Source organism: Equus caballus, chromosome 7 (assembly GCF_041296265.1).
Source record: "Equus caballus isolate H_3958 breed thoroughbred chromosome 7, TB-T2T, whole genome shotgun sequence".
Classification (NCBI taxonomy): Eukaryota; Metazoa; Chordata; class Mammalia; order Perissodactyla; family Equidae; genus Equus; species Equus caballus.
This window is the reverse complement of record NC_091690.1, coordinates 87,530,037-87,602,125: the sequence shown is the minus strand read 5'-3', so window position 1 is coordinate 87,602,125 and position 72,089 is coordinate 87,530,037. Positions and strand designations below refer to the sequence as shown.

At 36.8% G+C, this 72,089-nt stretch overlaps 1 long non-coding RNA gene across 1 annotated transcript; it reads right to left on the bottom strand.

Moving 5' to 3' along the window:
* Window positions 1–30,576: 30,576 nt before the first annotated feature.
* Window positions 30,577–68,653, bottom strand: LOC138925222 (uncharacterized). Its single transcript, XR_011441144.1, has 3 exons — window positions 68,526–68,653; window positions 32,614–32,645; window positions 30,577–31,353 (listed from the first exon to the last, which is right to left on the bottom strand). It is a non-coding gene; the product is annotated as an uncharacterized lncRNA (long non-coding RNA).
* Between the last annotated feature and the right edge of the window lie 3,436 nt (window positions 68,654–72,089).

Genomic DNA, 72,089 nt, shown 5'->3' with positions numbered 1-72,089 from the left:
CATCATTTAAACTAGTCTGAAGTTTCTAAAGTTTGTACTACCTCACATATCTTGTGATATACCTTGATTACGTACATAGTAAGTTCAGAACACTTTACTAAACATTTCTAGGGGATACATAGAAAGGGACACTATGTTTTCCATCTTCAAGGAATTTATGTTTTAATTGTAATAGTTTTAATTCAGTTTACTAGTTAGTAAAATACATCAGGAAAATTTGTCAAAGACTTGGAAATGGACGAAAGTGATTACTGGGTTTCCTTTCAAGGGAATGCTGAATGTCTAGGGACCCTCCAGTGTTCATCTGATTCTAAATGAGTGTGCACTTTTGATCATCTTTGATTGACTAGGCTATTTGACAACTCTATAGGGATAAAAGCTAAATTGTAGAAAACTGAAAACAATGCAAATGTTTTCTGCCCATAACAGTGCGAATGTTTCCTATTCTTGGCAATGCAAATAGATTTTGTCCAGTAGAGAATATAAATCTCTGTAAGTCAAATTCTATTATAAATTGTTTTTCACTTCTTACTGATTTCCTTATTAATTAATCAGTTAAATAAAATCTCTGGCACAACATTTTGACTCTCTTTTGGTTTTAGTGAGTGCTAACGGTATTCCTAGTGCTCCAGGCACCTTTTTTTCCCTTTTTTTTTGAAGATTGGCGCTTGAGCTAACATCTGTTGCCAATCTTTTTTTTCTTCTTCTTCTCCCCAAAGTCCCCAAGTACATAATTGTATATTCTAGTTGTAGGTCCTTCTAGTTGTGGCATGTGGGATACCACCTCAGCATGGCTTGATGAGCTGTGCCATGTCCACCCCCAGGATTTGAACTGGCAAAACCCTGGGCTGCCAAAGCCGAGCACTCGAACTTAACCACTCAGCCACGGGGCCAACCCCTTATGTTTTTATATTTATATGAGAGTTATGATTTTACCATTTTGCAAATTATACTTTAGAATTTTTATCTACTTATATAATACACATATAGTTAAATGTAAGTATATATATGAATTTTTAAGAAGTGCCTATAAGATGTGCTGAAAAGTACTATACAGCACTTATTTTTCAAACTAAGAGTAATATTTTCCTTTGTCATAAACAACGCATGTACACTTAAGATGAATTAAAATACGTTCATAAGCAAGAAGAAAATTAGAAAATAAAAACATTTGCGAATTCACCACCCAGAAATAATAATTCCTGTTAAGGCCTTGGAATACAGTGTATCAGACTTATTTTTTGTATTTATGTAACTTTTCTCTAAAATAGATACAATAGGATGAAATACTGTATCCTATATTGATTTAAGCCTTCTTTCTTTTTTGAGTATATAAATGAGCACCTTTTTGACATTTAGTTTTTAAAGATTGTGTTCAGCATTTCTAAGGAAAGGGGTCTAACAAAGCTTCTTAGCTATTTTAGCTCTAATAACTTTGCAGGTGATGTCATCATTTTAAAAATGAAAGTGTATTAAATAGGTACATGGAATCATCAAATATGGAAGAAATTAAAGGAAAAACGTTTTAATACTCTAAATTACAAGGGTTATGGGATCTTAGAAGTCTGCCTGTACATACATCATAATGAATGAAATCTTTCTCTCGCGCTCTTGTTTTTTTAATTGTTTTTGTTTGTTTTGTTTTGAAAAAGAAGCTGGCATGGAGGTTGTTGGGGGATTGAGGGTGGGGAAGAACCCAAGACTACAAAGGAAATGAAGCCTGGAATACCAGTATAGGAAAGCAGTGCTGTCCTAGCTGTTAACATTTAAAAAGCCCTTTCAAGGACTAAAGAAATAAAGGCTACAAATGTCTGGAACTTGAAATGGCTTTTATACTTTTGAACCTGTTATGAAAGCTTTTCTTAGAACCCTGCTTCCTCCTCCTCCCCCCAAACAAAATAATTATATTAAAAAAAAAGTTAAACAGGAAAAGACCAGACCTAAAGGATGCTGCCATAGCTTATTTCAAATTTCTGGGCCAGAAGAACAGCTTCATCTTAAAAAAAAAAAAAAAAAAAAAAAGCAAGGAGGAAGAATTGCCACATTTGAAAGTCTGAAGGAAACAAGGAGAATGAATGGTTACATCCTTGGATCTTGTGAATTGCCCGTAGCTCAAATGTAGGTACATTTCTAGCAGGAATCAGCAGCTCTTGATTTGTTGCTCCTAAACTTGTCTATAAACAAGTTGCAAAAATAAAAGAGAAAGAGGTGATAGGTATTGAGACTATCCTGTTTTTAATACAGTATTTGGTTGAACACAAAAATTCTATAACTGTCTTCATAAAGAGTAAGTTTTGAAAAAATATTTGAAGTACATGGGTTACCAGTTTAAAGTTCCCCACCAAAAGGCCAAGTATGACTTTCCTCCCTTATTTTATGATTTATTCATTATTTTATTGTAACTGAGATGGAAGAATGAATGACTGACATTCAGTGACTTGTAATTTTTGTCCTTTTAGTGTTGTAAATCATCAAGATTGTAGAGGGAATCCAAGTCTCTCTAATGGACTTTAACTCCACTTAAATTAAAAACTTTAAAAGTCCTGCAATGTAATATGGAAGTTCTGAATTTTATTCCCATCACTGCTATTAATTTAGTCACAGCCAAGTCACCTAACCTCTCTCAGAGCCAAACTAGTTTATTGTGTTTCTTCTATCTTTAAAGCTCTGTAATTCTGTGAATGTAAAAAATGTGAAGGTAATGTTAAGGATAAAATCCTCTTTAAAAAACAAATCTCAATTTAACAAAAATATTCCTAAGTTTCAAATGGTCTTAATTAGTAATATAAAACAAAATTTTAATATGACCACAGAAATTTATTTTTTTAATAAATATTTTTTGTGGAAATACGATAGATATACAGAAAAGTACACAAGTCGTAAGTGTGTAGTTCAGTTGTCACAAGATGAGCATATCTATGACACCCTGCCCAGGTCAAGAAATAAAATATTTTCAGTGTCCCTTAATTCCTCCTTCCCTCCTAGTTACTACCTTCTCTTCCTCGCCAAATATAGGTATCTTGACTTCTAAGAACATAAATTAATTTTCCCTCTTTTTGAGCTTCATTTAAATAGAACCATACCGTATATATTCTTTCATATCTAGCTTCTTTCACACAATGTTATATTTGTGAGAATCATCACTGTTATTATGTAGTCATCGTTGGTTCATTTTATTTCTGTATAGTATTTCATTGTATGAATTTACCTATTGACAGGTGTATGGGTTGTTTCCAGTTCTTGGCTATTATGAATAATGCATTTTTGTATATGTTTTTGATATAAATGTGCATGCATTACTGTTGGATATGTTCTTAGGAGCAGAAAATAATGCCGAAAGGTTTTCCAAAGTCCGTGTGCCAGTTTATACTCCCACTTGCTCAGACCACAGAATTTTAACAGTTCCTTTATGATTGTTGGAATAAACGATCTCTAATATGAAGCATTTGAACGTTCCCAGGAGAAAAGTGGTATATTGATACGGATTAAGCTTACTAATGCCTATTTTTGAAAATATTGTAACACTGCTCTTTGGTGTTGGGACTCTGGGATTTTTCACTGCCTATCATTTGATACAGGGAAAAGCAATGGATTTTTTGCTAATTTTTGTTCTCTCAGAGAACTTAGAGTGGTTGGGAAAAAGTAAAACTTCAAAATCATTGAACTGTTGTTTTCATTTTCTTTTTTACTCCCTTGGCTAAGCAGTGTTCTAATAATAAACTCCTTTAGCTGTTATAATGTTCTTGAATACATAGTACTTGTGCTTTGTGCAGAGAGGAGATTAGTATTATTATTACTATGATGTTTCTGTCCCTCCTTCTCTCTCTCTCTTTTTTTTTTTTTTTTTTTTTGCTAATCTTATTTAAAGTATACATTTTCATTTAAGGACCTTGCTTCTGTTGGCTGTCTACCACAACACATTAATCAAAAGCTCTTTCTTTGGGGGAAAACAAATGCCAAAAACTAACTTACCTATAGAAATCTGATTGTCCTCAAAGGCTATATCTACTAGTGCCCTGATATTTTTGTTCTGTTTTTAATTCAGTTCTGGAAAATAGATTTTTCCCAACCAAAGCATTACAAAAATGCAGGGATCCTAGATGGTGATGATTTGAGTTGATGTGGAGAGAGGTACTAAATCGAAGGAAAAGATCAAGAGAATCAAATGAGGACGTATATTTGAAAGTACTTGGTAAAATTTAAGGTGTTATCATCATTATTATTATCACCATCTTTCTTATCATCATGAGGAGGATTTCATTTGTTGTCAGAGGACGAATAAACAGTTTAGGTACAGGAGAACTCTATTATAGTGGGAACAGTGCTGTCCTGTAGAAATATAATGTGAGTCACAAATGTGAGTCATGTATGTAATTTAAAGTTTTCTGGTAGTCACACTAAAAAAAGTAAAAAGAAACAGATGAAATTAATGTTAATATATTTTGTGTAACCCATTATATCCAAAATAGTATCATTTCTACATATAATCAATATAAAAATTATTGAGATATTTAACATTACTTATTTATGCTAAGTCTTCAAAAATTCAGTGTGTATTTTATACTGCAGCTCGTCTCAATTAAGGCTAGTCACATTTCCAGTGCACAATAAACCACAGGTTGCTATTGGATACCACAGTGTTGGGGCTTTGCATGATAGAATGGGAGAGTGCTCCATGCTGTACATAGTGGACATGATTTACTCATGCTTCTAGCAGTATTCCACTCTAATGCATGCTAATAGTGTGTTGTTAGTATGTTTGAGATGTAGGATTTTGAGTTTCTGAAGTGGATAAGACCTCCAAGTTCTACTATTGAAATTCATTTTTTTTGTATTGATTATGAATATCTGAACATTTAAAAAATTTTATTGAAGTCATAATAGTTTATAATATTGTTAAATTTCAGTTGTACATTATTATTTGTCAGTCACCATATATATGTGCCCCTTTACCCCTTAGGCCCCCCTACAACCCCCTTCCCTTCTGGTAACCACTAATCTGTTCTCTTTGTCCATGTGTTTATCTTCCACATGCGAGTGAAATCATGTAGTGTTTGTCCTTCTTTGTCTGGCTTATTTCATTTAACATGATACCCTCAAGGTCCATCTATGTTGTTGCTAATGGGACAATTTTTTCTTTTTTATGGCTGAGTAGTATTCCATTGTATATATTTATCACAAGTTCTTTATCCATTCATCAGTCAGTTGGCACTTGCATTGCTTCCCCCTCTTGCCTATTATGAATAATGCTGCAATGATCATAGGGGTGCATAAGTCTCTTTGAATTGTTGATTTCAAGTTCTTTGGATAAATCCCCAGTAGTGAGATAGCTGAGTGGGATGGTGTTTACATTTTTAATTTTTTGAGAAATCTCTGTACTGTTTTCTGTAGTGGCTGCATCACTTTGCATTCTCACCAGCAGTGTATGAGGGTTCCCCTTTTTCCACATGGTCTCCAACGTTTGTTATTTTTTGTCTTGGTGATTACAGCCATTCTAATGGGTCTAAGGTGATTTCTCAGTGTAGTTTTGATTGCATTTCCCTGATGATTAGTGACATTGAACATCTTTCCATGTGCCTATTGGGCATCTGTATATCGTCTTTGGAAAAATGTCTGTTCATATCCTGTGCCCATTTTTTGATTGGGTTGTTTGTTTTTCTGTTGTTGAGTTGTGTGAGTTCTTTGTATATTTGGAGATTAACCCCTTGTCAGATATATGATTTGCAAATATTTTCTCCCAGTTGGTAGGTTGTCTTTTCATTTTGTTCCTGGTTTCCTTTGCCTTGTGGAAGCTCTTTGGTCTGATGAAGTCCCATTTGTTTATTTTTTCTTTTGTTTCCCTTTGCCCAACTAGACATGGTATTCGAAAAGATCCTTCTAAGACTGATGTCAAAGAGTGTACTGCCTATATTTTCTTCTAGGAGTTTTATGGTTTCAGGTCTTACCTTCAAGTCTTTGGTCCACTTTTAGTTAATGTTTGTATATGGTGAAAGATAATGGTCTACTTTCTTTCTTTTGCATGTGGCTGTCCAGTTTTCTCAACACTATTTATTGAAGAGACTTTCCTTTCTCCATTGTATGTTTTTGGCTCCTTTGTCGAATATTAGCTGTGCATAGATGTGTGGTTTTGTTTCTGGACTTTCAATTCTGTTCCATTGATCTGTGTCTGTTTTTGTACTAGTACCATGCTGGTTTGATTACTATAGCTTTGTGGTATATTTTGAAGACAAAGATTGTAATGCCTCCAGCCTTGTTCTTTTTGTCTTAGGATTGCTTTAGCTATTTGGGGTCTTTTGTTCCCCCATATGAGTTTGAGGATTCTTTGTTCTATTTCTGTGAAGAATGTCATTGGGATTCTGATTGGGATTGCCTTGAATCTGTAGATTGCTTTAGGTAGTATGGACTTTTTAACTCTATTTATTCTTTCAATCTGTGTGCGTGGAATATCATTCCATTTATGTCATCACTGATTTCTTTCAATAATGTCTTATAGTTTTCATTGTATAGGTCTTTCACCTCCTTGGTTAAATTTATTCCTAGGTATTTTATTTTTTCCATGGGATTGTATTCTTGATTTCTCTTTCCATTAGTTTGTTATTAAAGCATAGAATGCAACTGATTTTTCTAGGTTGATTTTGTACTCTGCAACTTTGCTGTAGTTGTTGATTATTTCTATTAGTTTTCCAATGAATTCTTTAGGGTTTTCTGTATATAGAGTCATGTCATTTGCAAGCAGTGAGAGTTTTGCTTGTTCCTCACCAATTTGGATACCTTTTATTTCGTTTTCTTGCCTAATTGCTCTGGCCAAAACCTCTAGTACTTTGTTGAATAGGAGTGGCAAGAGTGGGCACCCTTGTCTTCTTCCTGTTCTCAGAGGGATTGCTTTGAACAACTTTTTTTTTTTTTTTTTTTTTAAGATTTTATTTTTTTCCTTTTTCTCCCCAAAGTCCCCCGGTACATAGTTGTATATTCTTCGTTGTGGGTCCTTCTAGTTGTGGCATGTGGGACGCTGCCTCAGCGTGGTCTGATGAGCAGTGCCATGTCCGCACCCAGGATTCGAACCAACGAAACACTGGGCCGCCTGCAGCGGAGCGCGTGAACTTAACCACTCGGCCACGGGGCCAGCCCCTCAGAGGGATTGCTTTGAGTTTTTCACCATTGAGTATGATGTTGGCTGTGGGTTTGTCATATATGGGCTGTATTATGTTGAAGTACCTTTGTTCTGTACCCATTTTATTGAGAGTTTTTATCATAAATGGATGTTGGATCTTGTCAGATGCTGTCTCTGTGTCTATTGAGATGATCATGTGGTTTTTATTCCTCATTTTGTTAATGTGGTGTATCACATTGACTCATTTGTGGCTGTTGAACCATCCCTGTGTTCCTGGTATGAATCCCACTTGATCCTGGTGTATGATCCTTTTAATGTATTGCTGTATTCGATTTGCCAATATTTTGTTGAGGATTTTTGCATCTATATTCATCAGTGACATTGGCCTGTAATTTTCCTTCTTTTTTGTTGTCCTTGTCTGGCTTTGGGATCAGGGTGATGTTGGCCTTGTAGAATGAGTTAGGAAGTGTTCCATCTTCCTCAATTGTTTGGAATAGTTTGAGAAGGGTAGGTATTAAATCTTCTTTGAATGCTTGGTAGAATTCCCCAGAGAAGCCATGTGGTCCTGGACTTTTATTTTTGGGAGGTTTTTGATTGTTGTTTCAATCTCTTTCCTTGTGATTGGTCTATTCAGATTCTCTATTTCTTCTTGATTCAGTTTTGGGAGGTTGTATGAGTGTAAGAATTTATCCATTTCTTCTAGATTGTCCAGTTTGTTGGCATGTAGTTTTTTATAGTATTCTCTTATAATCCTTTGTTATTCTGTGATATTGGTTGTAATTTCTCCCCTTTCATTTCTAATTTTATTTATTTTAGCCTTCTCTCTTTTTTTCTTATTGAGTCTGGCTAAGGTTTTGTCAATTTTGTTTATCTTCTCAAAGAACCAGCTCTTGGTTTTGTTGATCCTTTCTACTGTTTTTTTCATTTCTGTTTCATTTATTTCTGCTCTAATTTTTCTTATTTCCCTCCTTCTGCTGACTTTGGGCTTTGTTCTTTTTTTTTCTAGTTCTGTTAGTTGTAGTTTAAGATGACTTATTTGAGATTTTTCTTGTTGTTGTTTTCTTGTTGTTTAAGGTGGGCCTTTATTGCTATGAATTTCCCTCTTAGGACTGCTTTTACTGCATCCCATATGAGTTGCTATGGTGTATTTTCATTTTCATTTGTCTCCAGATATTTTTTGAATTCTCCTTCAATTTTTTCAATCATCCTTGTTGTTCTAGTCTCCACATATTGGTCACTTTCTCAGCTTTTTTCATGTAGTTTATTTCTATTTTTATAGTATTATGATCAGAAAAGATGCTTGACATGATTTCAATCTTAAATTTATTGAGGCTTGCCTTGTTTCGCAACATATGGTCTATCTTTGAGAATGTTCCATTTGCATTTGATAAGAATGTGTATTCTGCTGTTTTTGAATGAAGTGTTCTCTCTCTGTGTATCTATTAAGTCCATCTGGTCTAGTTTTTCATTTAATTCCACTATTTCCTTATTGACTTTCTGTCTGGATGATCTATCCATTGATGTGAGTGGGGTGTTGAGGTCCCCTACTATTATTGTGTTGTCATTGATATCTCCTTTTAGGTCTGTTAATAGTTGCTTTATGTACTTTGGTGCTCCTGTGTTAGGTGCATGTATATTTATAAGTGTTATGTCCTCCTGGTGGAGTGTCCCTTTTTTCATTATATATTGCCCCTCTGTGTCTCTCATTGCCTTTTTTATCTTCAAGTCTACTTTGTCTGATATAAGTATGGCAACACCTGCTTTCTTTTGTTTGCTGTTAGCTTGTAGTATCATCTTCCATCCCTTCACTCTGAGCCTCCATTGGTCTTTAGAGCTGCAATGTGTTTCCTGGAGGCCACACATTGTTGGGTCTTGTTTTTTAATCCATCCAGCCACTGTGTGTCTTTTGATTGTAGAGTTCAATCCATTTACAGTTAGGGTGATTATTGATATATGAGGGCTTAATACTTCCAGTTTATCACTTGTTTTCCAATTGTACAGTATTTCCCTTGTTTCTTTCCCATGTGTTTCTGACTGCCAATTAAGTTTGGTCGTTCTCTATGATGGTTTTCACTTTATTTATCATTTGTGTCTCTGTTCTGATTTCTTGTTTAGTAGTAACCATGATGTTTATGTAAAATATCTTGTAGATGAGATAGTCCATTTTCTGATAGCCTCTTATTTCCTTAGTCTAAGCAGGTTTCATCCCTTTCCTCTTCCCCTTCTAAGTTATTTTTGTCACAACTTATTCAGTTTTGTGTTGTGAATTTGTGATTAAAATGAAGTCATTATAGTTATTTTTAATGCTTTCCTTCCTTTTATCTTTAATGTTATAATTAAGTGTTTGCTAACCTTTTGTGATAGAGAGCTGAAATTTTCTGATTTTGTCTGTCTATTTATCTCCTTGCACAAGGCTTTGTAAACCCCTTCTTTTTTTTCAGGTATGAGGCCTTCTTGATCATTTCTTCCTGGAGGGGGATATCTTGTGGCAATGAACTCCGTCAGCTTTTGTTTATCTGGGAAAGTTTTTATTTCTCCATTGTATCTGAAGGATATTTTCACTGGATAGAGTATTCTTGGCTGAAAGTTTTTGTCTTTATATCATTCCATTCTCTCCTAGCCTGTAAGGTTTCTGCTAAAAAATTCCACTGAAAGCCTGACAGAGGTTCCTTTGTAGGTTATTTTCTTCTGCCTTGCTGCCCTTAATAGTTTTTCTTTATCATTAACTTTTGCCACTTTTACTAAAATATGCCTTGGAGAAGGTCTTTTTCATTGATGTAGTTAGGAGTTCTATGAGCTTCATTTACATGTAATTCCAGCTCCTTTCCAGGTTTGGGAAGTTCTCAGCTATTATATTTTTGAACAAGCTCTCTGCTCCTTTTTCCCACTCTTCTCCCTCTGCAATACCTATAATCCTTATGGTGCATTTCCTAATTGAGTCGGATATTTCTTGGAGAATTTCTTCATTTCCCTTTAGTCTTGGTTCTCTCTCCTCCTCGATCTGCAGCATTTCTATATTTCTGTCTTTTAATTTATTAATTCTGTCCTCTATAATATCAGCTCTGTTTTTTTAATGATTTCAGATTTTTCTTTATCTCCTTCACTGTGTTTTTCATCTCCAACACTAGTGATTGCTTTTTTTTCATAGTTTCAATCTCTTTTGTGAAGTATTCACTCTATTGGTTAATTTTATTCCTAAGACCTTTGAACTATCTTTCTGAATTTTCTTGTAATTCATTGAATTTCTTTATGATACCTGTTTTTAATTCTCTGTCATTTAGACTGTAAATTTCTGTGACTTCAGGATTGATTTCTGAGTACTTGTAATTTTCCTTCTGATCTGGAGTGTTAATATACTTCTTTGTACTATTTGATGGGGTGGACATTTGCCATTGCATACTCGTAGTATCTGGTTCCAGATTCCACCTGCCACCACTTGGGGGAGCAAGAGCTATGTTTTCTGAGCCTGCTGCAACCTCTGGCAGATGTTCCTGTCCGTTGGAAGCTATGTTGACAGGGCCCATCTCTGTTTGCCCTCTGGCTGCTGCTGCTTTACATACGTATGCACATGTGCTTTGGTGGGGATATCCTGCTCTGGCCAACTGGCCTAGCTGGTGCGTGGGGGTAGCGGGTGGTAGGGTAGAGGTACTGTCTTTTGCATGTGCGATCCCCCATGCTCCCACTCTACACTCACTGTCTGCCTGCCCTGGCTGCTCAGTTTTGTGTGGACGCCCCCATGATTGCTTAGCCTCCTTGGTGTAGAGGCTCCCGACAGGCTGGGAGGCAATTCTGAGACTGCAGGCATTCCCATGGGGGGCTGCCTTTTTCCCCTTCTCCTCTCGGAGTCCCACACTGGCTGCCATGTGAGGTCCAGCACCCTAGATCACTGCCGCTTGGGAGGGAGAGGAGATCCACTTAGCTCCTTCCACTGCCTCCTGGGGGCATCTGGCAGACCCACCTTCAGATGTATGGCTGTGTGGATCTCTCAAATGGCTGTTGTGTCATGTGAATGTCCTCTGTTGGTTTATAAATGTCCTTTTTGTTGTATCTTAGGAGGGAGAGAATAAGAGATGAGCTCACTCTGCCATGATGCTGATGTCACTCCTCTGAAATTCTTTCTTTGAAATTTTTTCAACAGGACTGTTTTGCCAGATTCTAAATGACAACTTTTAAGTCAGAGCCTTGAAATCTATAGAAGTCCAGTATATTCTGAGGTATATTGCATACTAATGGACAGCAGCAAGAGATACATCTGGTGGACTAAAAAGATCCAGTGAAAATTAAAAGACACAACACTCAGAACAACTGATAGGTAAATAACTTATATATAATAATTGTAAAATTTTTATGAGAGAAAAACAATGAACATGACTGATTATATGAAAAGAACTTTGCCATAGACTGAATATTTATGTCCCCTGAAATTTATTTATTTATTTTAAGATGTTTTTATTTTTCCCTTTTTCTCCCAAAGCCCCCCAGTACATAGTTGTGTATTTTTAGTTGTGGGTCCTTCTAGTTGTGGCATGTGGGATGCTGCCTCAGCATGGCTTGATGAGCAGTGCCATGTCTGTGCTGAGGATTCAAACTGCTGAAACCCTGGGCCGCTGAAAAAGATCACACGAACTTAAACACTGGCCACAGGGCCAGCCCCTGTCCTCCTAAATTTGTATGTTAAAACCTAATTCCTAGTGTGATGGTATTTGGAGGTGTGGCCTTTGGGAGATGATTAGATCATGAGGGCAGAGTCCTCATGGATGGGATTAGTTCCCTTTTGAAGGAGTCCATAAGACCTCCCTTACCCCTTCCACCATGTGAGGACACAGTGAAAAGACAGCTGTCTATGAACTAGGAAGTAGATTCTTGCCAGACACTGAATCTGCCAGTGGCTTGATCTTGGACTTCCCAGGCTTCAGAACTGTGAGAAATAAATATTTGTTGTTTAAGCCACCAAGACTATGGTGTTTTAGTTATAGCAGTCCGTATGGACTAAGACAGACTTTGAAAGTTTAGCATAGTAACTTTAGGGAAATTGGAAAACAAACAAAATTCCATAGAAGCAGACTTTTTTTTCATAGAACAATGCTGTAAATAATGTCTTGTTCACTAGGATAGGCTACATAAACCTATTTGAACTATAATATAGCTGAAATATTTATCATTTGCAGTAAGACTGTTGTGGTACTAAAAGTAAAAGAAAAAAATTTATGTTTTATTATTTTTAATATTTTTGAAAAATTATGTAGAGTTCTTTAGAAGATGAAGAAGGAGGTAGATGGAGACATAGCTGTTTTTAAGGAGTAAATGGTTAATGACAGAGGTTAATTTTTCTAACTTTTTACCATGGAAGCTTGAATATATATACACAAATAGACAGAATAGTGAATGTGGATACCATGTGCTTAATAGGGAAGTAATAATTTGTTGGCAAGAAAAAGTTGGATCAAAGGTTCCTCCATTAGTCACCAGGTGACAGTAGTGGCTTGAGATAGCATAGTAGCTATTAGATTTGAGTTCTGGAGGAGTGGAAGGAGCTGGAGTTGTGACCATGTAGACTGCATTGATCCATGGACTGAGTAAATAGACACGAACTAAAACGTTGCAGACCAGTGATTGATTCTGGAAGTAGGTAGCATAGGATTCCTGTGTTTGCTTGTTTCTTCTTTTACCTGTGGTTATTATTAACTGTAGATATTTTGCTTGGTTTCTTGTTTAGTGTAAAAATTACATGAATTTTATATTTTGTATGACTTTTAGAGAGTTACTGGTACTGGGAAAACTTAGTGTAATTTTTTAGGAATAAAGTATGATTTCCCTAAGTAAGTTTATTCTAAATGTATTATCTATATGAAATAAATTTTTTTGTTTATATTGTGAGGTGGGGCTATCAGCATAAGGCAATGTGGTGTGTAAGAAAAATCCTGAATCAAAAGTCAGAAAGCCTAGGGTCATTATTACTTATTACTTATCACTTATTACTGTGTATCCTTGAGCAAATCACTTGTCTTTCTGGATCTCAGTTTTTACATTTGTAAAATGAGAAGTTTGAACTAAATGATTTCTAAGGTCCTTGAAAGTGGCAGCATGATACAGTGGAAAGAACATTGCTTTTAAAATCAGACTCATCTGGTTTTCATTCATTCAGCAAGTGTTTATCGAGAGCTATATTGTGCCAGCCACTGGAAATACTAATTAACAATGTAAATAAGTTAACTAATTGTCTCTACATTTATGGAGCTTATATTCTATTTTGGTAGACAACAGCAAAAGACAAATACATAAAACAACTACAAAACCTAATAAGTGCCAGAAGGAAACAAACAAGGGACTCTTGATAGAGTGGCTTGGGACTGCCTCTTTGAGGTAGTGACTCAGGATGAAAAGGAGCTAGTTAAGTAATTAATGGGGGAGTGTTTTAGCTAGAGGGGACAGCATCTTAAAAAGCCTTGAAGCTGAAAAGAGCTTAGTGTGTCCTGGCTGCTAAAAGACCAGTGTGAATTAGAGTGTAGTGAAAAGAGGGGAGAGTGGCATAAGATGAGATTGGAAAGATAAGTAGAGTTTTGTAAATCAGGATATGGAGTTTGGATTTATCCTATGTGCAATAGTAAGCCATTGTGGGGTTTTTAGCAGAAGAGTGATTGATTTGATGTTTTAAGAAGCTCACTCTTGTTACAGTATAGAGAATGGATTAGAGGAGGTTCAAAAGTAGATGTGAAGCTATTGCATAGTACAGGTGAGAAATAGTGAGGACCTGAGTTAATGTGGTAGTGGTGGAGATGAAGAGATGTGGAACAATTTAAGATATATTTTAGAGGTAGAAACAGCGAGACTTGCTGATGGATTGGATATTGGGGATGATGGGAAGGAAGGAATAAAAAATGGTTCTTAAGTTTCTGGCTTGAACAAGCAATGGACAGAATTTCTGTTTTCTCAAACGGGAGCAGATGGACAGATTTGGGTGGGTAGATATAATGATTTATTTTTGATTTCTTCTTTGGACACATAAAGTTTACAGTGTCTTTGAGATGTTTAGGTGGCGGTGTCAAGAAGCAGAGTAGACAATGAGATCTTCAAACTTGAAATTCATATAAGTCAGGGCCAGAGATACATATCTAGGAGTCATCTGCATAAGGATAGTATTTAAATCCATGGGGATGGATGAAATAATCCAGGAAAAGAGACAAGTCTCAGAGGGCTTTGGCCTGAGTCTGAGGAATCCTAGAACTTATAGGTCGGGTACAAGAGGTAGATTCAAGAGTGGAGGCTAAGAGGTAGTGGCTAGTGAGGATGGAATAAAACAGGAGAGTATGGTATTTGGAGGCCTAGAAATCAGTGTTTCAAGAAGGAGGGAATTGTTGATCGTGTTGAATGCTGATGAGAAATGAAGTTAAGGCGGGCACAGAGAAATGACCACTAGAGTTGGCAACATTTGATTTGAATTCTGGCTCTGCTCCTTAATGCAATGGGACTTTGAACACTTCATTTCACATCATTGAGTCTCAGTTTTCTCATATTCAGAAAAGGGAATAGCAGTACTTCTCTCACTTGGTTATTGTGAACTAGGTGATGAACTAACATGCGTTTCCCTGGAACAGAGCCTGACAAACTTAGGATGCTCAGTTGATATTGATTCCTTTCTTTTCTGGGTCTGTGATGCCTTTTGAAACTTTAAATAGAGTATACCTATCCTTTGCTTAAAGATGTTAATTTGTTTTTGAAAATTCTGCTGTTTAGTGAAAAGCTATAACATAAAAAATATTTCCATTAATTTTAATGGTAAAAATTAAGATATATTTCATCCCAACCCAAGATACCCAAACTCTTTTCACAGAGAGAAAAATATGTCACTTGAGGAATAATGAAAACAAGTTTTTATAAATAATAGATAACATTTGAAAGTAAGCAAATGTAGATTATACATAAACCGTAACATAATAAAAGTTTATTGTACTTGTGGAAGGAGGAAAAGAAGAATTGATAATGGATGGTGGCGTGTGGAGGAGGAGTATGAGGTATTTATTCTTTGGAAGGTATGTTCTTCTTTCTGCACCATTTTCCTCATCAGTTTTTCAGCCTTTTAGGGGCTCATGATTATCCTGCTTTCATGTGAACTTGATATAAGATGATAGCACACTTATAGAATTGTACAAGATACTATCCCTTCATTCATTTTCTTTTTTCTTTTTCTCCCAAAAGCCCTCTGTTACATAGTTATATATTTTTTGTTGGGGGTCCTTCTTATCTCTTCATTCTTTATTGGCAAGGAAGAACATTTTGGCTCATCTAAACATGGTACACATGTAAATTTTTCCAAATGATATTCTCTGACTAGAAATTGTTATATTGACTAAATTAGTGAGTGTTTTTGCCTGAAAGTATGATATCAAAATATCACATTTTTTAGTGTATCTATTTAGTGTGTTTTTGGGTGAAAAAGTTATTCTGGAAAAAAAATATTGTCTGAAAAGTGATAAAACTTTTTCAGAGCCATTTTAAACTAGTAAGTTGCTATCTGATGTAAGTCCTTATTTACTGATCATCTTCCCCCTGCATGGCTATGTTAGTCTCTGTGAGGATAATTAAAAAGTTTATAATTTAATGAGTATCTTTCAGCAGGCAGAATTTTTAGGTAATTCTTAATTTTAAAGGAAAAATAGTGAAAAGGCAAAAGCTATTTATTAGTAGCATCTCTCTCTAATAATGTGAAATACTCTCTCAATTGAACAAAATTTGAAAGCCTAATTTGCGTTAACTGGAAATGAGAGAATCCCATTACAAAAAAATGTCGATACTTTTTTTTTTTTTTTTTTGGTGAGGAAGATTGGCCCCAAGGTGACATCTGTGCCAGTCTTCATCTAGTTTTTTTGTATGTGGGATGCTGCCACAGCATGGCTTGATGAGTGGTGTGTAGTTCTGTGCTCGGGATCCAAGCCTGCAAACCCTGGGCGACCAAAGCTGAGTGCACCAACTTAACCACTGTGCCACTGGGCAGGACCCAAAGGTACATTTTCAAACTATATTTTTTTTAAAAAATTTACTTTTAGTTGGCATCTGTACCCCCAAACTGGCAAACTATCCTGCAGGAAATCATAAATCCACTCTGGCAGATGGGTAGGAGTATGGATGTACCAGAGAACCACTGCCCAGACAGGTTGAATTTCCATTTCATGCCAAGCTTATCCATCTAAGGCACATGTATTTCTTAGCAAAAGTCTGAATTTCCTGCTGAAAGTCTTGGCGTAGACAAGCATAAGATCAATGAGTTCCAAGATAGGACTCTGTGTCTTGTGTATCTGTATGTAACTTCTATTGGTGTGATGTTTTCAAAGGAAATATACATAGTAAATTACTCATTTTCCCCCTCCAAACTATAAAGTTGGTGTATAGTATAATCTACTGTGCAGCAGTATTATTCCTGGTTGCTGTTGTATGTGGTCTCAGAGCAAGAGCATGTGCAAATTGAAAATCAACCCAAAAGACTTCCTTATGTGAATATTACAAACCGAGACTTAATTCTATTTCTCTCTGATCATTTTCTTTTTGTATTGATATTAGATTCAGTATCCAGTTTAGTAGCCCATCCAGTGTTGGGGTTTGTAGGTATCGCTGTACCTGAAAAAATGGTTGAGATTAACTCAGGGGCATCCTTTACTTTGCTGAAAGTAATTCTGTGTGGCTTATTTCAATTTATTTACTTTTTTCTCCAGAATTACTGTAAAGATTTTCTATTTCACTCATTACAGCACAGTGTTTTTCACATTTGAATAGACTGCATCAACATGAATTCTTTATAAGGACCTTAAAAACAAACTTTGCCAAGTCCCAGAATACAGAAGTGAATTCACATCCCAATACTCAGCTGCCTCATGAATAAAGGAGAGCCTGTGCCTGACACTTTGAAGCTGTAGCTGTTAAACCATACAGAATATTTACCTCAATAAATCATTATAAGGAACTAAGGTACAATTATACCCACAGAGAAAAAGAATTCAAAACACTGATTTATGTGTTTCAGTGCCTATTCCCTTTCCCACTATGTTTTGAATTTTATGTGTGTTTGTCATCTTTGGCTGCTCCCATGTATCTTTAAACTAATGGGTTCTGATTTTTTTTAACTTTCCTCATTAAGTTTGTTATTTTTCTTAGACGCACAGACATGATTTGCATAGCATACAAGGTTTTACATTTAAAATTAACTATATTTCATTTCTTAGGACTGAAACAAAAAATGGAAAAAGTGACTTATTTTAAATAAAACACTGACTTTGCTTAATTTGTGAGCATTTAAGCTGAAATTCCATGTTAGAGATTTCATTTGGTATTTATTTTGGAGTACCAGGAAAGAGTAAAGAACTAGGATATAAACAGGAAGTAGGCCATTGCCTTTAAGGCCCACCTTTTATTGAACTATTTTGCTTATTTGAAGTGATAATAGTATTATAGAAAGATACATTTGTTCACCAATATGTATTTTGTCTTTCTGAAAGTAAAAAAATTCTAAAGCAAAAATAAACCAGTAACATGGAGAAAGGAATGACAGTGAACTTGGCAAAGAGTCAATGTACAGATAGGAGAATTTTTGCCTAGAATAATTTATTATGGTCATCCAAGTGTAGTAGAAAAAGATAGTTTTCTAATGGCATGCTATAAATTGAAAGAATATAAAAAATATTTTGAAACAGCTAAATAATTTATTGACAAGGATAAAAAAGTTTTACTTCGCTGGTATAATTTAAAACAATTTAATTTTTATAATTTTAGAAAAATCAAAGTATACACTATTACTGAGCCTTATCTATGGAAATCAGGGCTGGATTTAAGTTGATTGAAGTTATGTGATCAGTTTGGATGACAGACTTGTGCTTTTAAACCATGTAATCTTCCCTAAATGTTACCCTTATGTGAAACTGTGGATATTAGTTGGATTAGAGTCAGACTTTTAATGATTTCTTTATTACCCAAGCATTGGTGCTCATAAGATTTCTCTTGTGTTACCTTTTCTAATGGGAGAATACGAGGATACATACGGATTGTGGGTTATCTGGGATTCTGGGATCTTCCCTTCCCCTAATTGTCTAATATTATAACCTGTTTATTTCCTTCCAATCACTAATCACCATCTATAACTATTTTATTTATTGTGTACTTTGTTTATTGTATGTCTTCCCAACAAGAGCTCCACGCAGCAAGAACCTTGTTTATTGTATTTAACATTATATTCCCACTGCCCACATAGATATTCCTGGTGCACAGAATGTGCCTAATAAATATTTATAGAATGAAGGAATGAAGAGAGCCAGTGTAGTGGGCTCCCTTGTTTTATTTTAACATTTATTCACTTTGAGTACAGGGTGGTTAAGGTAAGTGGAATTAGATCTTAGGAGAAATGAAGAAGCAAAAGAAAGAAGTGACATAAGACAAGAGAGAATCCAAATGGAGAAAAGAAAAGAAAACCTAGTTATTGAAGAGCAGAAGAAATATTCAAAATTTGTTGACTTTTCATGTAGAAAAAAGTGATTCACAATAAAAAGTCATATAGGAAGAATAAGAGAAACAAGTTAAAATGGAAAAAGATAGAATAAAAAAGAAGAAATTACAGTGGAAAAAAACCCATCCATTCATTCTTTTTCAATACATTTTTATCAGGCATCTGTTGTATATAATAGACTATGCTAGGCATTGAGGGTGTTCACAACAGCCTTTTGCCTTCAAGGAGCTTGAGTCTAGCAGAAAAATAAACTGTGTACAGTAGTAACAAGGAAGAAAAAATGAGAAGCATAAGAAAGGTACAAGCAAAATTCTATGAATTTAAGCTAGTCACAAAAGACTATATATTGTATGATTCCATTTTATGAAATGTCCAGAATAGGCAAATTTATAGAGACAGAAAGTAGATCAGTGGTTTCCTAGGGTATGGGGTGGAGTAAAGGAAAATGGGGAGAGATAGCTAATGGGAATGGGGTTTATTTTTGGGGGTGATAAAGCTTTCTAAAACTGATTGTGGTGAGGGCTGCACAACTCTGCTAATATGTTAAACTTCATTGAATTTAACACTCTAAATGAGTGAATTGTATGATATACTAATTATGTCTCAATAAAGCTTACATAAATGCTTTCAAAGCATTCTGTGAGAGTACTGGAAAGATGTGGGTAAGAGTGAGGAATTAGAGGAGAATTGGAGGATAGGGAAGATGTAATGAAGAAACTATAGGTAGTCAAGTGGCAGGTAAATGGGACAATTTAGGGGTGTTTAAGCAGCGTTTTCCTTTCTTACTTTTGGATAGGAAATTTCTGGGAGTGAGGGAGAGAAGTTGTTAGGACTGGCAATAAGAGGGCACTCTTCCTTTCCTGTTAAAGGAAGAGTGAAAAATCTATAGATAAATTTCACTTTAGAGACAGTCCTCTCTGTGGGTGAAGAAAGTGGGAGTGAGCATTAAAAACTAAGAATAAATAGAAGAAAAACGAATGTCTCAGAGTACAGGTGGTTGAGAGGAAAAGAAGTGTAAGAGAGTTAACTAGACGAGAAGGATTGAAGGGGAAGGTGAGGACGTAAGAGAAGGCGATAGTAATGACTATTCCGCTGTTTTGAGTTGTTCAGGCACTCATGGTTCCTTTTCTGTTTGTTTTTTTTCTTCAGCAAACCCATCCCGTCAGATACCTAGTCCTTTCCTATTGTTACTCTGAAATCTGATCAGTTCATTTACTCTAAGAAGAGATATCAGGTTATTCCTCCTTTCAAGATCTTTTATTCTTAAAGAGTACTATAAGGAGAAGGCAGTGTTTAACACAAAGATATTAATGATGGAATTTAGACACCTGAATAGAGAGTTCAATTTTTTTCTTTAAGAAGTAGAAGGGAATGTTTTTACCGTACTGTATAGGCAACTGCGTATTTCTTTACGAATATGAGTAGGAGGGTTGGAAGACTAGGTGAGCTATAGTTTTTTTTCAGTTTGCTTCATGTCAAATAGATTTTTTGTTATTAAATAATGTTTTAAAAGTTGCCAAGAGAGTATTTGAATATTCTTGCTGGAAAATTCTTTAAAGTCTCTTTATTTTCCCCCAAATTCCCTATAATATTACACCTTAGAAGAGTTGAGTCCTGAACTATGTTTCATAAAGTTCACCTTTAAATTTGGGAGAATGCAGTCTAGATTTATTAACCTATGAACTGTGGCTTTAGGTATTTTATAGGAAACTCAAGGGAAATATAATGTTCTACTCCTTAACTTTTTGCCTGTGTAGTTAGGGTACTTCACTAGGCTTTATTTATTCAACAAGTTATTTATTGAATACCTACTGTGTGCCAAGTTCTGTGCTAAGAGTCTTAATTTCCTCACAGTGATATGAGCATAATAATACCTACTTTGCAGGGTTGTGGTGTATGTAAAATGTTTACCAAAGTGCCTGATACAAAGATGTTTAATAAACAGTTACTTATCTAAAAAAAAAAAATGTTTTGCTTAACTTGTCATTCTACTACTCATTTGGCCTTTTGCACTTTTTGCCTTCTAATTAACAAGAGACATGATAAGTGGGAGAGTAGGGACCATATCTTATTTATTACAGTACTTTGCAAATAGTAGGTTCCCGTGTACTTCCAGCAAGGAAACTCCTTGTAATTCTTGAAACAGAGTAAATTATTTTCAAGTAATGAATTGGAGGAGATCATTTTAGCTGGATTGAGTACAACATTTGGTTTTCAGCTTCCAGGCAATCCAGAATAAATGAAAATCATAGTATTGTTATCCAATAAAAAGGAAATATGCCTGTTTATCAAATGATACAAAATTTTCTCTAGCATTCAATTCTAAGAGAAATTTATTGCATTGATCTTTATGTAACTGATTCTGATTATAGTTGACAGTGCCTTCAATAGATTAGATTTGTTGGTTTGACATAGGAACTGTTCTAAGATGGAAGTTGTATAATTGATAAGAGAAGGTAGAGCACTTCACTGAGCTTTATCAATTCATTCAACAAGTGTTTATTAAGTACCTGCTGGTGAGAGAAAAATAGAAAAATTATAGGTGTATGGAAGCTATTTGCAAGGTTTATTACAGAGTGACACTGTTGAGAAAAATTCAAAGTCCTCTGTTTTGTAACTCACAAGTGATGCTCCATGGGTAAAATTTTAAAATATGAGCTATCAGGCTTGCACACATTGTAAAAATGATGAAATAAACAAGTCAGCACGAATAAATTTTTTAAAGTAAGTTTTTTTTTTGATGGGGAGAGACGTAAAAGCCAAAGATATATCGAATTTGTTTTATAGCACTCAAACTTTCCATTAGCATTCCCCTCTACTTTCCAGCTTATATTTCTAGTTTATATTATTATGAAACACTTTGAGAAACTCAAAAATGAAAAAGGTTTTTGTAATTTAAATAAGTCTTTGTAATTAAAAATTCCTCTGGGCTGGAACTTGGCACAGAGGTCTCTTTCTATCTTGAATAGTCTTTTTCATAAAAAATACTCACCAGCCATTTTTTAATCAAACAAAAATTTAAAAGACTGTTTCTGGCAGTCATGAGACATTATACATTCATAAAAATAATAAAATGTTTTCATTACCAGGTGTTCTGAGAATCTTACATTAGCCAGTTTATAAGTGTAATTTGATCATTTAGTATTAGCATATGAAATATTTTTTGATACCCTCATGGTCATTAATCCACATTTGTGAACAATGTATTTTCCATGTATTGATTCACATTAATCAGTGTGATTTGATCATGTAGTAAAACATATTCTGTGCACACACTATGTAACTTATTAAAGTACAAACATATAAGGTACATTTTCAATGCTGCTGGAAAGTAAATTCAAATTTCATGCTATTTGTGACCTGATAATAATTGTTTTATTTATTATTTATTTATTTGCTAACTGTTCAAGGGAAACCTATTCCTTGAAGAGATGTGTGGGAAAGAATTTTATATATATGTTTATTGCATAGGTGGTTTCTTTGACATGGACTATTTCAGTTGAGATGTAAAATACAATATTCAGGATTTTTCTTTCCTTGTTCATAAAATATTACAGTACAACACAGGCTTTCTGAAGGTGTCTGGGACATCAAACACCTTCAGAAAATTGGGGACTCAGGAAAACAAGAAGGCTAGCCAGTGGGCTTGGAATGGGGAATCTTCCAAATTCTCCGTGCTCAGAGGGAATGAAGGATACTAATGGAAAAAAGTGACTAAACTTCTGAGCTAGCCAGTGTCCTTGGACTGGAAAAAGGTCTGTAAGAGGAGAGTTCTGATATTTGTAGAAGTGCCTTCCAATGGTCTGACTCAGGAAATCATATAGAGTAAATTTTTCTTCTCTTTTTTTTCAAAGATTGGCACCTGAGCTAACATCTGTTGCCGATCTTTTTCTTTTTCTCTTCTTCTCCCCAAAGCCCCCCAGTATATAGTTGTATATTCTAGTTGTATGTCTCTCTGGTTGTGCTATGTGGGATGCTGCCTCAGCGTGGCCTGATGACTGGTGCCATGTCTGTGCCCAGGATCCAAACCAGCGAAACTCATGGCCGCCAAGGTGGAGTGCACGAACTTAACCACTTTCATGGAGCCAGCCCCTCATATAAAATAAATTTAACAATTTACATAGTCACTGTGTTTTCCCCAAATGGCATACTCATTATTTGCTGCTACACAGACACATGCTTTATTTCATAGAAGGGTTAAAGCAATTCAGACAAGTTACCTCTTCTAATAAATACTAGTACAGCATTTTTTAAAAAGTATGTGGAAGCTTTTCTTTAGAATACAAAGGCTTAGATGACAAGGATTTGGACGTTTGTTTTGAATATGTATAGTGGCTAGCAAAATTGCATGAATGTTAGAACATTATTCTCTGTTCAGAATTTATAATAGGAGGGGATAATGCAGTGTCATATAGTTTAAAGTGGACTGGAATTGTAATAGGAGACCTAGGTTTTTGTTCTTGCTCTACCTTAGGGAAGTAACTCACTAGGTCTCTGTTTTAGTTGGCTAGTTTTTGAAGAATGCTGTGTTTTTAAAGTAAACTCCAACACTAAAAGCCACAGCATAATACAGCATAATACAGCATAAAAACTAATTAAAAGTGAATAGTAATATACAAAATTAGAAAACTCACAAACAAATTTATCAAATAAAGTGTATTTCAAGGAAAGGAAAACATCTAGGTGTGTGCTATCGAACATGTTTCCTACTAACCACATGTGGCTATTTAAATTTGGTTTAAATTAACAAATGTTAAATAAAATTCAAAATTTAGTTTTTTAATCTCACTTGGCTGTGTTTCAAATTCTAATAGTCACATGTGGCTAGTGGCCAGACAGATATAGAACGTTTCTATCATGGCAGAAAGTTCTGTTCTACAGGCCTGATCTAGGTGCTCAGTCAAATGCTTTCTGTAGTGGTCACAGGGGCAGTATAGGTATAGCCTATAACTCAGATTTCCTGTCATATATCGCTCTATCATAGGCATGTAGGTTGGTATCTACTTGGGTCAAATGGATTGCTTTTGGACTTGGGATTAATGTTGCCTGTCCAGAAAAACCCCGATATTTATTAGGTTGAGGGAAATCTCTTGCATTCTCATAGCCTAAGGAAAGACTGTGGGTTGGTTGGGACTGAGAAATTCAGATCAATCTAGACTTCCTTTTGGACGTATATATGTATTATATATTCATAAATGTATTTTGTTATATTTTAAGTATATGTATACTCCTACCTTGTTCTAACAATGATTTAGGACAACTGCTCCTTGGAAGATTTTTATGTTATTTTCCCCAAAGCGACTCACTCAGGTCTATTCAATATATATTTATTAAGCACTAGTGCTCAGCTAGATATAAAAACTCTGGGAAATATTCAGATCTTTGAAAAACAATTCCTGCCATTAAGGAGTTTGTAATATGAATGGAAAAATGATATTTTTACGTGAAAAGTTTAAAAATGTGAGATAATATGGGTTAAATGTGTAATAAATGGTATAGTACCACATGTATTATAGAACTTCAAGAGAAGGAGAAATCTGTGAGATTCAGTGGTTGAAAAAGTTAAGAAGGCAAGGAACTTAAAGTGAGATTGAGTATGTTAGAGAGAACTTTCCAGTAGGGAGACTCTATGGGCTGAAGATCCTATGTAGGAATAAACAAGTTATGTTTGGATACTATATTAATGAGGTTAGGTTAGGCTGAGGTAACAAATAGCACATACACCACACATTACTCTGAAGTCTAGAGCAAAAGAAGAATTCTGCCCCCTTTGCCTCCTTTTCTTTGCACATCTTTGACTCCTTCCTCTTCTTTACTTCCCTTAGCTAATTAATTGTTGTAATCTATAGATTCTTCTTTTCTAGGGGGTTATGAATTATTGCCTTTATTTCCAAAAATACCTAATGTCTCAAGCACAATAGAACTTTATTTATTGTATAACAGTCCAAGTCCTGGTCTTGTTGGTCCTAATTAGTGAGTGTCTCTCTTTCATACAGGGCTTCAGGAATCCAGACTCCAGGCAGAAGGGGAGAGTGTGGAAGAGTACCTGGTACTTGAAGTTTTGTCCTAGAAATGGGATTTATCACTTCTGCTTACATTCCATTGGCTAGGATTCAGTTATATGGTCAGTTACATACTCTGTTACATACTCTGAGCAGCAAAGGAGGCTAGGACATGTAGTCTAATGTGCTCAGGCAGGGGAAGATATTTGGTGATCATTTAGCAGCCTTTGTCACACACAAGAAGCCAATAAATCTTGACTAATGTGGAGGGTTAGTATGGGAGAACAATGAGGAATAAGCCTGGAAATTTCATGGGGTCACATTATGGGAGGCTGACTGACAGTCTGAGCGTTGTGAACTTTATTTTGTAATCACTTGAGTGCTATTGAAAGCTTTTGCACAATGGAAAGATATGGTAAAAATAGGATTTTACAAACATTAATCCAGTATACAGAATGATTGGAAGAGGAAAAGGTTATTATAAAGGAAAAGGTAATCCAAGTTTGTGATGACAAGGACTTGGCCTAGAGCAGTAGAAATGGAAATTAAGGCACTGATTGATAACCCACTAGAAAGAAAGCTTAAAATATGATTATTAATTAGCTTAGGTCCTGTGGAAGAGGGAGGAATTAAAATGCTAGGGAGAAGGGAGAGAATTTTTCTTTCTGCTCTAAACATTCAAATGAGTATATGTGTATGTGGTATTTGCTGGACCTGTACTATTTATTATTTACCCTAAAGAATTCATTTTTAGTCTTTTAGACTGCTTAAGGATCTCCTAGGGCATATGTTAAAGGGGAAATTCCTGGTCTTTCTTTCCAGAGATTCTGATTTAGAAGTGTCTTTTTTTTAAGCATGCTGAATGATTATGATACAGGTGGTCTACAGACTACACTTTGAAAAACATTGCCTTAAATAAATTGACTCATGGTAAGTTGATGCTTTACTTTACAATTACTTCTATAAGCTGATAAAAAAATACTCGTGTCTTTAGGTTCTGAGTAGAATGATCAGAACCATTCTTGACAGTGTGTTTTCCCTATTCCCCTGGTACTTTTCCCCCGGTACATTCACCTTTATTTCCTCTCCTTTCAACTCCCTGAAGTGTTGGTATTAAGAATCAGAAGTATTTACCATCCTGTCCTAAATTAGTCCAGGTGATTTTCTAGTCATAGAAATAACAATCTCCTCACTCTATTCTCAAAATTGTACTTTTTTGTGAACTGCATTGATATTAGGGTAGTGTCTGAATTTTGTGGGATTGTTCTGATACACTCCTCTGAATATCTCAATCAGAAAGGAGGAGTGCTGATTCTTCCCCTTCCCAACATGTGTGATTTCATCTTCTTCATTCTTCAAATGCAGTGTATATGTATAGAAAATGTCTATAAAGATACATATCCAACTTTTAACACAGCACTCTGAGAAGTGGAATTGGGAGGTGAGGGAAAGAAATGGAGGCTTTTACTTTTTATTTTATATTATATATTCTTCCATACTGTTTTTTAAAAACCAGAATGTATGTCAATTTCAAGAAATTTTCATTTCTTTTTCATCCTAGATTGAATAGATGTAATAGTAATAGTAGCTACCACTTATTAAGTGCCTTCTCTATAGCAGTCCCTTCACATTATTTTATTTAATATTCACAAGAATCCTGTAAGATAAGTATTAACATTCCCATTTTACATAGGAAACAGAGATTCAGAGCATTTATAAAACATGCCTAAGGGCATACCACTATTAAGTAGCATAGCAAAGAACTAAATCCAGGTCTCTCTGATCCACGTCCATGTTTTTGTCTTTACACTATGAAGGCCTTGTTCACCCTAATTCCTTTGGACGGCAAGAAACCTGTTTTTCTGAGTGGGAATGGTTATAGTCCTCCAAGAATCTTTTAGTAATTAAGTCTAACTATTAAGAATAAAGTAACCAGTGGAAATAAGAGGCAAAAGAATATTCCATGGATTGTTCTATAACAGGAGTAAGTTAGTCTGGTTATTTGGTTACCAGATATTTATTGAGTGTCACTTTCTACAGATCTTTTTACTAGGCCCTAGGGATTGAATATCTCACTTGCTATGGTCCCAGCAGGAAACAATTCCACTTAGAGGAAAAGGCTTTAATGAAAGGATTACTTTCAGAGATGTGGGCAGGGTTAAGAAAACCAAGAAGAAATGCTGAGGCACCCAGAGACCAGCAACAGGAGGAAACCATTAACATCCTCAGGCCTGAAGGGACAAAAGGATGAAACAGTGTTGATCCCAGAGCCTAGAGGAGGGCTTGCTGGGCAAGAGCCATTGTTCAGGTATGCAAGCAACTGCTAGAACTGAGACCCCAAAGCAGGAGGAGAATGGAGAAGAAATATTCTGACTTTCTTCCTGCCAGTCTCCTGTGGCGCTTCCCTTTGGCCAAATACAAACAGTATTCATTATACTGTTATATATATATATATATATATATTCATACATACATATGTATTCATTTGGAGAAAATACCTTAATAAAGTACTTGGCTTGAGGTTTAAGACTCCAAGCTGGACGTTCAAGTTCAGAAGTTAGTAAACTGCTTTTGTTTTGTTGATCACTGTGATGGGTTTTTGCACATTTGGATATAGGACTAGAGAAGAGCTCCACGGGGAGGGAAGGGTGAGAGCAGAGCCAGGAAGGGGAAGCTACCTAGGAGGTTGGGGCAGGTTCATTGAAGAGGAGTCTGGAAGAATAAAAATGTCTAATATGGATTCTAAATTTGTTAGTTGTGGAGAAAGCCCACCAAAAAAAAAATCTTCGGTGAAATCTAATTGCTTACTAAGGCCTTTTTTTTCTCTTTTTGAGAGAGAATTTGAAGAGAGAGGTGATGGGAAAATATTCTCTAGGACTCCAGAGCCAGCTAATAAGAGAGTAGATATATCTGGGTTACAAATGCACAGAAAAACCAGAAAGATATAATCCAAAATGTTAATAGTGGTTGTCTTGGGTGATGGTGTTTTGTTTTATTTTTTCTTCTTTATACTTCCCGTTTTATTTTTTAAATTTATTACTTTTGTAATCATAAAGTTATATAAAAAAGTTAGTCTCAGACCAAGAGTAAAATGATCTTTTTCTCTGATGTTTTGTTGTAGTTGCCTCTCTCTTGACTATAAGTGAATTCTCCTTAACATAATAAGAAATAACTCTCTAACATACCAAAATTTGCTTCCGTTTGTAAAAGATCTAAAATAGACATGACCAGGCATCCCCAGTTTCTCCCTTGCCTTCTACCTTTGCCTCCTTTTCTTCCTTTTTGCTATCTACCTCCTCTGCCCTATGAACTTTGAGTAGCTAATAAATCATACAGCTTGCACAAATAATTCTCAGACAATACTGTTCTGATGGTTATTAGGATTACACCAACTATCCCCAAACAGGGGCATGAAAACAGGAACGGCCTCCAATCTTGAGTTTCAATTAAAGTAAAACAAACAAACGAAAAACCCTCCTTCCTAAGCCAAAACTACAAGGACCTATGCTTTCCCATATCCTTGAAAAACTCTGACCCTGCCTCAATTGAGGAGTCACCTGATCCTCAGGTGTTCCCTTATGTACATCAGCCAAATAAAGCCTTTAGCCTATATTTGAATCACTTAAAGAATTTTTTTGACACTGTAAAAATATTTCCTTACTAAAGCCTAACACTTACTGAGGTGCTATTATATATCATGTATGGTGGCAGATACTTTACATATAATAACTAATTTAATTCTCACAGGCCATATATCATTATTCCTATTTTACAAATGAGGTAATGAAGAGTTTAAGTAGCCTGTCCCAGGTAATCCAACTTGGAAGTGGTCAACAGTGACAATTCTGTTAGACTCCAAAGACAATATTTCCCTGTATTGCCTGAAAAGCCAAGGAGTTAATCTTTGTAGTGAAATTCAAAAGAAGAAAAAGAAAGAGGAGGTTGGAGAGGAAGAAGTGGAGGAGAGGAAGAAGAGGAGGAAGAAGAAGAAGAATTACCAAAACGTGTAAAGGGATGGTATTTTGAAATATAGAAAGTTTTCCTTCTTGGCATTTCTGTTTTACCTTGTAGACCCTATACTGATAAAACTAGGCTCTGGGGCTGAGATTTCATTTTTGCCTCAGTGAAGGGAAGACAGAAAAGAACCCAGCAAGAATGAAGAGCCAACTTCTTGGCTTTGAATTCCAAAACAAGCCCTATAAAGCTGATAAAAGAGATAATAACCTGGAGAGAAAACAAGATTTTGAGTCTCACAAGGCTAAGAGCTCTGGAGATTCAAAGCCTTGAGTTTATACCATAAGCCACAGAGTGAGGAATGATATATTTTCCTAGCACACACAGAGAAAATAAAAACACTTCAGGGAGGAAAAAAGTCATGAGACATTTACGAAAATTGATTATGACCTTGGTGACAAAGAAGATCTTTCAGAGAGGCACAGTCTCTGATGAAAGTCATTAAGCTTGCAGGGTGTAGTATCATAGAGGAGAAAGCTGATTTAAAATAAGTTAAGTTCTCTCTAGAGAACTCTGGAGATCTGCAGAGGATCCTCCTTGAATCTTCAGTTGTGTAGTGAATGTTCAGTGCACATGTGTAAGGAAACTATTCAAGACCAAAGAAAGAACCGTTCTAAAGGGTTCAAAGGAATGATATTCAGTGATAAAACAAGGATGGGAATAATTCCAATTTTCAGCAGCCAGAGTGGAAAATCTCATAATTCATAGGGTATCAGATAGTAAACTCTTAAGACGTTTGCCACAGTGAGGGAGAAAAATTCTCCTTAGACTATATATTGTTCTGGTTCTACCTAGTGAAGCTTAAAAGCAAGACCCAAAGGGATCAAACTGTTTTTAAGTCACTTAACTATTTCTTAGACTAAAGCTCAAGGATATTTACAGGAATACAAAAATATCCTGTGCCCATCAAGGTAAATTTATGATATCTGGCATCCAATAAAAATTTAACAGGGATGCAAAACAGCAGGAAAGTACAATCCAATACGAGGAGAAAAATCAATCAATTGAAACTGACTCAAAAAGAACACCAGTGAATAAATTAGTAGAACATTAAACAGTTAATATCATGCTATTCCATATGTTCAAGAAACCGAAGGAAAGATTTAGCAGAGATATGGAAGATATAAAAAGAGATAGAAATCCAACCATTAGAGATGAAAACTACAATGTCTGAGTTTTTAAAAACCCTCATTGGGTGGGATTAACAGCATATTAGACATGGCCAAAGAAAAGATTAATGAACTTGATGACAGTAAGAGAAACTCTCCAAAATGAAACACATAGAGAAAAAAGATGGGGGGAAAATGGAGAATCAGTTAGTTGTGGGACAACTTTAAGTAGTCTAATATATGTATAATTGGACACCCAAATAGAAAAATACTTGAATATATAATGGCCAATATTTTTTCAAATTTGTTGAAAACTATAAACCCCAAGCACAAGAAATACTTTATAATCAAAGTTTATTAAAGCCAATGATAAAGAGAAAATCTTAAAGAAAGCCAGAGGAACAAAGACATTTTGTACAGGGAACCAAAGATAAAAATGACAGCAGACTTTATATTGGACACAATGCAAGTAGTGAGAAGATAATGGAGCAACAACTTTAAGTTACAGTCATCCCTCGGTATCTGTGGGGGATTGGTTCCAGGACTCCTGTGAATACAAAAATCCACAGATGCTCAAGTCCCTTATGTAAAATGGTGTAGTACAATGAATACAATTGCCCCTTCATACCCATGGATTTTACATCTGTGGATATAGAGTGCCAACTGCCAACATATAATTCTATTTCCAGCAAAAATATCCTTCAAAAATAAAGGTGTAATAAAGATTTTATCATCTACATAAAAGCCAAAAATTCATTACCAGCAGGCATACACTATAAGAAATGTTAAAGGAAGTCCCTTTAGGCATAAGGAAAATGATACCAACTGGAAATCTAAATATAAACAAAGGAATAGAGGACAAGAGAAATAGTTTATTGAAATCTCTTTAAAAGGTAATTGATTATATAAAGCAAAAATATGAACAATATATTTTGGGGTTTATAACATGTAGAAGTAAAATGTATGACAACAATAACATGAAAGTGGGAGTAAGTAAACTGTTGTAAGGTGATATGATACAGGTGAAATGGGATAGCATTACTTATAGGTAGTCTCTGATAAATTAAAATGTATACTATAAACTCTAAAACAACCAGTAAAATAATACAGGAAATAATTTTAGCCAATGAGTCAATATAGGAGATGAAATGGATTCATAAAAATATTTCAATTCAACAGAAGTCATGAAATATGAAAAAGGGAACAAAGAATAGATGAGACAAATAGAACAAATAGCAAGATGGTAGATTTAAATTGTACCATTGCAATAATCTCATTAAATGTAAATGGTCTAAGCAGTCTATTTAAAAGGCAAAGGTTGTCAGATTGGATAGAAAGATAAGACACAACTACATGTTGCCAACAAGAAACCCACTTTAACAGGTTAAAAGTAGAAGCTTAGGGGGGCCGGCCCGGTGGCTCAGCGGTTAAGTGCGCACGTTCTGCTTTGGCCGCCCGGGGTTTGCCGGTTCAAATTCTGGGTGCAGATATGGCATTGCTTGGCAAGCCATGCTGTGGTAGGCGTCCCACATATAAAGTAGAGGAAGATGGGCACGGATGTTAGCTCAGCTTCCAGTCTTCCTCAGCTAAAACAGGAGGATTGGCAGCAGATGTAAGCTCAGAGATAATCTTCCTCAAACAAAACAAAACAAAGTAGAAGATTAGGAAAAATAAACCATGCTAGCATGGGTCAAAAGAAAGCTGGAATTGCTATTTGAATACCAGACAAAGTAGGTTGCAGAACAAAGAATATTACTAGGAATAAAGAGTGCCAATTTATGAAGAAGACATAACAATCCTAACTGTTCATGCATCTGATAACAGCTTCAGGATACATAAAGAAAAAATGGATAAAACTTTATCTACAAAAGTAGATATAGAAATCCAAAATTAGAGTTGGAGATTTCCACACCGTTTTCTCAATAATCAATAGAACAAATAGAAAATCAGGAAGGATATAAAACATTTGAACAATATCAACCAATTTGACCTAATTGACATTTATAGAACACTGTACCCAACAACAGCTGAACACATACTATTTTCAAGTGCAAAGGGGACATTTACCAAGATAGACCATAGGCTGGACCAGAAAAGGATTCTTACTTGGAATGATCTTAAAATGAATTTAAAATGATTCAATCATGCAATATATTCTATCATCACAATGGAATTAAATTAGAAATTAGTAACAGAAAGATATTTGGAAAATCTAAATTTTTGAAAGCTGAATAACATATTTCTAAAGAACAAATAGGTCAAAAAGAAACCAGAGGGCAATTTGAATGTATTTTGAATGGAATGAAAATGAAAACACAACATATCAAAATTTGTGGGATGCTGCTCAGTTACTACTTAGAGAGAAATTGATAACCTATTAGAAAACAAGAGAAGTCTTAAATCAGTGACCTCAGCTTCCACATTAAGAAAAAGAGTAAAATGAACCCAAGCAAGCAGAAGAAAGGAAATAATAAAGATCCAGAGCAAAAATATGAAATAGAAAACAGAAAAACAATAAGGAAAAATCAGTGAAACTAAACTTGGTACTTTGATAAGATTAATAAAATTGATAAAAATCTAGTCAAAGTGATAAGGAAAAAAGAATAAAAGACACAAATGACATCAATAAATAGTCTAAAGATATTAAAAGGATAATAAAGGAACATTATAAACAACTTTATGCCTATACATTCTATAGCTTAGAAAAAGTGGGAAAAGATTCCATAAAAAAAACAAACTTAAGAAGAAATGTATAACCTTAGTATCTGTATATCTATTAAAGCAATTGATTTTGTAGTTCAAAACCTTCTCACAAAGAAAACTTCAGGGCTAGATGGCTTCACTGGTGACTTCTATCAAACATATAAGGCAGAAATAATACTGGCATACCTTGGACATCTTGCGGGTTCAGTTCCAGACCACTGCAATAAAGCAAATATTGCAATAAAGTGAGTCACACAAATTTTTTGGCTTCCCAGTGCATATAAAAGTTATATTTACACTATCCTATAGTCTATTAAGTGAACAATATCATTATGTCTAAAAAAATGTACATACCGCAATTTGAAAATACTTTATTGCTAGAAAATGCGGACCATCATCTGAGCCTTCAGCGAATTGTAATCTTTTTGCTGCTGGGGGGTCTTGTAAAAAATGCAAAATCTGTGAAGCATAGTAAAGCAAGGTGCAAAACAATGAGGTATGCCTGTACCAATTCTATACAAACTCTTCCAGAAAATTGAAGAGGGAGGAATATTTCTCATCTCATTCCAAGAGGCCAGCATTATTACTCTCACATCAAAATTACACAATACTGTCACAAGAAAGAAACTCACAGATCAACATGCGTCATAGACATAGATTCATAAATTTAAAAAAAGTTTAAGATATTAAATCCAACAATATGTAAAAAGGATAATTCATCATGACCAAATGGGTTTCCCTCCCAAGAATGCAGTGTTGGTTTAACATTAAATACCAATGAATGCCGAGTAACATAAACAAAAATGGCAGAGTAGGGAACTCCCAAAGTCCATCCCTCTAGAAAGGCAGTGATAACCTAGCAAAAATGTGAAACTCAAGTTTTTCAAAATTCGGAAAACTAATCAAAAGCTTACAGCAAAAGTAAATGCTTAATCAAGAAAAAAAACAGCTGAAATTTGGTAACAGAGCTTTGTGGCACTTTAACTTACCCTGGTTTTCCCTTTGCCTCACTCCACCTTGTTGGTGGCTTTGAAGATAGTTGCCCAAATTTCCAGTACAGGTACATAGTACCAGAGAATCACAATGGACCTTGTTCTCCAAGAATTGTGGTTTTGACCTGTCTGGTGACTCCCTGAAGGATCAGCTTAAATGGCATGCCGTTATTTCACTTAAGGAATGCTTCCAGAGCTGAGATGGCAACCCAACGGAGTGTTGAAAACATTTGACGGCAAATGTATTTGTCACTGCCACCTGGCACAAGGTATAACAGTTGGGGCAAACAATTAACTAACCAAAAAGTTCAGAGGAAAGACTGGGGAATGGGATGCTTTGGGGAAAAGCTCCCACATATTCCTGGGAATCTAGAAGGACAGGTACATGCACAGGGCTGAGCATACTCAGAAAAGACCTGAAAAGGCCCTGAGTTGTCACCTCTGGCTGACATTTAATCTCTGTGTAAGTAGGAACTGTGCCTTAAGGCAGAGGTGTAAACTGGCTAAATGTTGAAGGCATGCCCTACACATATAAAGCCCATTTATATATACAAATATATGTATATATATATATATATATATATATATATTTACATATCGATCATTATAGAATTGTAGAGAATATGTTCACTGCCCTAAAAAGTCCTCTGTGCTCTGCCCATTTATCTCTCCACCTTTCTTCCAATCCAACCCCTGGCAACAACTGATCTTCTTATCCCCACGGTTTTGTGTTCTCCAGAATGTCATATAGTTGGAATCATACAGTATGTAGTCAGTTCAGATTGGCTTCTTTCACCTAGTAATATAGATTTAAGACATACCCTCCATGTCTTTTCATGGCTTGATAGCTCATTTCTTTTTAGTGCTGAATAATATTCTATTGTCTGGATGTAGCAGTGTTTACTTATCCATTTACCTACTGAAGAACATCTTGGTTGATTCCAAATTTTGGCAATTATGAATAAAGCAGCTATAAATGTACAGGTTTTTGTGGACACAACTTTTCATCTCCTTTGGGTAAATACCAAGGAGTGTGATTGCAGAATTATGTAGTAAGAGTATGTTTAGTTTTGTAAGAAACTGCCAAGCTGTCTTCTAAAGTGGCTATACTATTTTGCATTCCCAGCAGCAATGAATGAGAGTTCCTATTGCTCCACATCCTTGTCAGCGTTTGGTGTTGTCAATTTTTGGATTTGGGCCAATCTAATAGGTATGTAGTAGTATCTCATTGTTCTTTTAATTTGCATTTCCCTGATGACATATGATGTTGAGCATCTTTTCATATGCTTATTTATTATATGTTTATCTTCTTTGGTGAGTTGTCTGTAAGGTCTTTGACTCATTTTTTAATCAGGTTTGTTTTCTTATTGGTGAGTTTTAAGCATTCTTTGTGTATATATATATGTATATTTATTGAGGTCATAATAGCTTCTAACTGTGAAATTTCAGTTGTACGTTATTGTTTGTCAGTCACCATAAAAGTGTGCCCCTTCATTCCTTGTGCCCACTCCCCAACACCCACTGCCGCTGGTAACCACTAAACTGTTCTCTTTATCCCTGTGTCTGTTTATCTTCCATCTGTGAGTGAAATCATATGATAATGTCTTTCTCTGTCTGGGTTATTTCACTTAGTGTAATACCCTCAAAGTCATCCATGTTCTTGCAGATGGGACGATTTTGTCTTAGTTTCTGGCTGAGTAGTATTCCATTGTATGTATATACCATGTCTTCTTTATCCATTCATCAGCTGATGGGCACTTGGTTTGCTTCCACATCTTGGCTATTGTGAATAATGCTGCAATCAACATAGGGGTGCATATATCTTTTTGAATTAGTATTTTCATGTTCTCTGCATACATCCCCAGAAGTGGAATAGCTGGGTCATACAATAGTTCTATTTTTAAATTTTGAGAACTCTCCATACTGTTTTCCATAGTGGCTGCACCAGTGTACATTCCCACCAGCAGTGTATGAGAGGCCCCTTTTCTCCACAACCTTTCCAACATTTGTTATTTTTTGTCTTGGTGATTATAGCCATTCTAACAGGTGTAAGGTGATATCTAAGTGTAGTTTGTGCCTGTTGGCCATCTGTATATCATCTATGGAAAAATGTCTGTTCATATCCTCTGCACATTTTTTGATTGAATTGTTTGTCTTTTTTGTAGTTCAGTATGAGCTCTTTATATATTTCGGAGATTAACCCTTTGTAGGATACATGATTTTCAAATATTTTCTCCCAGCTGGTGGGTTGTTTTTTCATTTTGATCCTGGTTTCCTTTGCCTTTCAGAAGCTCATTAGTCTGATCAAGTCCCACTTGTTTATTTTTTGTTTCCCTTGTCCAAGTAGACACGATCTTCGAAAAGATCCTTTTAAGGCTGATGTCAGAGTGTACTGCCTATGTTTTCTTCCAGAAGTTTTATGGTTTCAGGTCTGACCTTCGAGTCTTTGGTCCAATTTGAGTCTATTTTTGTGTATGGAGAAAGATAGTGGTCTACTTTCATTCTTTTGCATGTGACTGTCCAGTTTTCCCAGCACGATTTATTGAAGAGGCTTTCCTTTCTCCATTGTATGTTCTTGGCTCCTTTGTTGAAGATTAGCTGTCCGTAGATGTGTGGTTTTATTTCTGGGCTTTCAATTGTGTTCCATTGATCTGTGTGCCTGTTTTTCTACCAGTACCATGCTGTTTTGATTACTATAGCTTTGTATTATATTTTGAAGTCTGGGATTGCGATGCCACCAGCTTTGTTCTTGTTTCTCAGGATTGCTTTGGCTATTCAGGGACTTTTGTTGCCCCCCCATGAATTTTAAGATTCTTTGTTCTATTTCTGTGAAGAGTGTCATTGGGATTCTGATTGGGATTGCACTGAATCTGTAGATAGCTTTAGGTAGTATGGACATTTTAACTATGTTTCTTCTCCTGATCCATGTGCATAGGCTATCTTTCCATTTCTTTATGTCATTATCGATTTCTTTCAGTAATGTCTTATAGTTTTCCTTCTATAGGTCTTTCACCTCCTTGGTTAAATTTATTCCTAGATATTTTATTCTTTTTGTTGCAACTGTAAATGGGATTGTATTCTTGAGTTCTTGTTCTGTTAGTTTGTTACTGGAGTACATAAATGCCATTGATTTTTGTAAATTGACTTTGTACCCTGCAACTTTGCTGTAGTTGTTGATTATTTCTAATAGTTTTCCAATGGATTCTTTAGGGTTTTCTATATATAAAATCATGTCATCTGCAAACAGTGAGAGTTTCACTTCTTCATTGCCTATTTGGATTCCTTTTATTTCTTTTTCTTGCCTAATTGCTCTTGCCAAAATCTTTAGTACTATGTTGAATGAGAGTGGTGAGAGTGGGCACACTTGTCTTGTTCCTGTTCTCAGAGGGATGGCTTTCAGTTTGTCCTCATTGAGTATGATGTTGGCTGTGGGTTTGTCAAATATAGCCTTTATTATGTAGAGGTACTTTACTTCTATACCCATTTTATTCAGAGTTTTTATCATGAATGGATGTTGGATCTTGTCAAATGCTTTCTCTGCATCTATTGAAGTTATCGTGTGGTTCTTGTTCCTCATTTTGTTAATGTGGTGTATCACATTGATTGATTTGTGGATGTTGAACCATTCCTGTGTCCATGGTATGAATCAAACTTGATCATGGTGTATAATATTTTTAATGTATTGCTGTATTTGATTTGCCAATATTTTGTTGAGGACTTTTGCATCTTTGTTCATTGGCAATATTGGCCTGTAATTTTCCTTCTTTGTGTTGTCCTTGTCTGGCTTTGGGATCAGGGTGATGTTGGCCTCATAGGATGTGTTAGGAATTTTTCCATCTTCCTCAATTTTTTGGAATAGTTTGAGAAGGCTAGGTAATAAATAGTCTTTGAATGTTTGGTAGAATTCTCTGGAGAAGCCATTTATTTTGTGGGACATTTTTGATTACTGTTTCAATCTCTTTACTTGTGGTTGGTCTATTCAGGTTGTCTATTTCTTCTTGATTCAGTTTTGGGAGGTTGTAAGATTCTAAGAATTTATCCATTTCTTCAAGATTGTCTGGTTTCTTGGAATATAGTTTTTCATAATATTCTCTTATAATCTTTTGTATTTCTGTGGTATCTGTTGTAATTTGTCCTCTTTCATTTCTAATTTTATTTATTTGAGCCTTCTCTCTTTTTCTTAGTGAGTCTGTCTAAGGGTTTGTCAATTTTGTTTATCTTCTCAAAGAACTAGCTCCTTGTTTCATTGATCCTTTCTATGGTCTTTTTTGTTTCAATTTCATTTATTTCTGCTGTAACTTTTATTATTTTCCCCCTTCTGCTGATTTTGGGCTTTGTTTGTTCTTATTTTTCTAATTCTGTTATGTATAGTTTAAGATTGCTTATTTGAGCTTTTTCTTGTTTGTTAACATGGGCCTGTATGGCTATAAATTTCCCTCTTAGGAGTGCTTTTGCTGCATCCCATATGAATTGGTATGGTGTGTTCTTCTCATTTGTCTCCAGATATTTTTTGGTTTCTCCCTTTGTTTGTTTGAAGATGCATTGGTTGTTTAGTAGCATATTGTTTAGTCTCCACATTTTTGTTCCTTTCCCTGCTTTTTTCTTGTAGTTGATTTCTAGTTTCATAGCATTATGGTTAGAAAAGATGCTAGATATGATTTCCATTGTCATAAATTTATTGAGGTTTGCCTTGTTTCCCAACATATGGTCTATCCTTGAGAATGTTCCATGTGCACTTGAGAAGAATGTATATTCTGCTGTTTTTGGATGGAGTCTTCTGTATGTACCTGTTAAGTCCATCTGGTATAGTTTTTCATTTAATTCCACTATTTCCTTGTTGACTTTTTGTCTGGATGATTTATCCATTGATGTAAGTGGGGTGTTGAGGTCCCCTACTGTTATTGTGTTATCATTGATATCTCCTTTTAGTTTGTTAATAGTTGCTTTATGTGCTTTGCTGCTCCTGTGTTAGGTGTATATATGTATATAAGTGTTATGTCTTCTTGGTGGAGTGTCCCTTTTATAATTATAAACTGCCCCTCTTTGTCTCTCTTTACTTGATTTGTCTTGAAGTCTACTTTGTCTGATATAAGCATGGCAACACCTACTTTCTTTGGCTTGCTGTTAGCTTGGAGTATCATCTTCCATCCCTTCACTCTAAGCCTATGTTTGTCTTTGGAGCTCACATGTGTTTCCTGGAGGCAGCATATTGTTGGGTCTTGTTCTTTAATCCATCCTGCCACTCTGTGTCTTTTGATTGGAGAATTCAGTCTATTTACATTTAGAGTGCTTATTAATATATGAGGGCTTAATACTGCCATCTTATCGCTTGTTTTCTGGTTCTTCTGCTTTCCTTTGTTTCTCCTCCTGTGTATTTTGGACTACTAATTTGATTAGGTAGTTTTCTATGGTAGTTTTCTTCATTTTCTCCTTGTTTATCATATATATCTCTGTTCTAATTGTTTGTTTAGTGGCTACCATTAGGTTTGTATAAAAAATCTCATAGATGAGATAGTCCATTTTCTGATAGGCTCCTATTTCCTTAGACTATGCTGATTCCGCCCCTTTCCTCTTCCCCTTCTAAATTATTTTTGTCATATCTTATTCCATCTTGTGTTGTGAAGTTGTGGTTAAAATGATGAGATTATTTTTATTCTGATATTTTCCTTTTCTTTATCCTTAATGTTAAAGTTAAGCATTTACTGACCTGATGTGATACAGAGCTGCCATTTTCTGATTATTGCCTTCCTAATCATCTCCTTGCTCCTTACATAGGGCTTTGTAGCCCTTTTCCTATTTTTTTTTTTCGGGTATGAGAGCCCTCTTGAGGATTTCTTGTAAGGGGTGGGGGTCTTGTGGTGATGAACTCCCTTAGCTTTTGTTTATCTGGGAGAGTTTTTATTTCTCCATCATATCTGAAGGATATTTTCACTGGATAGAGTATTCTTGGCTGAAAGTTTTTGTCTTTCAGAATTTTGAATATATCATTCCACTTTCTCCTAGCCTGTAAGGTTTCTGCTGAGAAATCCACTGAAAGCCTCACAGGGGTTCATTTGTAGGTTATTTTCTTCTGTCTTGCTGCCCTTAGTATTTTTTCTTTGTCATTGACTTTTGCCAGTTTTACTATTGTATGCTTTGGAGAAGGTCTCTTTACATTGATGAAATTAGGAGATCTACTGGCTTCGTTCACTTGTATTTCCAGCTCTTTCCCCAAGTTTGTGAAGTACTTAGCTATTATTTCTTTGAACAAGCTTTCTGCTCCGTTCTCCTTCTCTTCTGCCTCTGGAATACCTACAAGCCTTATCTTGCGTTTCCTAATTGAATCTGATATTTCTTTGAGAGTTTTTGATTTCTTTTTAGTCTTAGTTCTCTCTTCTCCATCTGAAGCATTTCTGTATTACTATCTTCTAAGTTGTTAATTCAGTCCTCTATATTGTCAGCTTTGTTGTTTAGGGGCTCCAGATTTTTCTTAATCTCATCCATTGTGTTTTTGATCTCCAATAATTCTGATTGGTTCTTCTTTATAGTTTCATTCTCTTTTGTGAATAAGTTCCTGAATTTGTTGATTTGTCTTTCTGTGTTTTCTTGTAACTCGTTGAGTTATTTTATGATAGCTATTTTGAATTCTTTGTCATTTAAGTTATGAATTTCTGTGTCTTCAGGGTTGGTTTCTGTGTACTTGTCACTTTCCTTCTGGTCTGGAGATTTAATATGCTTTTTCATACTGCTTTATGGTGTGGATTTTAGCTCCTGCATAGTTATTATCTGGTCACAGCTTCCACCTGCTGCCTCTGAGTGGGGATCAGGCACTGTGTATTCTGGGCCCAGCGTGATCCAGGGCTCCCCAGTTCCAGCCACTGATTTCTTTTCTCTCTGTGTGATGCTCTGCCTGATGGCAGATCTGGGTTGCTGGGCAGGGGGAGGAGTGCTTTCTTTCACCTGCGCTTCCCCCAGCCTCTGATTTTCTCTCTGTATGGAGCTCTGGGCAATCTCAGGCCTGGAGTGCTGGGCGGGGGACGGGGCACTTTCTTACACCTGCTCACCTTTCCCAGCCCCCACCTCTCTCTCTGTGGGATGCTCTGAGTATCACAGAGAACTGCATGCCTTTCCCAGAAGCTTCCTGTCTCTCTGTGGGGCACTCTGGGCAATCCAAAGAGACCTGCATGCCTTTTCCAGACCCTGCCTCTCTCCACACAGTGCTCTGGGTGATTGGAGGGCTGGAGTGTCAGGCAGGGGAAGGGGCGCCTTCTTACACCTGTGCACCTTTCCCAGCCCCTGCCTCTCTCTCTGCTTGGTGCTCCACAGGGCCCTCTGGACGATCATGGAGACTTGTGCACCTTTCCCAGACGCCGCCTCTCTCTCTGCTTGGTGCTCTGGGTGATCATGGAGACCTGCATGCCTTTCCCAGATGCAGCCTCTCTCTCCGATCAGTGCTCTGGATGGTTGGAGGACTGCAGTGCTGGGCTGGGGGAGGGGCACTCTCTTTCTTCTGTGTGATCCCAGTGTTCTCCCTGGGCCATCACCAACTGCTCTTTTGGGGTGCTAGTTTGATGGAGACACCCCCACAACAGCTCAGTCCCCTCTGTGTCTGGGGCTTTCCCTCGGGCTGTGAGGCAACTTGGAGAGCAATGGTGTTCCCATGCAGGGCCACCCCTCCTCCCTTTCCTCTCAGAGCCACATGCTCTCCTCAGGTTGCTGGCTGCTGTTGGGAAGAAAAGTCCCCCTTACCAGCTTCCACTTCCTCCAGAGGGTCCAGCCCCACCACCTTCAGATGTATGGCTGTGTGTCTCTCAGACGTCCTTTGTGTTGTATGAGTGTCCTCTCTTGGTGTATGAATGTCCTTTTGGTTGTACTTTAGAAGGGGGAGTTCAAGGGGAAAGCTCGCTCTGCTGTAATGCTGATATCATTCTGCTTTGATTTTTTGTTTTTTTTTTTGTTTTTTTTTTTTTTTGGAGGAAGATTAGCCCTCAGCTAACTACTGCCAGTCCTCCTCTTTTTGCTGAGGAAGCCTGGCTCTGAGCTAACATCCGTGCCCATCTTCCTCTAGTTTATACGTGGGACGCCTACCACAGCATGGCTGCCAAGCAGTGCCATGTCCGCACCCGGGATCCGAACCAGCGAACCCTGGGCCGCCGAGAAGCGGAACGTGTGAACTTAACCGCTGTGCCACCGGGCTGGCCCCTGATTTTTTTTTTTAGTGCTTACCATGTTTGTATGAAAGATCTCACAGATGAGATAGTCTGTTTTCTGATAGCCTCTTATCTCTATAAGCCTAAGCAGGTTCCATCACTTTCCTCATCCCCTTCTAAGTTATTGTCACAAATTGCTCTTTTTTGTGATGTATGTGACTAAATTGAAGTGTTTAAAATTATTTCTTATGCTTTACTTCCCTTTATCTTTTATGTTATAATTGTTTGTTAACTGTTCTGATAGCTGCAATTTTCTGATTTTGTCTGCCTACTTATCTCCTTGCTCAAAGCTTTGTAAACCTTTGCCCTTTTGTTACAGGTAGGAGGGCTTCCTTCATCATTTCTTATAAAGGAGGTCTCATGGTGACAAATTCCCTCAACTTTTGTTTATCTGGGAAGGTTTCTATTTCTCCATTGTGTCTGAAGGATAGTTTCGATGGATAGAGTATTCTTGGCTGAAAGTTTTTGTCTTTCGGTATTTTGAATATATCATTCCATTCTCTCCTGGGCTGTAAGGTTTCTGCCAAGAAATCCACTGAAAGCCTCATAGGGGTTCATTTGTAGGTTATTTTCTTCTGTCTTGCTGCCCTTAGTATTTTTTCTTTGTCGTTGACTTTTGCCAGTTTTACTACTGCATACTTTGGAGAAGGTCTTTTTGCATTGATGTAATTAGGAGTTATATTGGCTTCATGTACTTGTGAGTCAGTTTCTTCCCCGTTTGGGAAATTCTCAGCTATTATTTCTTTGAACAAGCTCTCTGCTGCTTTCTCCCTCCCTTCTCCTTCTCAAATACATGTAATCTTTACATTGCTTTTCCTAATTCAGTTGGATATTTCCTTGTTTATTTTTTTGAGGAAGATTAGCCCTGTGCTAACATCTGCCACCAATCCTCCTCTTTTTGCTGGGGAAGACTGGTGCTGAGTTAACATCTGTGCCCATCTTCCTCTACTTTCTATGTTGGACACCTGCCACAGCATGGCTTGACAAGCAGTGCGTAGGTCTGCACCCAAGATCCAAACCGGCAAACCCTGGGCTGAAGTGGAATGTGTGAAGTTAACTGCTGCACCACAAGGCTGGTCCCACATTGAATATTTCTTGAAGAATTTTTTTCGAGGAACATTGGCCCTGAGCTAATGTCTGTTGCCAGTCTCACTCTTTTTTGCTTGAGGAAGATTGTCACTGAGCTGTTATCTCTGCCAATATTCCTCTATTTTGTGTATAGGGTGCTGCCACATCATGGCTTGATGAGCAGTGGGTAGGTCTGCACCCAGGATCTGAACCCTCAAACACCGGCCCGCCAAAGCACAGCATGCAAACAACCACTACCCCACCAGGCTGGCCCCCTCCTTCATTTTTTAAAAATCTTAGTTCTTTCTCCTTATTTACCTGAAGCATTTCTATATTTCTGTCCTCTAATTCACTCACTCTGTCCTCCATAACATCACCTCTATTTTTTTTATGGTTTCTAGATTATTTTTTATCTCATTAATTTTGTTCTTCATATCCAGAATTTGTTTTTGTTTTTTGTTTTTTTTTAGAGTTTCAAGCTCTTTGGTGAAGTCTTCCTTCTGCTTATTAATTTTATTCCTGAGCTCATTGAACTGTTTTTTTTTAGTTTTCTTGTAACTCACTGAGTTTCTTTATGACAACTATTTTGAATTCTCTGTCATTTACATGTAAATTTCTGCGACTTCAGGGTTGGTTTCTGGAGACTTGTTGTTTTCCTTCTGCTCTGACGTGTTACTGTAGTTCTTCATGGTGTTTGGTGAATTAATCCTTAGCCAGCATGTTTTTTGTAGTTTCAGCTTCCAGATTCCACCTTCCAGCACTGGGGTGGGATCAGGAGCTGTATTTTCTGATCCCACCCCCCATCTGCTGGAAGTTTTGTGGGTAGGGTTGCTCTGCATTTGTGCAGGCTGGCCACAGCTGCTCTGCAGGTTGCATTCACGTGTGCAGGGCCTCTACACTGGGTGGCCAGTTTGTACACCATAGGCGTGGCCTCAGTACTCTGTGGATGGGTTGCTTTCCCACTGGTGGGGCTGCTGCACTCAGCTGGGGACTGGCTGAACTGCTGTGCTAGGCAGGAGGGGTGCCTACTCAGGGGCTGAGCTGATGCTTGGTGGGTCCCATGGAGTACTTTGCTCTACAGGTGGTGCGCCTTCTGAGTGGGTGAGGTGACTTTTTGCCTGTGCCAGGCTCAGCTGGCAGGCACCTTCACAGTGGCTGAGTCTCCAGTTGGTGGGTCCTGTGAGCTGCTGTGCTTTGTGGATGGGATGTCTTCTGAGAGGGCAGTGTGCCTTCTCACCTGCACTGTGCTAGCTGGGAGGGATACCCACATCGGGGCTGAGCTGCCATTTGGTGGGTCCCATGGGCTGCTGAACTCTGTGTGTGGGGTGCCTCCTGAGTAGGCAGGGCAACTTCTCCCCTGCAGTGCACTTGGTGGGCAGCACCTTCACAGGAGCTGACCTGCCACCACTTGGTGTAGAGCATTCCCACCAGCAGGGCTGCTGTGGCATGGTGGGTGCTCCCACATGCCAGGCTACAACTTCTGAAAGCATTTATGTGGGCCTGGCTGCCCCCACCTCCTTACAGTCGTGCCAGCTGCTGTTTGAAGGTCTGTGACCTGGCTTGCTCCTGCTGGGGAGGAGGAGGGGAAAGAGTGTGCTCACTTAGTTCCACTGCTTCCTGGGGATCCAGTCCACCCACCTTCAGATGCATGGCTGCATGGATCTTTCAGACATCCTGTTGTGCTGTGCAGGGAATCCTCTGCTTGTTAATGTATATCCATTTATTTGTAACTTAGAGGGGAGAGACAAAGGGAAGAACTTACTCTACTGTGATGCTAACATCTCTCCCAGATCTTAGTTTTTTAGTGAGCCTATGCCTCTGGACGGTAAACTTCACAAACACTTCTCAGTTTTTTTCTCCTCTCTTAAGTAGGATAGGATGGCTAAAGAGGACTGGAGTTGAGTATTTCCCTTCTCTCACATAGAAGTAAAGAACTGAGTAGAATTGGGGATTTCCTTTTCCTCAGGTCAGTTAGGTTCTTGATAATACACTAGCAGGTTAGGCTCTGGTTAACTAATTTCTCCTGAGGGCAGGCCTTTTTAAGTGGAACAGAGTGCTCTGGCATATTTCTAAAAGTTTCCTTTTACCCTCTCCCCGCCCGAAGTACAAGGGGATTTTTCTCTGATATTTACCATGAACCTGGTCAAGCTCCTGGAGGCAAAACATAAAATTGTATAAGCATCCCATGACTGAGTTCCCTTGGAGTTTTTAACTCTCAGACTTGTCTAAACTAAGCTTCTGGCTCAGAGGGTTTGAGGGTTCAATATCTCCACAAACACTTGATATTGTCCATCCTTTTGGTTATAGCCATCATGGTATGCATGAAGTGGCATCTCACTGTGGTTTTAATTTGCGTTTTGCTAATGACTTATTATGTTGAGCATTTTTTTATGTCCTTATTTGTCTTTGTGTATATTATTTGGAGAAATGTGTCTTCAAATCCTTTGCCCTTCATAAAATTAGATTACTTGTCTTTTTATTGTGAGTTGTAAGAATTCTTTACATATTCTGGATATAAGTCCCTTATCAGATACATGATTTGCAGATATTTTCTTCTGTTTTATGGGTTGCATTTTCATTTTATTTATGGTAAATAAATGAAAACTATGTGATTTACACTGAACTGTACACTTAGAAATTGTTAAAATAAGAGGCCAGCCTGGTGGCATAATGGTTAAGTTCATGTGCTCTGCTTTGGTGGCCCAGGGTTCACTAGTTTGGATCCCGGGCATGGACATACACACCATTCATAAAGCCATGCTGAGGGAGCATTCCACACAGAAGAACTAGAAAGACCTAACAACTAGGATATAGAACTATGTACTGGGACTTTGGAGAGAAAAAAAAAGAAAAAGAGGAATTGTATATTCCTCTTATTTGAAGCACATAGTTTTTGATTTTGATGAAGTCCAATTTGTTTTGATTGATTGTTTTTTTGGTGGCTTATGTTTTTGGTGTTACAGCTAAGAAACCATTGCCTGATTCAAGGTAATGAATATTTACAGCTGTATTTTCTTTGAGTTTTATTGTTTTACCTCTTAGTAACTACATCTATCATCCATTTCATGATTCAGTCTATAATCCAAAATTATATAAATAATTTTTTTATTGTGGTAAAATACACATGACATGAAATTTACCATCTTAACCTTTTGTGTGTGTGTGTGAGAAAGATTGGCCATGAGCAAACATCTTTTGCCAATATTCCTCTTTTTTAATGGCCCTCATGTTGTTTGTGGCCCAAATTATACCAGTTTGTGGCACAACCAGTATCATCTGAAAAAAATTAAGCCAAGAAATAACAACTCAAGAAAACAAAATCACAAATGCACAGAGAAACAAAGCACTATGAGTAAGATCCAGCAGGAATAATAGAAAGGTGAATCAGACCTGACAATATTTTAGATATTGGACTTATAGGCACAGAATAGGTGTATTTTATATGTTTAACAAAATGAAGGGTAGATTAAAATACGAATAAAAAACAAAATACAATAAAAGATGACCTCACTGACATGAAAAAGAACCAAAATAATGGAAACAACATTGTAATATTTATATTTAAAATTCAACTAGACAGCTAGAAGATAATGCTGAAGAATTTTTCTAGATTATAGCCCATAGAGAAAAAGGGATAAAAAACATAAAAGAGAGGTTAAGAGACATAGAGAACAAAATATGAAAATCTAATGTAAATCCAATTGTGGATTCAGATGAAGAGAGAGAGAGAGAATTGGGCAGGAGTTTCCAGAGGAGTTTCCAGAATTAGTGAAAGGCACCAATCCATAGACTCAGAAATTCATCAAATCCTAATGGAATTGAATAAAAATATGTCCCCAATTGGACACACTATAGTGAAACTGCAAAGCACAAAAGACAAAAAAGATCTTAAGGACAGTATTAGAGAAAGATAGATTACCTGTAAAGAATAGCAGTTAGACTAACAGCTGTTTTGAAATCAGGGAGAGAAGAAGACAGGAGAGAGAATATGTTTGACAATGATTATAAATATAAATTTACACATCCAATCAAGGTATCTTTAAAGAGCAAGGAGAAGAAGAAAATATCTTTCAGACAAATAAAAATGAGCAATTTTGTAACTAGCAGACCCTTGCCAAAGGAAGTTTTAAGATATTTACTTCAGGCAGAGGGAAACTGATGCAAGATAAAAGGTCTGCACTGCAAGAAATAGTGAGCAATAAATTGATTAAAATGTGGAACAATCTAAATAAATACTAAGTGTAAACAACAATAATGATATATAATCTATAAGGATAAAAAAATATATAGAATTACAATTTTTTTTTTGAAGATTGGCACCTGAGCTAACAACTGTTGCCAATCTTCTTTTTTTTTCTCCCCAAATCCCCTCAGTACGTAGTTGTATATTTTAGTTGTGAGTCCTTCTAGTTGTGGCATGTGGGACATCACCTCAACATGGCCTAATGAGTGGTGCCTTGTCCACGCCCAGGATCCGAACCCTGGGCTGCTGAAGCAGAGCACGTGAACTTAACCACTCAGCCATGGGGCTGGCCCCTAGAATTACAATATGTGACAAAATAACTTAAAAGTTAGATGGAGTTAATCAGAGTTAACATGTTTTAAGTCCATGTATTGTTTGAGAGAAGGATAAAATATATTGATTTCATTTAGATTTTATATGGTAATCACTAAAATGGATAGAATAGAATGTATAACTTCATGGGAGAGGCAAAGGTCCTTTATTCCGTAGTTACAGAACCTCAGTTTCATTTATGGTGTTAGTGTCACCAGTCAGAAGACTACATTTCCTGGCTTCCCATGCTAGGTCTAGTTACGTGACTAAGTTCAGATATATAAGCAGAAGTATACTTCTCACTCAGAAAGATTCCTGAAAGGCAATTTTCTTAGGTGGGAGATGGGCCCTTTTGTCCTTCTCTTTCTTCTGCTGGATGCAATGTAGCTGTGATAGCTGCATCTTCAGCAGTCATCTTAGATAATCTTGGACCAAGAGAGTGACTTTTAAGTATGCAAGCCATGGCCTGGGATGATTGTCAAGAAATATAGAAGGAATGTGGGTTCTTGGTGGCATTGGCGTGTCTATAGCAACCCTGGATTAACTATCTCTGGACATCTTCTAAAAGAAAGAGAAATAAATTTCTAACTTGTTTTAGCCACTATTATTTTGTGATTTTTTTCTTTTATATTGGAAAAGCTTATTAGTAGGTAGTATCAATCCTAATTGATACAAACTTCCAAACTGGTAGAGGAGATAGAATGGATTGAGAAGAAACAGACAGTAATTCAACGAATCTAAAATGAGGAAAAAAAAGAATAAGAGAAAAAAGGAAGACTCAGAAAGAGCAGGACAAATAGAAAACACAAAATGTGATTGTACAAATAAACACAAATATATGGTAATCACATTAAATGTAAGTGTATTAAACTCATCATTTAAAAGGCAAATATTGGGGCCAGCCTGGTGGCTCAGTGGTTAAGTTTGCACGTTTCACTTCAGTTGGCCCAGGGTTCACCGGTTCGGATCCTGGGTGCAGACCTACACACTACTTGGCAAGCCATGCTGTGGCAGGCATCCCACATATAAAGTAGAGGAAGATGGGCATGGATGTTAGCTCAGAGCCAGTCTTCCTCAGCAAAAAAGAGGAGGATTGGTGGCAGATGTTAGCTCAGGGCTAATCTTCCTCAAAAAAAAAAAAAAAGACAAATATTTTTCTATTAGATTAAAAAAGAAAGTCTCAGCTATATCTGTTGGATATGTAAGAGATATTTATGCAACACAAGGACACAGGTTGAAAAAAATGGAGAATGTTTAAAAATACACCAGGCAAATACTATCAGAAAGAAACACAATGTAACTATATGAATAGATGAAATATGTTAAAGCAATAATAATTATTAGAGATAAAGAGAGTATTTGTGTAATTTAAAAAACCAGAATAAAACACTAAAAAGATATTACTATCTTAAACATCTACCCATCTAAAAGCATGGCTTGAACATGTATAAATGCAAAATACACGGTGCTTAAAGGAGAAATTGACAAACACTTTTAACACACCTCTTTCAGTCTTTTATCAAGCAGACCAAATGTAGTAATGATACAGGAAATTTGAAGAGCACAATTAATAGGTCCAATCCAATTGACATATGTTCTACCCAACAATGGGGTAATATTTATTCTTTTTAAATATAAATGGAACGTATTTCAAAATTGAGCATATGCTAGGTCAGAAAACAATCTTAACAAATTTTAAAGTGATATTTCATGTTCTGATCCCAATGTAAAGTTAGAAATCAATGAGAAAAATATAACTAGAAAAAAATCACATGTTTGGAAATTTTAAAACATCTAAATCATGTATGAGTGTTTCATAATGAAGTCTCTTAGAGGATGGGCAAGACTATGAAGAGTCTGATATTTTACTCTGCTTGCAAGTGAATAAGTTGGCCTGTCACAGTTTTGTTTTGTTTTTTTTTAAAGATTGGCACCTGAGCTAACACCTCTTGCCAATATTTTTTTTTCTTCTCTCCAAAGCTCCACAGTACACAATTGTATATTCTAGTAGTGAGTGCCTCTGGTTGTGCTATGTGGGATGTCGCCTATGCATGGCCTGAAGAGCGGTGCCATGTCCATGCCCGGGATCCAAACCGGTGAAACCCTGCGCCGCTGAGGCAGAGCATGCTAACTCAACCACTTGGCCACTGGGCCAGCCCCCACAGTTTTGTGGATACTGGCAGAATATGTAAAACTCCTAGATCAGAGGCAAGGGGCAGTTTATTACTCTCAGCAACAGTACTAGCTAAAATATCACCGTTTTCTTGTGTTGGCATCTCAAGCCCAAATTCCAACAGGGTGACATGATGGGGGCCAGATGATGTTTACACATAGAGTAGGTTGCCCATAGGAGAGGAGTCCTGAGCTTAGGGAACTTGAATTTTTCTATCAAGAAAATCTCCTCATCTTTTTGGCTTAGTTGAACAATCAAGTGTCTTGTTAAAACTAAAGGTGGTCTTGCTACCTAAAAGAAAGAGAAGAATGGATACAGGATGACAAGTAGCAGTTTGTGCTCCAACCCAGTTCAACACAACAAAAGATTAGAGAAGAAAGACCTCATGAGCATCTCAATAAATGGCAAAAATTGTATGATAAAATTCTAAATCCACTTATGGTTAAAAAAATACTCTTAACAAATCTGGAACAGAAGGGGATTTCCTTATTCTGATATAGGATACCACCAAAACCCTCTACTTTAAAAGTCACATTTTAATTTTGCAACAGTAAAAGCATTCCCTTGATAATCAAGAATAAGACATGGATGCTGTCTATTACCTCTTTTATACTATGTTGTAATTCAGAGTCTAGCTTGTGTGGTATAGACAGGGAAAGAACTAAGATGTAAAAGAATCATTGTGGATAATATGAATATCTACCTTAAAAACCAAAATTAATCTACAGCTACGTTATTAGAATTAACAAGAAAATTTATCAATATTGTTAGATACAAAATTAGAAAAATAATTGTATATTTATAAACTAGCAGCAAAACATCAGAAAATGCAATCAAAGACCAAGTATAATGGCAAAAATATATAAATTCCTAAGAATACATATAACAGAAGATATGCAAGAGTCTTTGAGGATAATATTACAAAACTTTATTGGATAATGTATTAGTTAGAGTCATGCTGGTTTAACAGATAAACTTCACTTGCCAGTGGTTTAGCACATTAGATGTTTATCTTTTCTCAGGGCAATCCAAAACAGGTATTCTGGATTAGTGGATGGCTTTCCATCATGTAGAGATTTAGGTGCTCAGGCTCCCTCCATTATTTTGGCTCTGCAGTATTTAACATGTGGCTTCCAAGGTTGCTATAATAGACATGGAGGATCACGCAAGAAAAATTGCTAGGGCCAGGAGCTAGCAACTCCTATGGACTAGGAGTGGAAATGATGTGCATTACTTTTGCTCCAACCACATTGATGTTCCATCACATTGGCTACTCTTGAGAGTAAAGGAGGCTGGGAAATGTAATATAGTTCTATGCTCCAGAACAAAAGGATTTGTTGAACAAGTAGCCAATCTTAACCCCAAATGACATTAGAGAACACTGAAATAAATGGAGATACATGTCGTGTCTAGGAGTAAGAAGACTTCTCTTGCAAGAAAGAGAAAAGGCAAGAAAAAGAAATAAAAGACATACAGTTTAGAAAGCAAAAAATAATCTGTCTCTCTTCTCAGATGATATGATTGTTTACATAGAAAATCTCAAAGGACCTACAAAAAGCTGCTAGAACTAATAAATAAGTTTAGCAAGATTGTAGGATAAAATATACAAAGATCAGGTGCCAGCTCTGTGGCCGAGTGGTTAAGTTCACGTGCTCTGCTTTGGCAGCCCAGGGTTTCGCTGGTTTGGATCCTGGGCATGGATATGGCACCATGCATCAAGCCATGCTGAGGCGGCGTCCCACATAGCACAAGCAGAAGGACCTACAACTAGAATATACAACTATGTATTGGGGGGCTTTGAGGAGAAGAAGAAGAAGAGAAAAAGAAGGTTAACAACAGATATTAGCTCAGGTGCCAATCTTTAAAAAAGGACATATATATACAAAAATTAATTGTATTTATAAGTACAAAGAACAATGGAAATTGTTCAATGAAAAATGAACAATTATGCAATGAACAATTGGATATTGAACTAAGAAAGTATCACTTACAATAGCACCAGAAAATATGAAATTCGTAGGTAAAAATCTAACAAAAATATTCACAAGATCTGTATGCTGAAAAATGCAATACATTGATGAGAGAAACCAAAGAAGCTCTAGAGAAACAGAGAGATGTACTGTGTTCATGAATTGGAAGACTCAATACTGTGAAGATATCAGTTTTCCCCAGGTTGATCGATAGGTTCAATGCAATCCCAATAAAAATTCAGCATGACTTTTTGTAGAAATTGACAAACTGATTCCAGCTTTCATATGGAAAAGTGAAAGAAACAGAATGGTCAAAAGTTTTTGAAAAGAAGTACAGATTTGGAGTATTTACCACTAAAGGTATAGTATTCTACACATTGTGGTATTGGCAGGCTAGGCACATACATCAGTGGAACAGAACAGAAAGCCCAGAAGTAGACCTACATGTGTATGGCAGTTGATTTTCAACAAAGGAGTTAAGGTAATTCAATGGAAAAAGTCTTTTAACAAATGATGTGGAGCAATTGAACTGCCATATGGAGGGATGGATTGGAGGGAGAGAAAAGAGAAACAACAAAAAAAAGAACCTTGGACAATGCTTTAACCCCATATACAAAAATTAACTCAAAATGGATCAAAGACCTAAATGTAAAACCTAAAAATTTATGCTTGTACAAGAAAACAGAAGAAAAATCTTGCGAGCTTTGTTTAGACAAATATTTTTTAGATATGACACAATAAGCATAAAAGAAAAAAAATGATGAATTGCACTTCATCCAATTAAAAACTTCTGCTCTTCAAAAGATGCTGTTAAGAAAAGAGAAGGGCAAACCACAAATTGGGTAAAATACTTCCAAAACTACATATTAAAATACTTGTATTTAAAGACAGGGATGCCCACTGTCACCACTCTTATTCAACATAGTACTGGAGGTTTTGGCCAGAGCAGTTAGGCAAGAGAAAGGAATAAAAGGAATCCAAATAGGGAGTGAAGAAGTGAAACTCACTCTGTTTGCAGATGACGTGATCTTTTTGTTTTGTTTTGTTTCGTTTTTTTTTTTTTAGGAAGATTAGCCCTGAGCTAACATCTGCTGCCAATCCTCTTCTTGTTGCTGAGGAAGACTGGCCCTGAGCTAACATCTGTGCTCATCTTCCTCTACTTTATATGTGGGATGCCTGTCACAGCATGGCTTGCCAAGCGGTGCCATGTCTGCACTTGGGATCCGAACCAGCGAACCCTGGGCCGCGAAAGTGGAACATGCGAACTTAACCACTGTGCCACCGGGCCGGCCCCTGAAGACATGATCTTATATATAGAAAATCCTAAAGAGTCCATTGGAAAACTATTAGGAATAGTTAACAACTACAGTAAAGTTGCAGGGTACAAAACCAAGTTACAAAAGTCAGTTGCATTGCTATACTATAATAATGAACTTATAGAAAGAGAACTCAAGAATGTAATTCCATTTACAATTGCAACTAAAAGAATAAAATACCTAGGAATAAATTTAACCAAGTCGTTGAAGGACTTATACCAGAAAACTATAAGACATTACTGAAAGAAATAGATAATGACATAAAGAGATGGAAAGAGATTCCATGCACATGGATTGGAAGAATAAACAGTTAAAATGTCCATACTATCCACAGCAATCTACAGATTCAATGCAATCCCAATCAGAATCCCAAGGACATTCTTCATGGAAATAGAACAAAGAAACCTAAAACTCAAATAGGGCAACCAAAGACCCCGAATTGCTAAAGCAATCCTGAGAAAAAAGAACAAAGCTGGAGGCATCACAATCCCTGACTTCGAAATGTACTACAAAGCCATAGTGATCAAAATGGCATGGTACTGGTACAAAAACAGGCACACAGATCAATGGAACAGAATTGAAAGCCCAGAAATAAAACCGCACATATATGGACAGCTAATCTTCGATGAAGGTGCCAAGAACATACAATGGAGAAAAGATAGCCTCTTCAATAAATAGTGTTGGGAAAACTGGACAGCCACATGCAAAAGAATGAAAGTAGACCATTATCTCATGCCATACACAAAAATAAACTCGAAATGGATCAAAGACTTGAAGATAAGTCCTGAAACCATACTGGAAGATAATATAGGCAGTACATTCTTTGACATCAAACTTAAAAGGATCTTTTTGAATACCATGTCTTCTCAGACAAGGGAAACAAAAGAAAAAATAAGTGGGACTTCATCAGACTCGAGCTTCTGCAAACAAGGCAAAGGAAACCAGGAACAAAAGGAAAAGACAACCCACCAATTGGGAGAAAATTTTTGCAAATCACATATCTGACAAGGGATTAATCTCCATAATATATAAGGAACTCGCATAACTGAACAACAAAAAAACCAGCCCGATCAAAAAACGGGCAGAGGATATGAACAGACATTTTTCCAAAGAAGATATACAGATGGCCAATAAACACATGAAAAGATGTTCAACATCACTAATCATCAGGGAAATGCAAATCAAAAGTACACTAAGATACCACCTTATGCCTGTTAAAATGGCTATAATCACTAAGACTACAAATAACAAATGTTGGAGAGGGTGTGAAGAGAAGGGAACCCTCATACACTGCTGGTGGGAATGCATACTGGTATAGCCACTATAGAAAACAGTATGGAGATTCCTCAAGACACTAAAAATGGAACTACCATAGACCAGCTATCCCACTACTGGGTATCTACCTAAACAACTTGAAATCAACAATCTAAAGTAACATATGTACCCCTATGTCCATTGCAGCACTATTCACATTAGCCGAGACATGGAAACAATCCAAGTGCCCATCGACTGATGATTGGATGAAGAAGATGTGGTATATATATATATATATATATATATGATGGAATACTACTCAGCCATAAAAAGAGACAAAATCATCCCATTTGCAACAACATGGAAAGACCTGGAGGGAATTATGCTAAGTGAAATAAGCCAGACTGAGAAAGACAAACACCAGATGATTTCACTCATATGTGGAATATGAACAAACACATGGACAAAGAAAATAGTTCAGTGGTTACCAGGGGAAGTGTGGTAGGCAGTGGGCACAGGGGGTGAAGGGGAGCACTTATGTGGTGACAGTCAAGAAATAATGTACAACTGAAATCTCACATTGATGTAAACTATTATGAAATCAATAAAAAAAGAGACGTATTTAGAACACATAAGGAACTCTGAAAGCTCAGTAATAAGGAAACAAATTGAGAGATTATTTTCCACGTGTGAAACTGATGAACATTAGTATTCAGAATATATAAACATATAAAGAACTCTGAAACTTCATAGGGGCTAATTTTCAGATCTGCTACTAATGACAGGAGGCTATAAAATTTGCTGCCTATTGCTGCTTTAGATCATAGCTTAATCAGGAACTAAATCAAGACATTCTTCCCTGAAATTGATTTTATTAGCTGACTTGTAATAGCTCCTTTATCATTATGGCAAGGACCCCAAACCACTGTTGCATGATCTGGTTCTGAACTGGGGACTGAGGGATTAGATGAATGTAACTGTAAATGTATTAACTAAAAGGAGGGGTTAAAAGAGAGAGAGGAGAAAACAAAATTAAAAAGTCTACATAAAATAAGATTACAAACTAAAGTCTAAAACATATGAAAAAAGTTAAGGCAGACATGTGAAATCAACAATTAAAATATAAATGTTTTGCATATTAAATTGGGTTTGTAAGAGTCTGATAAAGGCTTTAAAGTGCTTTATAATATTCAAAGAGATCAAAGAAAGCACAGCAAAAAGATCAGAAATTATGAAACCATAAATGGAAGAAATTTAGCAAGCGTAGTTAGTGTTAATCTCATTTTCCGATTGTTTGCTGCTAATCTATACATATGTGCTAATTTTTAAATATTAATGTTGTGTCCTGTGACCTTGATAAATTTGCTTGTTAGTTCTCATGATTAGTAGATTTCTTAAAATATACTAGTATTTAAAAATATTTAAAAAATTAATTAAATATTTAAAAAATTTCATCATAACAGCTCCAAAGAGAAATAGTTTTACTTTTTTTTTTCCTAGTCTTTATGCTTTTTATTTCTTCTTCTTGCCATATTGCAATAGCTAGGACCTTCAGTGCAATGTTGAATAGAAGTGGTGAGTCTGAGCATCATTGCCTTGTCCCTGATATTCATTCAGTATTTCACTATTAAGTATGACATTAGTCGTAGCTATCCACCCCCCAACCCCTAAGATGTCTTTTATAAAATTAAGGAAGTCCTTCTATTTCTAGTTTCTTAAGGATTTTTTAAATCATGAATTTCTGTTTCATTTTGTTCAATTCTTTTTGCATCTATTAAAATGATATATGTTTTTCTCTTTTGTTCTGTTAATATGGTGAATATCATTGATTTTGAATGTTAAACCAGTCTTGAATTCCTACTTTGTTATTACTGACTATCCTTTTTATATATTGCTGGATTTGATTTGCTAATATTTTGTTAAGGATTTTTATATCTGCATTCATGAGGGATATAACTGCAGAAAAACAAAGACAAAGAGGAAATATTGACAGAAAACAGAGGGAAAAACTACCTTACCTGTAGAGGAACTAGAATAAAAATAATGAGCTTCTCTTCACAAACCACACAAACAAGAGTGAAATATTTTAAAATATTGAAATATTTAGAAAACCCCTCGCCAATCTAGAATTCTGTATTCAGTAAAATTATCCTTTAAAAGTGGAGGGGAAATAAAGACTTTCTCAGATAAACAAAAATTTAGAGAATTTGTTGCCAGTAGGCCTGCCTTGCAAGACATGTTAAAAGAAGTTCTTCAGAGAGACGGAAAACAGTCAGGAACTCAGATCTACATAAAGAAAGAAAGAAAGACTGTTAGAGAAGGAATAATGAAGGTAAAATAAAATCTTTTACTTCCCTTATTCTTAGTTGATCTCATAGATAACTGTTCATTTAAAATAATAGCAATAATGTATTGAGTGATTGTAGCTTACGGATAAGTGACATGAATGACAGCATTGTTATAAGGGACAGCAGGGAGAAATTGAGAATACTCTGTTATAGAGTACCTGTACTACCTGTGAAGTGGTATAGTGTTATTTGTATCAGAGAGGGCTTTCTTGACTACCCTATATAAAATATTAACCACTCTCATTCTTATCCCTGGCTTGTTCTCCTTAAACTGCTTTTTTTCTTTATATAGCTCTTACCATATCCTGACATGTTATCTGTTTATTTATTGGTCTGTGCATCTTTCCACTCAGAATATAAACTTTATGAAGGTAGGGAGGGACTTGGCTCATTGTGGCATGTAGTAGGTGCACAGTCAATATTTATTGAATGAATAAATGAATGAAGGAGTGAATGAATTGTCTTAGACTAATCAGTGTTCATCCATTGGGGCTGAGGATGTGTATATGAATCATATGGGTTCCCAATAGTGAAAAGTATTTTTCTTTTTACAGTGTGGAGGTGGCTAATGAGTAGGCAATTGACAGTGTCTGCCATAGGATACAAATGATCAGTTTAGAGAAGAGAAAATATAAATAGGCAATAAACATATGAAAAGATAATGAGAGAAATGAAATTAAACATCAATGATATCTCTTTGTCATCAGATTGACAGAAATAAGAAAGAATGATCATATTCAGTGCTGAGAAGCATGATGGGGAATGGGCATGTTCTTATATGTTGCTAATGGGCAAGAGACTTGCTACAGCTTTTTTGAAAGTTATCACATATTAAATTAAAATATACACTTTTTCTAAACCAAACAGCTCACTTTTTGAAATCAAACTTAGAGAAACAAAACCAACAATAATAAAGGATATTTACTGCAGCATTTTTATGGTAATAAAAAATTGCAAATAATTGTAATGCCCATTAATAGTGTGGGGTTATAAATAATACCCAACCATAATAAATACAGCTATTAATAGAATGCATTTGATCTAAATCTGAAGGAATACCTATGCAGTGTTGTGAAAGCAAATTGCAAAGTTATATAAATAGCATTATCTCATTTTTCTAACAAATATTGTAGAATATACGTTTATATATTCAATATACACATATGTATAAATGTTTGAATAAATATGAAGAAAGCTATGGAGGCTATTGACTTTGCTTACCTCAGGGAGGTAGGAATGGGAAGTTTGGTTTTATTAACTTTTTCCTAATAATATCAATATTATCCCACTAGTTATAGTGAATATTATATTTATTGTTTTAAAAAATTAATAAAATAAAGTTGAAAAGGGAAATAACCCAGAGATCAGAACATAGTAAACTAAGCATGACCATCAAAGTGACTTAGCTGTTAAACAAGTGTGATAAAGCATAAATAAGAATGTTGTATGAAAAAGAATCAGTGACAAAATCTTCCCCATTGTGATATTTTGTGGAAGCAGAGATCAGTTTTTATCCAAAAATACTGCCCACTTCTAGGGTCTACAATTTAGAGGGATGTGGAGTACTCAGAGAAGAGAGCTGCAAGTATTATAAAAATGTTGGTTGTTAGACATATAGAATGAAACTAATAGTAGACCTAAAGAATACAACATCTAAAATAAGGCTAATACTATCTACCACATATTGAATACTTGTTGTAAGTCCATAATAGTAAGGAAAGTTTTTGGCTATGGTGTCTTAAGCAATGAAAACAGTTACTTATTTCATGTAATAAAAATCTGGAATTTGGAAGTTCAAGGGCTATTGTAGAAGTGCAGTGATGTTATTAAAGTCTTAGGCTCTTTCTGTCTTTTTGCCCTACAACTCTCATTATTCATCAAACATTTATTCATTTTACAAATATTTATGGAGTACTTGGTGTGTGTCAGGAACAATTCTAATTTTTTTTTGAATTTTTGAATTACCTTTTTATCTTTGTACGTATTGCCTCCTGATTGTAAGATGGCTTTTGCCACTCTTGGCATCACAGCCACATTTAAAGATAGAAAGCTCAGGGGCCTTCCCTGTGGTGTAGTGGTTGAGCCTGGCATGCTCCACTTTGGCAGCCTGCATTTGCAGGTTCAGATTGTGGGCACTGACCCACACCGCTTGTCAAATCATGCTGTAATGGCGACCCACATACAAAATGGAGGAAGATTGGCACAGAATATTGGCTCAGGGCTAATCTTCATCAAACAAAAAAAAAAGGAAGATTGGCAACAGATGTTAGCTCAGAACAAATCTTTCTCACCAAGAAAAAAAAATAGAAAGCTCAGAGGTACAGTGACAAAAGATCTTTTCTTCAGGAAGCTCTGGCATTTCATCAAGGGAAGAAAACCTCAAAAGCACCCAGAAAGTAGAATAAAATTAAAGAGACGGAAAGTAAAGAAAAAGTAAGCATTTTAGAGAATCATTTTATTTTTATCTATCTATCTACTTATTTATTTATTTTGCTGAGGAAGATTGGCCCTGAGCTAACATCTGTCACCATCTTCCTCTTTTTGCTTGAGGAAGATTTGCACTGAGCTAACATCTGTACCAGTCTTCTTCCATTTTGTATGTGGGTTGCTGCCACAGCGTTACTGATGAGTAGTGTCGGTCTGTACTCGGGATCTGAACCCACGAACCACTAGGCCACGGGACTGTCCCCTAGAGAATCATTTTAGAAGTTCCCATAGCTGACTAATAGGCATTCCAGGAAAGGAGAATGGAAAATGGGGTAGGGTAGAAAAATGAATAATACAAGAACAGTGTTCAGAACTGAAGGATGTGAATTTTCAGACTAAAAGTGCATGCAGGTGCCAAGGACAATGAATGAAGAAAGATCCACACCAAGGTACATTATTGTAAAATTTTAAAACAATAGGAATAGAGATAAGATCCCAAAAGCTTCCAGAGAGAAAAAGAAGAATCAGGAAACAGACATCTCGATATCAACACTGAATCTAGAATACAATGGAGCAATGCTCACAAAATTCTGAGGGAAAATGATTTCAACCTAGAATTCTATACCTGATCAAACTGTCAATTAAATGTCATGAGAGATCAATTTTCAGATATGCAACAACTGAAATTTACTTCTCATGTACTCTTTTTGTTAAAGAAATTACTAAAGAATGTGCTCCAATAAAATGAGTTAAATAAACCAATAAAAATGAAGACATGGGACCCTACACAAGACAGCATAAAGACAAATACCAGAATGACTGTTAGGAAAAGGCAAAAAGATCAATCAGTCTGAATTTGAGCTGAAAGGTAGAGTTTCTGTATTAGTCATGATTCTCCAAAGAATCAGAACCAATAGGATGTGTATATATACAAGAAGAGATTTATTATAGGGAATTAGCTCCTGTGATTTAAGAGGCTGACAAATCAAATCTGCAGGGTGGGCCAGCAGGTTGAAGACCCAGGAGAGCTGATGCCTCAGTTCTAGTCCAAAGGCCATCAGACTGGGTACCACAAACTTGGCAATCTGAAAACAATTCTGCGGTTGGATGATCTGTATAAATTATTTTAGAAGCTCATTTATTAAGCCATATGCTGGTCTCTTGTTTAGGGTAGTGTCTATATCTGCATAGTTAATGAGTACACAACTGCAATATTAAGACAGTCTGGCACTCTAGGTCATCTTTATGTACAAGCCTATACTCTCTGGAAAATTGAGATATTACTCCCACTACTTCTAGGTTGTATTTGCCTTTTGTGATGTTTGAATGACCAGGCATTTCTGTTTCTTTTAATGCATTTGTTAGAATGACTTGTAATGATTGTGAACTGTATGTTCACGGAATTCAGAAACCATGAATTTCTTACTCTTCTTAGATCTTAGCACTCGTGCCCTGTACCTTTGGCCATAGCTTGGATAAATTTTTTTTAGTTTTCTCATTTTAGGATTTTTAGTTTATGTAAGGACACTACAAAATAATTGTAAGTAGTACATGAGCACTCCTTGTGTAACCATAGAGCAGTAGAATATTAGCTGTTTTATGTATAACTTTGTTTGTGAAATACTATTTACAAACAGATCAAAAACAATTTTGCTAATTGAAGGACACATCTTATTTAAGTTTCCAAGATGAAATATTGTTCATCTTGGTAGAAAAAAATTTTACATTGCATGCTCTTCCAAATATAGGCACACAGATGAAAGCAGAATGAAAAAGTTCACATTTCAGGTGCTCAGATTTGTCAAATGATAAAAAGGAAATAGTATTTTTAATAAGTATAATAATATTCAGAAATAATTTTTGAAACAATAGGAAATATACTAAAAATAAGAACAAGTCTAAAAAATTGTGATAATGCGGACTGAAGTGGCTCAAATAAAATTATGGCAAAAAAAGGGTAATGAATTAAAAAAAAAAATGAGCCTGCCCTATACATATTCTCTCAGGTCAGCCCAATATGGCCCTCTTCCAGGAAAAGTAGATTGTACTTCATTTTCCTATTCCTATATTTTGAAAAGTCACAAAGTTGCTGAAATTCTGGATCAACAGATTAAAAAGTAAAATAATTATATCTAATCACCTCTCCCACACATATAAATGTATACTTGTATTGATATTGAATGTAATTACTTGATTTTGGTGAAAACTTTGAATATATCTTAAAGAGATATACTCTTAAAGAGTATACACTTAAAGAGATTTCCACTGCAGACATTTATAGTATATTCCACTTCCTGCCTCCAGGAAGTCCTTGCAATTTCCTCCTTCATCTTGTTCAGACAGATAAAGTACGCTCTAAGAAAATATCAGTGATAAAATTGTCTTATTGACTTTGCAAAATCATTTCTCAAACATTAACGGATAAAATGTTATTCTAAAAGACTATTTTAGGGGACAGCCCTGTGGCATATTAAGTTCACATGCTCTGCTTCAGTGTTCCAGGTTTGCAGCTTTGTGGGTTTGGATGCCAGGCGTGGACCTACACCACTTGTCAGCCATGCTGTGGCAGCAACTCACATACGAAGTAGAGGAAGACTGTCACAGATGTTAGGTCAGGGATAATTTTCCTCAGGAAAAAACAAACCCACTATTTTAAAAAGAATGGGAGGAAAAAACATTGGAATCTTACTTAGAAAACTTAAAATATATAAGAGATTTTGCATTGGTATTGATTTTGAAAACTGAAGTCATTTTATGGATGTCTCCCTGTTGTATAGTAGACTAAACCTGAGTTGTAAGGGTAGGGTAATACAAGTCTGTTGATGGTTTTAACAGTCTTCTAACTAACTTAATAATAGCAAGGACCAAAATGTTGCTAGTTCAAGGTAGTTTCTTTGTTCCTTGTGTTTCAGCGTCATGCTAGTAATATAAATTGTAATGTTCATGTAAATAATCAACTTACATTTTAAAAACTTTTTTAATTGAAGTCAAATACATAATATATTTTATACTTATAATCTGGAAGTTAATTGAAGCTTCACAGTAAAATACATTAAGTTTCAATAATAATATTCACATAAATAAATGCCTATGGCTTATTGAATATTTAATAAAATTTTAAGGACAAGTAATTATCTTCTGTTGCATTTTTCATATTAAACAAAATTTTAATTTAAAATTGTAAATGTTTTAATATATTCAGGAAGTTTTCCTAATTATATATTTTTGCTTAGTTTGTGCCAAACCAGGTACTGTTACATATTGTACCTGTTGCAATATTATACCTATCTCCTCACCTTGTTTCAAAAATATCTTTTTCATTTTGACCAATACAGAAAATATAAGGAGTAACTTTTGGAAAATAACCCATCTGGGCAATAGAAGCACCACATTTCAGTTATTTATTAGGATATTTATTCTCTGCTGAATAAGAACAAGAAATGACATGCACAATAGCCAAAATTAGAATTTATCTATTGTATGTGGTGGATACCAAATACATAGTTACCGTGATGTAGGCAGAAGATAAATGCTTCATGAAGAAGATTCATTATTAAGATTTATTTTCAGAAAACAAATATACCCAAACTAATATGTAAAAAATTAAACATTTTTACAGTGCCTAGCGTGGTGCTTAGTTCAAGAAATAATATCAAAAGCAAACATAAAATATCTGTTATATTTTAAGTGGTTTTTTTGGTAATATAAGCCCATGATTGTGACATACAACTTGTAAAATATTCATTTGATGTTTTCCAATACAATAATAGATAAATAATACTAGATGATACTGTTATTGCCTTGCTTGATCAGATGATTTTCAGTTTTATCACTATATTCTCTCACGATGGTGATGTAGTAGTTAATGTTGTTGGTCTTCAGTTGATTAGATAGCTAACACCTGGCTTACTCAGGCTAACACTTTCACACCAATAAGTAAAACTTGGTAGGATACATTGTGTAATACACAGATCTTATGCTGTAGTTATAGCGTTAAGAAGTCCTTGTTATTATGAATGTGCATTATGAGTATATTGTACACAGTCCTGGTATGCAAATGTGTAGCATTCAGAGAAGTGAAATAATTCTGTGTTATTATTATCTTTGTAAATTACATCTTAAGAGTTTTTGAGGACTTTATGATGGCAGTTTTCTATAGTCACAGTCGTACAGTATGTGCAGCACAAAGTGTTTTCTTTCACTATTAACAATAACTGAGCCAATGAAAATGCTTTTTAAATATACACCCGGCAAGCAGTTATCTGGCTCTTCCTTCTTACTATCCACAAACCATCTTTTATCGTCTTTTAAGACAGCATATGAAACAGCTTTGTAAACATCTGTTTTTCATTGTTAATTGTCAGTAAAACCGAGGATTTAAATGCTTCTTTGGAATCCTCTTAATCTTATCAAGAAGAATAAGTTGTATATGTTTATCTTTTCTTCTTTAGATTGTTTCTTTATCATTTAAAAAATACACACATACTGTCTTCATTTACTTTCTAAAAATTACTTCCAGGATTACATTTTTATAGATATTTTTAGGACATTGCTTTGTAGTAATTAATTGAAATTATTAGCAACATAGGCTACATTATACCTAAAAAAGATGCATGATAAATATAGACTTAAATATAGCGTGCCTTTTCAAATCATTTTCAGATTTTTCTTGGGTATAGTCCATGTTGAAATGTGCAATGATAGAAAATATAAGGAAAAGGTGTTTGTTAGCCAGATTAATTTAGAGCTACAAATCTCTTGCCATATTTATTCTTTAGGAAATATATGCTTTATTTTCATAGGCTTTTCTGTTCCAATAGTCTAGGCGTTAATGTCAATGGAGTATTTCTGGCAGTGGTATACTAAGGAGGCTTTTGCAATAATACATTGTATCTTCCTTCTAAATGAAAAGAATCTGTTGCAATAATTACTTTAAAAGTTCTAAAATTCTGCTCTAGTTGTTTTGAATTTATAATGTAAAAGCAAATGTACCTACCTCTTGAGAACAGAGAGAGCATCCATAATTTAATAATTAAGTAATATGTAATAACCAATAATTTTTGTTACCTATATAAACCTAAGTAGTAAGAGTATGGAATACTAAGAGAAGTGGTTGATTGTTAGTGAAAGCTTTTTTTCAGAATGTACTCATTTCACAAGATTTTATAACCTTTTTAAAATTGCTATCCTTTCATGCAATTAGAATGCATTGTGCATTTTTCTTTTTTAAAAGGCTTGTACTTTATTAGTTTCTAAACTGGTATAAATTGGAAACTCACTATTTGCTATTTATATCGCTTTTCAGTCTTTGCTTTTCAAACTTGTATTGAAGTGATGTAGAACTAGGCCTTATCACTGCATATAAAATTAATTGAAATGACATATTGTTGCAGTTTCTATGGCAACCATATCATGATGCTGATGCTCTTAAAAATTTATAAACTATAATCTGAAATATGCTAATTCTAGTGAACATAGTTAACACTTATTTGCTTAATATTCAGTTTAGTATTAAACTTCATCAACTTTGAAAGTAGGTTGATAACATATTGTATACAATTAAAAGAGGTTTTTGTATTGAGCTCCTGAGTTTAAATATTTTCTCCAAAAGCCTACTATTCTAGAACTTTAAGTGTGAAAAGTAAAGCTTTTCATTTATTATTGTCTTATACAGACATGAATTAACATGAGGATGATCATTGTTGCAGATTCTCAATGTTCCCCCCCCTCATTTAAAAGATAAAATATTCAAACCTAATGCAAAACATCCTGATGAAAATTTAAACATTCAGTAAAGCCATTGAGTTATTTAAATAATAGCAAACATCTAGATACTTGGAACATTGACTTATTTTTTAGCTTTCATGCGTTTATTTGACCTTAGGTAGATAATCTCTTTATCTTGTATGTATGATTATGTTACATGTTAGAGGCATAAAACTTGGCAAGTTATCGAATAATTTTGCATAGCAATTATATTAAAGACTGATTTGAAGATATGGTTTGAAGTTTCTTTTAGAACTGATTTAAAAGTAAAATATGTTATTTGGAATTGGTTTATAATTATAGATTCTCTTTTTAAATAAAGCTCTTTTTAGATATATCTTTTGATAAGTCAGAAAAACTTTCAGAAATGCATATAGCTTGTTGGTTAATAAAAATATCTGAGGTAATTTAAATAGTATATGCCAAATAAAATGAATTAACATCATATGTAATTACCAAATGTACGTATATTGAACAGAATATTTCTGCTGGCATATTTGGTGAAAATTAATTTTCAGTATATGTGCAATAGGCTCTTAATTAATATTTATTAAATCATAAAAATGCAAAAGATAGATCCTTAGTTAATACACTTTTAATTATTTGCTTTGCCCATATTATGCATTCAATAATATTTAAATGTGAATAAAAAATATGGAAAACAAGCAAAAGTTTTCAGTGTAATTGTGATATTTAACAACACACACACAAAAGAAATCCTCTATTTAGAAATTTTAAAAATAGCAATCTGGGATTTAGAAGAAAGATTTTTAAGTAACCAATTTTAAAATTAGAGAATTTAGTCAAATGCAGTTTTTAAAAACAATGTTAAAACATAATAATACATAAAGCATAAAATTTCTGAGAAATTATTCAACTTTTAAAGACAGTAATATTAGTAAATTATTGTTTAGTTTGATATTTATCAGTGAGCAGTTTTACAGCATTATTTTTCTATCCTTTGCTTGTCTTTTATTAGGCATGGGAATGGATCTACATGATTTATCAAATGTTTCTAGCGTGGCTAAAATGTATAATTACTGAAATGGTAGTCATCTTAGTGAATTCTAAACCTCAGATTTGGGAAGAGGGTAAGTGTTTCTTTAAACAGAGAGAGCCACATATGAAGGCCAGAGAGAGGCCTTAACAATATTACTTGATGATGAAAAGGTAACATGATATCTCAGAATGACACTATCCTGTGGGATACTTTGAATTTTAGTGAATAAAGTTTATTTCTGTGGATGAATTATCCTATAACTCTTTATCATATTTTTCATTTCTGTGGTTTTTGTGATATTCATGCTTACCTATGTAATTATCTAGATCACTTTTACTTAGAAAAATAATTTTATGTATCATTGTAAGACAAACATTTGGATGACTGATAAAAAATTCACTTTTCATCTGGATCGTTTAGTGGCATTAGTTTTGGCAGCCTTAAACTGTGGAACAATCATTACTTTAATAAATAATTTTCTTTCAGGTAGCATTACAAAAATATTAGGTCTGGCATTTTTAAATGTTAGGTCTGGTGCATATATGTGAGGTGATTGGTAGAGGTTTATAATTTTCTGGTTTCTACCATATTCCTTCTTATGGTGGTTTTAGTTCATTTTCTTTTGCCAGTGAGATTCTGTTTTTAGTAAAGTGAAGCATATATACCGAATAGTGACAACTCCTCCCATGTTGTTAGGAGATTGATTTAAAGATCATGGAATTGGTGCCTGATGGCACATATGCCATGTGTTCCAGTTTCTAGTCATTGGACTTTGATTTGCTTGTTCTTTAAATGAGGTTTCTACCCAGGCTTAGTTTCTGCCAGTTACATTAGGCTTCACATGTATATCCCTTCCATTTAAGAGAAGATGAACTGCCAGAATTATGCGTGGTAAAACCAAGACCCTTCCAAGATAAGGCTCTGGGAGCATTGTACAAGCCTAATGTTCTTCCGTGAGGTTGGCCCACCCCACTGCGACTAAGACATAAGATGATTTGAGGGCTATTACATACTTACAGTTTTCATAGTGGATTAGAATAGCATTACTTAGCACAGGTGTTTCTATAATTGGGATTCCCTGGGAAAATTCAGTACTGTATTCGATAACACAGCTTTCCACATGAGTGGAGGAGCAATCCAATGTTAATTGGCTAGGCTGTGGCATGAAACAGGGGAATGGGGTCTGGTTTGGGGGCCTGTTGCTTCTCTTCTTTGAAAAGACATTTCCTGTTGTCCACTATTAGCATTGGGTTGCTGTGATCCTCTTTTTAAAATTTAATTTATTTCATTAGTTATTATTATTACTATTAGGCTGATCAAAATACTGAAAGGTCCCAGTTGGAGTCAATAAGGGATGATTTATGGCCTCATATAACACAAGATAGTTGCTGAGTGTCCTTTTTCTTGAGATAAATAAAATTGTTTTCCCCTTCCTTTTGTAAAGCATTACATTTAAACAATGTCTATGCACCCAAGCGGCAGGGAAATGACCGAGGCACCTGTGAGGCACAGTTCACGGAGGAGGATGGACTTGGAGTGGCCTTGTAGACGTTCCCAAGCCTTGGAGGCAGTCTCCAGGCATAACAAAGAACAATCACAAGTTACTTCAGGATTTAGCTAGGGGGTTCTTAAGCCTGCTATCCTTGTAATGCAAAGCGTGAATACAGGAAGAACGATGTGCAAAAAAGGGCTTCAATAGAGGTAGCCGTGGGAAAATAGAAAATCGCTGATGTAATTAACAATCATTATTCTACCGAATCCATTGTTAGACAGTCAGAAGGACTGATTTCCTGAGAAATGGGTGACTATAGAACTAAGTGTCCAGCCCTCGCAGCAGGCGGCCGCGTTGCCTGAGCATCCCTCTCATTCACGCAGTTCTCTCGTCCGGAGTCCCCAGCTAGTGACCTCAGGGCTGGTCGCGCCCTTGAGTCTCTTTGTCTCCTGTCCCGAGGGTGGAGAGCAAGCGGGAGAGGAGCCCCGGGGAGCGCGGAGTCCGAGGTGAGCCGAGGTCGCAGCAAAGGGGAGCTCGGGTTCTCGGCTAGGACCGGAGCGGATGCTACGCCTCTCCGAAGCTACCTCCACCCCGCGCCACTGCCCTAGGAGTTAATGCTTGAAGTTTCGGGGCAGCAGCGCCTGCCTTGGAGCTGCAGACTCTTTGGCCCGGAGCTTTGAACTTTGCGGGGACAATGCGTCTTCGCTCTGTTCCCGGCTACTGGTTTCAGCTCCTGTGTAGTTTTCCACTTCACTCTTCTCAGGCTGGGTCTCAGAGAGCGGACTGTGCCTTGCTCAGACCGTTGGCTCGCGGGGCACCGTCCCTTTGCTTCCATTTCCAGCGGTCCCAGGCGGTCTCCAAGGCTGCGGAGCCGGCGTCAGCCGGGTTCGTCTGGACAGCCGGGAGCCGAGCGCAGTCTTCCGCTCGACCTCAAGGTGGCGACTTAAGCACGTAAACAAAGCTAGGCCCAGCCCGGCGTTTGGCACTCGCGCGGATCATCCACGTATCATCCTAGTTTTCCCGCTGCTCTCAAGCGGGGCTGAATTGACTGTTAAAGGGACTTGAGTTTAGATGAGGAGTTTGGCCAGAATGGCAGAATGTGTGTGTGTCCTTGTGGGTGTCTGTGTGTATATGTGCGTGTGTGCGTCCGAGAGCGCGGAGGCGGCTGGAGGTGGAGATGCGATGGAAACCCTCAGCTAAACCGGTTTGGGACGCAGCGAATCTCCCCTCCATCACCTGAGCCCTCAGGCCTGGCGACCCGGTGGGCTGGGGCTTCCCGATCGCTCTGCAGCCCGAGATGCCGCGACCAGTGCGCAACCGGCAGAGGGATGCAGGGTCTGGTGGCTGCCGCCAGCGGTGGAAGATTTGCTAATCTCGTTTCAGTGACACCCACAATTTATGAGTGGAGAGACCTGGAAAATAAAACGCTTCGTCTTGCCGTACCCTTCTCCGGGGTGCATGCCGGCTGACCCGAGTGGGAGGGGTCCTTGGGGGTGGGGAAGAGAGAGACAGCGAAAGAATAAGCGTGCGACAGTCACACAGTCTTACCTCCGGGACGAAAGGACACGGTTCCTAGAACTGAGATTTCCACAGCCAGTCTGCATCCCAGCTGTTTCTCCCGTAGCCTCTTTCCTGCCTAACACAGCCTTCTGCCTAACTTGGACAGGGCTTGAGCTGCCCCCCTCCTCTTTTCCTTTCTTTTTGCTTTCCAGACATTCCCTAAACTCAACCCAGGGCAAATCCAGAAGTCGGTACAGTACAGAGCTTCCATTCAATTGTGGGGGGAAAAATCCCGTTTACAGTTTCGCTTAGGCAGATGGAAGTAGATGGTTACGGGACTTTGGGGGGTGCATGGGGATGGCATGGGGTATTCGTGGCAGGGGATCGCGGTTTCTCTTAGGTCTTGGTGCTGCAGGTAAGATTCCCAGATTCCAGCTGCCCTCGTGCCGAGCTGCGGTGTCGGGGAGAGTGGAGGGCGATCCTTGTCTGATTAGAGGGGAGTGGAGGAGGATGAGTAGGGGAGAAATGGACCCTGGACAGGCTCCACGGAGACATTGTCTTGGTTTGTGTCTCTGCCCGCTCTATGCTGCTGCCTTTGGGAGCCTTTTGAGCTGAGTAGTATGCTCTAGCCTTTTTCTCTCCTTTTTCCCCCTTCTAAAATGTGTTTAAAAAGAAGTGAATATCCTTATAAAATAAGTTAAAAATCTTTCTCTGACTTTCCATTTGAGATGTCAAAGGATTAAATAAATGAAACTTTATTTGACCGGGGAGTTCACCCAGAGACTCAACGACATCTCGGGTCTTTGGCCTTATTCTAATTCCATGGTGGTAATTACCCTTCGTTTCTTTAAGTGCAATAGATTTATTGCCTTAGAGACTATGCACAGTTTGATTGAATTATTCATTTTTTTTCTTTGGTGTAGACTGCATCTGGGGACTCTGATGTGACGTGTAGATTTTTTTTTCAGGAACAAAGGGAATGTGGAAATGAAAGAGAGAGGGAGAGAGAGGCTGGCAGATGTAATGAGACGCGGTGAAGGTGTACGCAGACTGGCACTCCCACTCCTCCCGTCTGCTCTCACTGCAGCCCTGGGTAACTCGCAGGCTAACACAAACAGCTTTTCTCCCGCAGCCTGCCCTCTGTCACTGTAAGTACATCAGCCTTCTCTTATCAGCATGCAGATTCCAGCCACGCACTCCCCTAGCCTCGGCTTTGCACCTTAGACAGCAGAAGCACATTTAAAAATTAACTTTCCTAAGCCAGGAAAGACATGCCTGTAAAACTTATTTTTGATTTATCTTTATTTTTCTTTGAAAAAAGTTCATGCATTTTTACCACTTTTCCCCACCTCCTTTGTGGCGGTGCTGCTGCTGCTACTGTCGCTACCGCTGTGGTCTTCCCAACAGGATGACGCGCAGATTCAAATGAAATTTAATGTTATTCTCTATCCGTGTAAAGTCTAGAGAGAGAATGCCTTATCCTTTTGCAAAATGACATTTTAAAGAAGGCAAGCGTTATTCACAGTTTGTTTTTTGCTTTTGTTGTTGAAACACGAGTTCCGACCTCTTTGAGGCAGAGTCCCAAGGGCACTGTTATTTGGGAGTTCGGATTATTTGGTTACACCAAACTTAAATGAAGTGCGATGGGCTGCTGGAGTGTTGGTATGTTTGTTATCCCTGTTTAAGGAAACCAATTGATCAAACTTTTCTCCGTGCTGTAATTAAAGTTTAAAACTTCTTCCCTTTTGGCTTTTTATATTCCTTCACTTATTCTTCGTTTCAGTAAAAGTTTTCATTACCCGTATTTTGGAAGTAAAGACATTTATACTTGTCCTATTTATGCAGTAGCTATAAAGCCCTTCCTGAAAGAAGTTGGCGACCTTAAGGTGAAGTCATGTAGATCTGAATTGTCCACCCGGCTGGTGTAAGGAGACTTTAAAGGCGAGAATTCAAGGTTTTAACAGTCGTTATGATTTTTGCGTGGGTGCTTTAAATATTAACTTCTCGAACAGAATTCATTGCGTTGCCCTTCCCAAGTTCAGGGGGACCTCTCTCCAGGAACCGCGCGCGCCTTTTCTTTGCGGGTTCGCGCCTCTTCTGTGGAGGTGCGAGGCCAAACTTAGCAAAGCCGAGTTGCCTTTGCTGGTTGCCACGCGCAGGGACACCGGCACAGCACGGAGGCAGCGACAGCTGCGGGCAGGTAAGTCAACCTCCACTCGCTCGCCCCTCCTTCCCTCCTTCGTTCCCCTAGCTCCGCGCCCGGGGTTCTTGCGCCGCGCGGGGCTCCGACCCCCAGGGAATGCGCCCGGATTTGGCCGCGGTGTCTGGGTGTCCTCTACTCCTTCGGGGACTTCTCCGAGCCCGCAGGCCAGTGCGGACCAGGTGGAGAGCCGGCACTTCCACCCACTGCAGCGCTCTCCGCCTCGCCCCCAGCGCTGTACATTCCCGCCCCGGGCTTGAAAGGAAACCCTTAGGGCGCACTCCCGCCCCCAGGGCCACGTGTCACCCTGTGCACAACCTGAAGTGCGGCATCCAGACCCCAAACTTTAGTTTCCTTCCTTTAGGGATCAGTGTTGTGACCAGCTCCGGGTTCCGCCTTATCAGTCTAGGTTGGTATCAGTTTATTAGATAAAATCTAAAGAGGATTCCTGCCGCTCCTTCCTAGAAGGTCCACCGCGGCCCAGTATGAGGGCCTTGAACGCCAGAGATCTTGATAATATCGTCTGTTTTTCCTTTTTGGCTTCCGCCAGCGGCCTGCATCTGAGCGGTGGGGTCAGCCTTACCCCCCAGATCCCTGAGTGCTGTGGGAGTTAAAGAGACGGATGCGCTGGTACTTGAAAAGCCAAACTTGTCGCAGCAACTCTGAGGAACCCAGTCGCTCCCCACCGTTTCCGTCCCTGATGTTTCACCTCCCTCAGTGGCTCTTCTCCTGAGGATTCAGGCTTTGGGACTTAAACTACCCACTCTTCTCTCTGCCCTAACTCTGCAGGCATTTAGGACAAGTCATTCGATTTTGACCTCTTTAAGCTTTGGAGAGACGTTTTGGCCCCCGTGGTTGAGTTCCAGGGCCGGGAGGCCAGAGAGCATGAGGCTCTGGAACCCAGTGCTGGGCTGGGCCACGCTCATTCACAAAAACAAAACAGAAAACAAAAACAAAACCCAGAAGAGATTTGGCCCCTGTCTAAGCTATAAACACCGGTCTGGATTTACGCCTTGGGCCTCAGAGGTCAAGAGGCACGCTTGGCAGTTCTGGGAGCTCGGGAAGGAAGGAGCTAGCATGCAAGGTGCCAGGCATTCTCTTCGACGGCTGTCAGGCTCTGGCACCTCAAGGCAGACTTTCCAGTCCTGAAAGTCGCTGTGGGCGATGGGGACAAGATTTCTTGCTGGGGACTCGCTCTCCTCTCAGCCAACAGTCAGCAGGTCACTTTAACTTACAGCCCCCAAGCTCCCAATCCCCAAGCATCATATTTCCTTTTGGGGTGGAAGCATCTGGCTATTCCTTCTGCCCCACTAATCAGAGGTGCTCATCTACACCTGTGTTTCTGTCCTTTTCCTCTTTTCTGGAGTTTGTATGAAACCAAACATGGAGTATACTTTCAGCAGCCAACATAT